General features: G+C 36.0%; 1 protein-coding gene and 1 pseudogene across 4 annotated transcripts; both read left to right on the top strand.

Annotated features, from left to right (window-relative positions):
* The first annotated feature begins 25,767 nt into the window (after positions 1-25,767).
* On the top strand, positions 25,768-45,242 carry RIK (RS2-interacting KH protein). 3 transcript variants are annotated; one of them, XR_016358021.1, is made up of 13 exons: positions 25,768-26,006; positions 30,351-30,597; positions 31,020-31,148; positions 31,246-31,280; positions 31,389-31,464; positions 31,807-31,938; positions 32,078-32,164; positions 32,645-32,738; positions 32,814-32,931; positions 41,979-42,266; positions 42,364-42,940; positions 43,412-44,686; positions 44,788-45,242. XR_016358021.1 is itself a non-coding variant. In XM_089807259.1 (13 exons), exons 1-13 carry the CDS (start codon positions 25,933-25,935, stop codon positions 44,904-44,906), a joined length of 2,238 nt encoding a protein of 745 aa, XP_089663385.1. In that variant the 5' UTR covers positions 25,768-25,932; the 3' UTR covers positions 44,907-45,242. The 3 variants fall into 3 exon arrangements, 1 of the variants encoding a protein (XP_089663385.1); XR_016358020.1 differs by having other exon boundaries at positions 43,337-44,686; XM_089807259.1 differs by having other exon boundaries at positions 44,425-44,686.
* A 3,665-nt stretch (positions 45,243-48,907) lies between these two features.
* Positions 48,908-51,540, top strand: LOC149532686 (heat shock 70 kDa protein 18 pseudogene; annotated as a pseudogene). The gene is made up of 4 exons (XR_016357405.1): positions 48,908-49,004; positions 49,110-49,288; positions 49,408-51,258; positions 51,358-51,540. The product of XR_016357405.1 is annotated as a heat shock 70 kDa protein 18 pseudogene (transcript).
* Positions 51,541-72,089: the final 20,549 nt, after the last annotated feature.

Below are 72,089 nucleotides of genomic sequence, written 5' to 3'. Positions count from 1 at the left end.
ATGAAATGGGTGAAATTCACCCTTTTTACATATTAAGCTCATGTTGGTTGAAATTTTGACCAACACGGGCATGGATTAACAAAAAAAACATATTTTCCCTTTCCATAGTCCGACCAATCTAATAGATGGTCGAAAATTTTGGTCTAAAAAGACCTCAAATGTACTAGTGGCTTCACATGTAAGGCGAGCATATGAAGCACATTCCCTCAAGAACTCCACAAATAGTGTTCATAGGGCCTAATTACTATGTGAAACACATATGCATGAAAGTAAATCTAGATCCAATTTTAGAGCATTAAATGAAGTGTGAATCTATGAAAGCATGTAAAAGCACTCGAGCCAAACACATGAGAGGGTTCATTTTACTTCCAAATCCAAATGTTATAGAGATCCAAAAAAATACTTGGTAATCTTTGCAATGTGTCTTTTCTCTATTGTACCTTTCGTTTACGCTTGAATGCTCACTCGTAATGAACAAAGCAACAAACAAAACAAGCAAACACAAGATATGCAATATATATCCAACTTATGCAAAACTAGGGTTAGATCTGAAAATCTAATTATTAAGGGTGATAATAACCAGAAAATAACCCAAATGAAAGCTCACATCATGCATTGATCCATATGAAAATTAAATGCAAGCTATTCATTAAATGCCCTTTTTTTGAATATTGATTTTTGACCTAGTCAACAAGATTGGACCTATATGGTATGAATTCGGATCCAAAATCCTAAATGTAGAAAAGTGATCCCTATCAAAAATCAGAGAGCTTTCCAAAAATGTCATAATTTTGAAAAGATCTTTTCATTTGTGCCCTAGAGAGCCATTTTGTCAAAACAAACTAGTTTTCACAAATCAAAATATTGAGCCTTAATATGATCTCTAAAATCAAAATGCAAAGAACGAATCCTATTTAGAATTTAGAGAGCTTTCCAAAAATGTATAATTGTCTAAAAAAATTGCTAATTTGAGGCGTAAAATAATTCTTCATGAAAAATAAAGAAAAATTTATAAAAAATATAAAATTTTCACTGAAGCTTCTCTAATATGTCTCCACCTTGCAAAAATGAATTCAAACCAAAACACCAATCCATTTGGGAGATATGATCAAATCTTTTAGATCTAGGGTTTTTCATCTCTAAACAAATCTGCACAAGGGGGTTAACTCTAAAAAATATCTAAAACCAACAAGTAAAGGTGGGTTGCCCACGGTGAGTGCCAAAAATGTATGCCTAAAATGTGAGCACACTTCTATGAGTCATTATATCCAAGATTGCTCAAGAATGAGGTCTCAAATGGCGGCTCATAGATCTCTATTCATGGAGTGCAAGGGTTTGTGACAGAGGCCCTCAGTTTGACCTAGTTTGTGCCCATGCAAGTGCACCATAAAATGAGAGATTCAAAGACCAAAATATGAATGCAAATGAAGATGCAAACTTGTTAATGTTTGGTAGCTTCAGTTGGATAAACTTTGAGATTAAACTCATGTGTGTGTGTGTGTGTGTGTGTGTGTGTGTGTGTGTGTGTGTGTGTGTGTGTGTGTGTGTGTGTGTGTGTGTGTGTGTGTGTGTGTGTGTGTGTGTGTGTGTGTGTGTGTTTGTAGTTTAATTAAATAATAAATTATATTATGATATATTATATATATAAATAATTATGTTGTTACCATTTTATTGAATAGACATGTCCCATGAAGGGACATGACTCCTCTTAGTTTATTATCAATATAAATAAGAGATTCTTGTAAAGTGGAAAATACATACCAAATATAATGGCAGTGATAATACATTTGCAACAGTCCTCTAAAAACTAACATGGTATCAGAGTAGGCGGATTATTGGAATAATGTGAATGCAAAGGTCTCACAGAATTATTAAATTGAAGTTTGTGCTTCTTGTATCTACTACGAAGTAAAGGAGGAGAACAGTTCATCTAAATCAAAAATCACAAGAACATTGGAACCAAATATGTGTAGCAGGTCGTCTGATCAATTGAGGACTTTTGACGGGATGAACAAATGATCAGCAAGCCTTGTTGTCCAAACTTTGAGGTTGGTAGTCAGATAAATTAGGGACAAGACCTGTGAGCTCTTTGCAATCCCAAATATTTTGTGTTGGACACCATCGCAACAACTTCACCAAGCACAAGACGAAGATTATTAGCAGAATTATAGAAAAGGAGGTTTCATATATCACACTCTTGATAATTATCCTTGTATCAATAACTCGCATATCAAAGACAATAACTTTTGAGCCAAGCAGTCAAAGTATTCGACTATGCAAACCACGAGAGAAATGTATGTCACCTACCACATGGGGGATAAATTAGATTAGACGTGGAAAGAGAAGCAATTCATCTATGAGGACAATCAATAGATGATTTGACTATGATTTGACTATGCATCACACTTTTACAAAGGATTTAATCATACCAATTTGATTTGATAATTGACATTGGGGAAGCAATAGGTGGTGATGGGATCACAATGCGTGCTTGTATGGTGTGCCCCACATGGATACCTATAATTGGGAATCACAAGGTTTCTGCTTGTCATCATCCCTTGACCTTGGAAAAATAAGAAAGGGGTGATGCGAAGTCAAGTATTTATATCTTTAATTAAAAGTGAACATAGATTAGGGAACAATGCTACTACATTTGTAACGATTCACACTTAAGCAATGACCAATATTTTCTCATCCTGCTATATAAAAGAAACATTAAGGTAAGTACTTATCTAATTCATTATGAATATATTTTTAATTAATGAGTTCTGGTGTATTGAGAAAGTGCGAAGACTTATTAATAAGAAAATAGTAAATATGAAACATAGATTAAAATATTGAATACATGTATACTATATTTCTCTATGTTATTTATTGAAATGATCCTATATCATAGTGCAAACTATTTATTATTGTTGAATATTATTATAGTCTCTTTCTCTTATATTTATATTTTATTTTTTATTTTTTATAAAAGTTTTTTGCCTTGATCTTTTCCTTCGAGATTGTTCTTGCAAGAGGAAGAGGGGGATTGAGATTCAAAGGGAGACTGACATTTCATTAGAGGCAACCTTGAAATGATAGGGAGTAGATTCAATCAACCTTTGGTGATCTCAAATGTATTGATTAAGTGGGAGTAAACCATTTTGAGATGGGTTCCTTTTTTATCAATAAATTGAATTAGACAAGAGGATTGTGATTAAGGAATATACCTCGTGTTTATGTGATTTTAATGGTCCTACCCCCTGTGTAGATCATGGGGAAGTGACGACTTCCAAATGATGTTACATGTATTTGCAAAAGTTATTGTAAGGTGACGATCTTACAATAACTTGTATTATGAGATCTTATAGATTGAGTAAATGGTGAATGTATTGCATCTCAACATTTTGGAAGACCATTACTCTGAGTATTTGGTGAATATCACTGATATTCTGGGAGGCCAATACTCATGATGTCACATGTGATATCAAACCTTATTTTGAGTAATTGGTGAATATCGTATGATATTCTGGGAGACCAATACTCGTGATGTCAAATGTGATATCACACCTTATTTGAGTACTTGATAAATATCGGATGTCGATATTCTGGGAGGCCAATACTTGTGATATCAAATGTGATATCTAAATGTTGGATATCTTCTAATCAAAGATATTCTTAATATATGTCTTGTGTTTATCCTCCCTAGCTAAGAGGGAGTGTTAATGTTTGGTAGCTTCAGTTGGATAAACTTTGAGATTAAACTCGTGTATGTGTGTGTGTGTGTGTGTGTGTGTGTGTGTGTGTGTGGGTGTGTTTGTAGTTTAATTAAATAATAAATTATACTATGATATATTATATATATAAATAATTATGTTCTTACCATTTTATTGAATAGACATGTCCCATGAAGGGACATGTCTCCTCTTGGTTTATTATCAATATAAATAAGAGATTGTTGTAAAGTGGAAAACACATACCGAATATAACAGCAATGATAATACATTTGCAACAGTCCTCTAAAAACTAACAAAACTAATCTAAATGATGACAATGCAAAGAAATGCAAGAAAGGAAATCTAATCTATGAAAGGAAATGACAATGCAATATTAATATATGAAAACAAATATGGATCTAAACTAATATGAAAATGCAAGGATGGATCATGATGATGGAAGCCATGGCTGCATGAGAGAAGAAGACAAGAATATAGAAGTTATCGACAACAAGCTTTAATGCTCAAACTCTTCCAAAAATTGCTCTCCAAACCTGCAACATAACAATAGCATGATTGTGGATGAACAAACCTGTAGCATAACAATAGCATAATCATGGATGTCAAAAATGGGGAGAGCGCTCTCCCTTATAAAGGAAATTGTGGTGGTGGAAGGCTTCTCACAACCAATATGGGATAATAGAGTTTGATCCACGTGAGACAAAATTCCACCAATGAGAAAAGAGGAGGAAAATTAAATGAGGGAAGGAAAAAGGAATTTATTTAATTTTCATTTATTTCATTTCCTTTTTCACATGGGATTTTATTTAATTAAAAGGGAACAAGTTCTTTTAATTAAATAGAAAATATTTAATTAAATTAAAAGAGGGGTTTTTCTCTTAATTAATTAAATGTGAATTAATTATTTAAGTAAAATAGAGGTTTTCTTTTAATTAAATAAGACTTAGGATAAAATGATCAAACCTTAGGAAATATTAAAATAATTAAAATAATTACAATTTGATCAAAGAAATTGATTTGAATTGATTTAAGAAAATATTGTAAACCATTGATTCAAAAAATTTGATGAATTGAATAATGGGGGCCCATAGTCTACGCGACCATTTTAGGGTGCATACAACAATCAACAACTATAGTTGCTTGCTTTTAACATTTAATGAAAACTTTATTTATTTTTTAATCTATTGTCTAAAATAACTTCTTATTTTTAATTTTACCTTTATTTATTACCAACATACCTCATATAAATACAAATGCAACTTAATTTTTATCAATCCATAGATACACCCATATTATTATTAATACCTTTATTTCTTATCAACCTACCTCGTGTAAATGCAAGTGTCACCTAATTTTTATCAATCTATGTATACACTTATATTATTATTAATATTATAAAAATATAGCTTGTAAAAGAACAAACATTATTATTATATAATATGATTAAAAGATAAACATGAATTTTAAAAACTGATAGAGTCCATTATAATATTTGATTATCATTAACAATGTCAGTTTGATAAATGTAAATTCAAATATCTTTTGAATAACAAGAAACAAATTATAGAACATGCATTTCTTTGAGGTCATTTGTCACACAATCCACGTGGATTGTGTGCATATAATTTTGGACACATCTATGAACATGCAAATATAACACATGCTTGAAGTTTTTGCTTGACACCTATTTGATGCAGAAACCAAAAATAAATTGTTTGTTTAAGATCCAACATTGAAATGAGACCCCATCCTGAAATCTCATTCAACTTCCATAAAAAAATTGCTACATCAGTATTAGTCATTTTATAATATTTATATTTATCCTATCGGATCCGAGTTAAGGTACGATTCTTTAGCGTCATTAACTGAAGATAAAATAACATGTCAACTAAGGCTAAGTGGTGGCTCCTAAAGTGCTACAATTTGACAAATCAGATTAATGGTTTGTTTGGTGTAATGCTAGGTTATTTTGCTTCTTTAGTCCTTACCTTCCCAAGGACCTTCTCAGGGTTTATCTTAGCCTATTAGGGCCCCTTTGTTTCCATAATCCCTAGAGGACCTCTACACCATCCTCTTTCTACTCACTACCTAGTTACATTGATGGTTTTAGTTCCTTCTTCTCCAAATGCCTCTTTAAGCCCACTTGATGATCTACTCCCTTAACCTTTCTTGACCATTTTTCTCAACCTTGTAGAGTGAGGGGCTCTTACAAGTGATGTTAGTATTCATTTAGACTTTTGGACACAAATTTCACAAGTTACCTTCGTGTTCTTCAATCCTACTCTAAAACTACCAAAAATAGGGCTACTAGAATTAGCCCTCCAACTTGAGTTTTTGGGCTTTAACATTAATTTTCTCTAAATGAAGTGGCAAAAAAATTATGGGTTTGAGTACCCTTTTGGAAAACCTAAAGGATTTTTTGAGTCTTAGGTTTTCAAGGTGCCCGTACACCAGAAAGCAACTTCTAAGCCTATATTTAAGGGTTTCCTAATATGAACAACAGGGCTAGCCAAGGTCTAATCATTCCCTCATAAAAACTTATCATGAAGCCTTATCCTTTGGAATATAGTGACATTACTCACCCCTCCTCATTCTAAAACACCTAGTTTGAAATATTCCTCACATTCAAACCTCAAATCCTTCCTTTCTCTATTGTGATCGCCTAACCAAGTATCAAAAACTTGCCTAGGGCATCACATTTAAATTTCTTAACACACTTTCCAAGGACCCAAAAATTATGCACATTATGTAAATTGGCTCTACTCCCATGTCCCCTAAATCCATGAAGAAATCACTGTAGGAACTCGTGGGGGAGCCATTCTTGTGCAGAGAGTCAAAACTGGACCAACACATGGGATGGTTATAAATGAATTTCAAAACCTACTTAGATGACTACCTACAAGCTTGAAACTTGAATAGAAAATTATTATACTAACATGAAAAAAAAAGATCCAACACCATAATGAATGCTTCAATCCATTATTCCATACAAGTAATCAAAAAATCTAAAAACTATTAAAATTGAACTGGAAATCATGGATCCAATTGCACAAAATTGCTAAGTACAACACCCAATCCCTAAGATGTGTTTATTTCATGGTCTTATAAGTCCCCAAAGAGGTTGTAGGAAGTTGGAGTAACCATCAACCTCTTTCTTGTGTTTTGCAACTTTTATGCCAAAAAGTTGCAAGCAACGATTCCAAAAATTGCACAATTTTGACAACTTTTTGCATCTTTGAGTAACTTTGCTCTCCTTCACTTGGGAAATTACAAACATATCTATTTTGATCCATTAATGATGTCTGGCATGATTTAGCCTCTAAGACATCAATTTGCATGGTTTATGTCATTTTTTTTCTTCTTGACAAATTTTGCACATTTGTTGCATAATTGACATCTTCTCCCTATCTTGCTCGAACTAACATGTTACGAGCTCTAATCAATGCAATAGGATATAAAATCATCATGGAGGAAAAGATGGTTTACAAATCATACCTTCCTCATACTTTCCTAGTCCTAGACCTATGTCTCCTCAACACAATCTACACTCCCAAACACACCAAAATCTCCTAGGAGGAAACTTCAACTAGGAAAAACTACAAATGAAGAGATGAACTTGTAAAGGTCCAAACTCACTCACACCCTTGACTTGGCTAGAGTCAGTACATGCCAAAAATTCAATCCAACTAGAAACCAAAATGAGGTATTTGACTAGGTGCCCTTGCACCATTATTGAGCAAGACAATTGCAATACTCGTAATAGCTTCATGCAAGTTTCACATGATCTAGGGGATAGGTAGAAGTTGCTACCATTTCTTGTAGTTATGATTGCACATTTTGAGCCTAATAGTTCTAATTTGCAAGTTGGTGTCTCTTCCATATATCACTGTGATTGATCACAGCTTGGGATGTGGGATTGTTAATAATCATGGTCATCAAATCTACAATATCAGAGGATTCAATTTCTGGAGAAAGATATTTTGGCTTGTCTACAGTTCCCATGTGAGGTAAAAATGATAGATAATATTGTACGTACATGATTACAATTTCATATGTCCTCTTCAATTGGCAGTTTGTTCACCTTGTAGCACACCATGAGTGTTAGAAATTTGTTTAGCACTCCCCTTGGGATTGGTGACAAGGGCTTAACCACCTCCTACGTACTATAGGTTGAGTGGTTGTATCAGACATTAACAGTTTGGTCTTTTGGTGCAACAACAATCCCACTCTAACAAGTGGTATCAGAGCTTGGTCATAGGGTTGAATCCTCAGACCCTGAGGTAACGCTGAGGGGGAGTGTAATGCCTCGCTAAGGGATCCAAAAGTACTGACCTAAAGTTTTAGTAAGTTTTCCAAAATAAATAAATTTAAATAACATGTACAACAATCATAAAGTAGCGAAAGCAATTATATACAATCATACATAAGCAAACATAATAGATTACATTCCTTAAGGATCCTAGGCTGTTGAATCACATTTAAATTTAAATAATACTAAGTCCAATAAATAACACATCTACATGAAAGAATAACTACAAGTCCAAATCCATTTAAATAATATACATTTGTTCTGAATGCCACTTGGAAATAAAATTCAGAATGCACAATCATCCGCTGTACATATCACAAGGTATGAAAGGCTAAAAGAATATACATTTATAAAAATAGATTACATCATCCCTTTTGGATCCATGAAACAAAGTACAATACAATAAGTAAAATCATCCATCATATAGATACAACCATCCATCATAATACACAAGATAGAACGAAAGGAAATGCAGAACAAGGAACTCTAGCCACGACATCTATGGACTGATTTCAATGGTAAAAGTAAAAAGCACTACCACTCGACCTCGTGGTAACCTAAAAAGGTCCACTCCCACTGCATTGAGGAGATAGTCTCAAGTCTCAAACAGGATATCAATTCCAAAATTAAACGTAGTATCTATGTCAAGGAAGTCCCTAAAAGTAATCTAACTCAAAGTTTTCGAGATAAATTGACATCTAGACCCAAAGGCAAACAAAGACACGTAAGGAATCTACTATGCAAGGGGGCAAGTGTCATCGCACGAATCAATGCTAGAGTTACCCTAGCAGTCTAACTTGACCTTGACCCCCCAGTGACTCTATGTGGCACTAGTATCCTTTCGTACTAACAAGGCATACCAACGATGCATGGTTGCAACCAAGCGTCCTCTCTACTCCCATCCTATTTTGTACTAGCACTCGAGGCATGGACGAGGATAGACAAAGACTCTTATTAGGTTCATTTTACTCTCATTTAGTGTAGTGTTTTCACTTATTAAACAACTTGCAATGGGTTACCCTGGTAGCCACTTTGGGACTCGACCTCCATTGCAAGCCACTTCCCGACATTGCATATAGATAACCTACCCTAAGCTCATAAAAGCACAAATCATAGAATCATATTATTTCCCTTAGTCCTATACAAGTGATTGGAAAGCATCAAAAGATAAATCACAATAATACCTCAGTTCTTTACAAGCAACTCGAAAGCATCCCAAAATAATTGATCAAAGACTCAAAGGTCAAGACAATTATGTCATACCATTCCTCATGTTATCATACAAGAACACTAAAATCAATAATGAACAATAGATCCAAACTCATCATAAAGCATACCAAACACATTACCATGGTTGAGTTTAAAATATCAAAGATCAAATCATCATAATATCACAAACATAGAACTCCCAAGCCTCTGGTAGATGTCCTAAGACTGGTCAACACTCTAGTCAACCCAAACCCAAAACATAAGACAACATAGAGTTAACAATGTAGTTTCATAGTTTGGTTTTATTTTGAAAACACATAGTTTTGAGTTAACAGTACAGTCAAGTTTTTGTTTTAAAGTAAGTTTTCAAGTACACAAGATTTGCATTTTAACCCTTACTATTTAGCCCATTTCTTGTATCTAAACCAATTGCACAATTACCCTTATCTGATTATAAGTTGAATATCCTAAAATAACTTAAAGGTAATTATTTATTAAATTATTAAAATAATAATTATTAATTTTAAAATAAAATAATTACAATTTGATTAAAAATTAAAATCATTAATAATAATAATAAAATAAATTTAAAACTTTATTAGATAATATTCATTATTAATTAAACTTTAAAAAAAAAAGGGGATAAAAATTTATTCAACCAGAATCAAAGTATAGAGCATAGGCACATGGCCCAAAAAGCACTACAAATTCATGTCACCTAATAACAACTGCTCAACAATCCCACTAAACTCAACAGGTAAATCCTCGTGTCCACTAATATCCTAACCATCACCATTCTCAGAAGCCCACTTCGCCAAACAATCAGCCACTCTATTCCATTCTCTAGGTATATGACGAAAGGAAACAGAGTCTAAAGAATTACATAGGCTTAAAGTCTATCTGACCAAAGCAGCTAGTTGCTAGCTAACATTTTCCAAGCTTTGACTATTCAACATGTCCACAACAATCTAAGAATCATATTTACAGATAATCTTCTTCTAGCCTAGGGAGCAACCTCTCTCAATAGCATTCTTAATAGCAAGGGCCTCCATCAGATTATTAGAGTATTAACCTTTGTAGGTAGAGAAGAGAAAGACCATACCACCTGCATTATCTCTACCTATACCTCCAATACCAACATGCCTAGGATTCCCATGAGATGAGCCATCTGTATTAATCTTCAAAGTCCCATCTGGAGGGGGAGTCCACCTCCCATCCCAACAAGCCCTTTGCTTGCCATGGAGGGTCTTTTTCCAAGGGTGTCGCCATGTCTGCACTCCAACAAATTCAAGTTTCGGACAGTAGCAACATCCCCCGAATCAATACTCTCTGACATATCACACTTTGCAGAGATGGTCTCCTAAAGCCTACTAAGGATAATTCTTCATAGATGCAAACTTTCTAACTTAGAATCACTGAAAATTCTACGGTTCCACTCTAGCCAAAGGTTCCATAGAATGAGAGATGGTCCAACCATCCAGGCAACCCACAAAAAGGAAGTCTTTGCTGGAGGTTTGCCCAAACTCTCCCAAAAGTCAATTAAAGAGGATGTGTGTACCATATCTCTCTCAAATAAGGACAACCAAAAAATAAGTGAGAAGTACTTTTTGCATTGTTCAAATAGAGGAAGCAGATAGAAGGACCCTAAAAACCTCATTTGCGAAGATTCTCCCAAGTGAGGCATCTGTTCTGAACTAGCAACCATAAGAAAAAATTACATTTTGGCCAAGAAGGGTTATACCACACCTTCTTCCACCAATTCACCTCATCTGGACCATGCAAGTTCTTGTCAAGCATAGCATAACCTTGGGACACAGTGAACTTGCCAGTTGGGCTAGGACTCCAGGCCAAAACATCTTGCTCATGGATGGAGCTACAAAATCTACTTTCCAAAGTTTTAAAAAGAAAAATATTGTCCTCATTAGAGCCTCCCGCTGGCCACTCCTAAGGGTCCTTCCAGCAAGTCACCTCCACCTGACCCAACCGCTTGACCATCTTGAAGTGCTCCACTGTAGCCCATCCAACATTAGTAAAAATGTGACAAAGAGTTTGGAGTTGGGGAAAACTCGAAAGGATGGGAGGATAGCCATCCCAAGAGTCCTGCCAAAATAGGGCATTATAACCACTGTTACAAATCCAGAAGAGGCCTGCCTTAATGAGTTGAGTGCCCTTCTTAAGAGTGTCCCAAATACAAGAACCATTACCCGCCAGAGTAAGTCTTGGTATATCTAGAGAACCAACACCCAGAAAGTACTTGTGAACAAGAATCTTAGCCCAATCCTGATCTTGACAAGTACACCATCTCTAGTACAACTTAGCAGCCAAAGCCGTAACCACAAGTGCCATCGACTTGAAACCAAGACCCCCAACATGCTTCAACCTACACATAGACTCCCACTTAACAAGGCTCCATTTCAAAGGAAGGAGGCTGCTCGACCAAAGGAATTGCCTAGATAAAGCATCAAAATCCCTCACAAAGTTGGAAGGGGGAACCTGAACACAACATCTATAAATTGGGAGAGACTGCACCACGATCTTAAGGAGAACCACTCGTCCCACTGAAGATAACCATCTGAAAGTCTAATGACTAACCTTACTTTGAAATTTATCCAAAATCCCTTGCCAATACTCTCTGCACTGAGAGCCCAAGACTAAAGGAACTCCAAGGTACATTAAAGGAAGATAATAGATTTGAAATCTGAAGATCCTAGCAATCCTATTCTGAATAAGAGGAGGGGTGTTAAAGAAATAAATAGATGACTTATCCTCATTAATATGCTACCTTGAAGCTTCCAAATAGATATCCAGATCGTGCCTGAAGTTCCTTGCCTCGCTGATTCGAGCCAAGCCCATTAGCCCAGTGTCATCCACAAATTGTAGATGGGAGCAAGAGGGGAGATTATTATTCCAGCTCCAACCTTGGATAAGACCCTGCCTCACCTGTGACTTTAGAAATCTGCCAAGACCCTCCGCCATGATGATGAATAAATAGGGAGATAAAGGATCTCCTTGCCGAAGTCCCCGAGAAGCCCCAAACAAGTCAGATGGTTCCCCATTAATGAGAACTGAGAAGGAGGAAGAGGTCACGCAGCTTAGAACCCATTTCACCCACTCCTCATCAAATCCAAAGGCCAAAAGAATTTTTTGTAAAAACTCCCAGCTCACCCGATCATAAGCTTTAACCATGTCAAGTTTAATAAACATAGCCTTCTCCTTAGAAGTCACCATAGAGTGGATAGCCTCCATTGCTATCACAACCCCATCCAAAATTTGTCTGCCTTCAACAAAACCACCTTGTTCAACAAAGATCAAAGAACCAAGAAGTGGTTTGAGTCTCTCCGCAAAAAGTTTGGTAATAATCTTATAAACAACATTGCATAATGCTATAGGCCTGAATTAGTCCAACCTATGTGCCTCCTCCTTTTTTGGTATAAGAACAAAGAAAGTAGAATTCAAAGACTTTAGCATCTGTTTATTCTTATGAGATTCCTGTACCACTTCAAGGAGATCAAACTTCATTATTTCCTAGAATTCCTGAAAAAACTCAATCGAAAAGCCATCTGGACCAAGGGCCTTGCCTTTTTTCATATTAAGAACAACTTTCTCTAGCTCAGGTAGCAATATAGGGCGTAAGAGGGCCTCATTCATCTCAACGGATACCAAGAGGGGGATACACTCCAAAATGGAGCGCTCCTCATACTCCTTAGGGAGGGCTTCCCTAGAAAACAAATTAGAAAAGTAATTGACAACTTCCCTAGAGATTTCTCCACAGGATGAGATTCGGTCGCCATCAGCTGAGACAAGAGAAGAGATAGAATCACTGTCTCCGAGCCTTCACCGAGTTGTGGAAGAAAGTAGTGTTCCTATCCCCTTCCTATAACCAGTCCACCCGAGATTTCTGCTTCCAAAAAATCTCCTCTTGGAGCTCCCATTCCTCTAGATCCTTTAGAGCCAAGATCTCAACTCTACTCAAATCAATGTCATCCCCTGATCTCTGATCTGACGGGTAATAGTATCCAGCTTTGTCTGAGCAGCAAACTTCTGAGTATGGAGATTCCCAAAGTGATGTTTATTCCATCTCTTAAGCTTGTACTTCAGATGTTGGAGCCTCTTATTGAAGGTGAACATCGTCATTCCATGAGCAGGCTTCCCCTCATACCACCAATCCACCATAAGGTCAGATAACGACAAGTCACGGAGCCACATCAACTGGAATTTGAAGGTGGGCCATTTGGTGACACTGTATGGGGCAATGGAGAGCTTAATGGGCTAGTGGTCAGAGCCCCTCCAATCCAAGATTTCAGAATTGGTGATCCACCTATTGTCCATCCAATAGTAAGAAACCAAGAATGTGTCAAGCCTTTCTGAGATAGCCTCACCCCCACATCTCTAATTATTCCATGTAAAGATACCATTGGATGTCTTCACATCAATGATATTCAACAAGCCAATCATGTCCCTGAGCAAATTTGAATACGGGTCTAGTTTAGCTAGCCCACCTCATTTTTCCTCCAAACTAGTGACAACATTAAAGTCTCCAGCCATAATCCATGGAAGAAAGGGGTCTAGGGACCTGATGAATCTAATATGGGCCCATAAATGTGATTTACTTGAATAATCAGTAGGAGCATAAATATTGGATAAGAGACACCTTTCTCCAGTTTCGAAGCTTGAAGCAACCAAAGAGATTGAGGACCGACTGGAGATCCACGACAAGGGGGAAATTTTACGAGGGTCCCAAAAGCATGCCACCCCAACCAAACAATTCAAGGCACCAACTCCCTGCCACGAGCCATGAGGCCAGATCCATGAGGCACAATTAGCCAAACCCTCTATTGACAGCTTAGTTTCCTAAATAAAGATCACATCTAGAGACTGAGATTCAATTAATCTTCGAACAACCTTTTGTCTAGGGATGTTGTTCAACCCCCTTACATTCCAAGACAACACAATCATTTATGGGGGTGAGAAAAATGAGAATCAATAGGTTTCATGGACCTTGACTCAACCAAATTTTAACCCATTATCTTCACCTTCTCTCGGTCAGTGTTCCTACCACTCTTTGCCGGTTTATCCAAAGACCCCTTCTTGAAGGATTTATGTTGTATGCCTAAGCCGAGAGGAGCCTTATTACCCTTTGCAAAATCTGGGTTCCCCTTGGGCTTAATGGGAATAGCAGTCGCCAAGACAGGTCCCATCAATGTTGTTTAGTGTGGAGCCTGATCAGTCCCCAAGTGGGATATTGTTAGATTGTGGTGACTGATCAGGAAAATACTGTACATACTTCATAAATAGTGGGGTTCGGGGCAGTAGCCGACATGGTAGCTGACATATTATGGCCAACATGTTATAACCCTAAAGCGGTTTAATACTTGTATAAAAGGGCTTAGGGTTGGGTATTTTTCATAATGTTGTGATACAAAATTGGTTCTTGCGGCGGTATTGAGCTGTAAGGGATTACAGATTGTAATCAGGTTGTAATCACTGGATTGTAATAAGATCGGACTTGCTGTTTGGTGGACGTAGCCCAGGGATTGGGTGAACCACATTAAATCTTGGTGCCTTATGTTCATTTCTGTGTGTTCTATTATTTTTCTGTTATTGGTTATATTTGCATGTAGTTTTTATTTATGTTCGTGGTTTATCTTAACAAGTGGTATCAGAGCAAGGTTGTCTTTCAGTTATCCTCTGCAGAAAAGTCTCACGGTTAAGTGGGAGTCTCATAGTTGAGTGGGAGCGATGACAGATGAGGGTAAGTTGAGGGTTGACAGGTTTAATGGGCAGAACTTCCAGTTATGGAAGATGCAAATGGAAGACTATTTATATCAGAAGGATTTATGGAAGCTGTTGGAAGGAAAAGCCAAGAATCAGGGAACTATGTCAGAGGCTGAATGGGATCTTTTGGATAGAAAGGCACTCGGAAGCATTTGGTTATGCTTGGCACCATCGGTAGCATTTAATATTACAAAAGCAAAGACGACAGAAGATTTGATGAAAACCCTAGCGACACTATATGAAAAGCCCTCCGCTTCAAACAAGGTATTTCTCATGAAGCGTTTATTTAATATGAAAATGGCAGAAGGTGGATCTGTTGCAGATCATTTAAATGAGTTTAATACTATTACTAGTTAGTTATCTTCTGTGGGTATAAATTTTGATGAAGAAATTAGGGCTCTCTTGATTTTGTGTTCTTTGCCTGAAAGCTGGAATGGCTTGGTAATGGCGGTGAGTAATTCTGTTCCTGGATCTAGTACCCTAAAATATGATGATGTGATCGGTGTTATTTTAAGTGAGGAAACTCATAGAAAATCCTCAGGTGGATCTACATCAGGAAGTGCTTTAAATGCACAAAGCAGGGGCAGAACGACTGAAAGAGGAAGTAACTTTGGAAATCGTGGAAAATCAAGAGGAAAGTCAAAGGGGAGGAGGTCTCAATCGAGAGGACCAAATGATTGCTGGTACTGTGGGAAACCAGAGCACAAAAAGAAAGATTCCTGGAATCGAAAGAAAAATGAAGGAGATAAATTAGATGGAGACAAGGAGGAAAATGTGGTAAGTAACAAATCCGAAGAGGATGCTTTGCTTCTGTCTTTAGAAAGTGTTGATGATTCATGGGTTTTAGATTCTAGTGCTTCATTTCATGCTACACCTCATAGAGGTTATTTCATTGATTATGTCCAAGGGGATTTTGGGCTTGTTTATTTGGGGGATAATGAACCCTGTCAGATTGTTGGAAAGGGAAAAATTAAGATTAAGTTGCAGAATGGGAATCATTGGCTACTACATGAGGTAAGACATGTTCCAAAACTAAGTAGAAATTTAATTTCAGCAGGGCAACTCGGTGATGAGGGTTGTGTAATTACTTTTAATAATAAAAATTGGAAGGTTTCAAAAGGTTCCCTTGTAGTAGCAAAAGGTGTGAAAGTAGGCACCTTATATCTTTGTACAGGTCATATTGTTCCTTCTACTTTGATTGTTTCAGAGAAAAATGAATATTCAGGAACAATTATTGCAGTTGAGCAGGGAGAACAAATAGCTGCTGTAGATTCTGATACAGCGTTGTGGCACAATAGACTGGGGCACATGAGTGAGAAAGGTATGAAAGTACTTCATTCAAAGAAAGTTTTACCAGGTCTAAAATGTGTGAATATGGATTTCTATGAAAGTTGTGTGTATGGAAAACAAAAGAGAGTGAGTTTTGTAAAGACAGGGAAGGAAAACAAAAAGGAGAAATTAGAGCTTGTGCATACAGATGTATGGGGACCGGCTCAGGTATCTTCCCTTGGTGGCTCTCATTATTATGTTACATTTATTGATGATGCAACTAGAAAAGTATGGGTTTATTTCCTTAGACAGAAATCTGATGTATTTCAAACTTTTAAGAAATGGAAATGCTTGGTTGAAAATGAGACTGGTAAGAAATTTAAATGTCTCAGATCTGATAATGGTGGTGAGTATTGCAGTCATGAATTTGAAGATTATTGCTCCACTAATGGTATTCGTAGACAAAAAACTGTTCCAAGGACTCCACAGGAAAATGGAGTGGCTGAACGCATGAACAGGACTATAATGGAGCGTGCAAGGAGCATGAGGTTGCATGTTGGGTTGCCCTTACACATGTGGGCGGAGGCTGTCAATACTGCAGTATATTTGATTAATAGAGGTCCCTCTACTCCTTTGGGTTGTGGTATTCCAGAGGAAGCATGGACTGGTAAGAACGTGAGTTATTCTTTTCTCAAGACTTTTGGTTGTGAAGCTTTTGCTCATATAGACTCTGAAAATAGAACCAAGCTAGAAGCTAAATCAAAGAAATGTGTCTTTGTTGGATATGGCATTAATGAATTTGGTTATAGGCTTTGGGATTTTGAAAATCATAAAATTATAAGAAGTCGGGATGTCATATTCAATGAAAAATTGATGTACAAAGATCTGTTGCAGCAACATGAGAAGAAAGAAGATGATTATGTAGTGCTGGATGATACTCCAAAAGCTGATGTTCCAGCCATTTCTCATGATGTGCAACAACTGCAACAAAAAATTACCACACACACCAGTAAATGTTAGACGGTCAACAAGGCAAATTAGACCTCCACAAAGGTTTTCTCCCTCTTTGTATTCTATTTTACTTACTGATGCTAGTGAACTTGAAAGTTATGATGAAGCTGTGCAGGTGGATACTAAGATTCAGTGGGAGTCTACGATGAAAGATGAAATGGACTCTTTGCTGAAAAATAAGACATGGGATTTGTGCAAGTTGCCTGCAGGTAAAAAGGCTTTACAGAATAAATGGGTTTACAGGTTGAAAGAAGAGGAAGGAGGTAAGAAAAGATTTAAGGCCAGGTTAGTTGTAAAAGGATTTGCACAGAAAAAGGGAATTGATTTTGATGAGATATTTTCTCTTGTTGTTAAAATGACTTCTATTCGTACTGTTTTAAGTCTTGTGGCTACTGAAGATTTGCATTTAGAGCAGATGGATGTTAAAACAACCTTTCTTCATGGTGATTTGGATGAAGAAATATATATGGCTCAGCCACAGGGTTTTGAGGTCAAAGGTAAGGAGAACTTAGTGTGTAAATTGAAGAAAAGTTTATATGGCTTGAAGCAAGCACCTCGGCAATGGTATCTGAAATTTGACAGTTTTATGCATAAGCATGGATATAATAGGTGTCATTCAGATTACTGTGTTTATTTTAAGAGGTTGGATGATGATAGCTACATTATTTTATGTTTATATGTTGATGATATGCTTGTAGCTGGGTCTAACATGGATCATATTAAGGGGTTGAAACGCCAATTAGCACATGCATTTGCTATGAAGGATTTGGGGGTAGCAAAACAAATCCTTGGTATGAAGATTTGCAGAGATAGGAAGAACAGAACATTGATGCTATCTCAAGCTGATTATGTTGAGAAGGTGTTGCAATGTTTCTCTATGGAGAATGCTAAAGCTGTCAGCACACCTTTACTTGGTCATTTGAAATTGACTAAGGAGATGTGTCCCAAGACACAGGAAGAGGAGGATAAGATGTCCAAGGTACCCTATGCTTCAGCTGTAGGAAGTTTGATGTATGCTATGGTATGCATTAGGCCAGATATTGCACATGCAGTGGGAGTTGTTAGCAGGTATATGAGTCATCTAGGATTTGAGCATTGGAATGCTGTCAAGTGGATTCTCAGATATTTGAGAGGAACATCCAATAAGTGTTTACACTTTGGGGGCTCTACTACTGATTTACAGGGCTATGTTGACTCAGATTTGGCAGGGGATATTGATACCAGGCGAAGTACTACAGGTTATGTCTTTATTGTTGGTGGGGCAGCTGTGAGCTGGGTTTCTAGGTTACAGAAGATTAATGCTTTATCCACTATAGAGGCAGAGTATGTTGCTGCTACAGAGGCAGCCAAGGAGATGATATGGCTTTAGTTCTTCTTGGAAGAATTGGGACATCCTCAGAAGGATAATTATTTGTTTACAGATAGTCAAAGTGCCATTCATCTTGCTAAGAATTTAGCTCTGCATTCTAAGACCAAACACATACAGTTGCGGTACCATTTCATTCGGTCAGTTTTGGAGGATGGGCAGTTAAAGCTGGAGAAGATCCATACCAATGACAATCCAACAGATATGTTGACAAAGGTTGTAACAAGGGAGAAGTTGAACTCCTCTTCAGCTTCGGTTGGTCTTTTAGACTGAACATGAATAAAAGAACAGTAGAGTCCATGATGGTTTGATCCAGTGGGAGCCCCATGTGGTAGTGGTATTGCTACAGGATCAGTCTCCAAGTGGGAGATTGTTGTTTAGTGTGGAGCCTGATTAGTCCCCAAGTGGGAGATTGTTAGATTGTGGTGACTGATCAGGAAAGTACTGTACATACTTCATAAATAGTGGGGTTCGGGGCAGTAGCCGACATGGTAGCCGACATATTATGGCCAACATGTTATAACCCTAAAGTGGTTTAATACTTGTATAAAAGGGCTTAGGGTTGGGTATTTTTCATAATGTTGTGATACAAAATTGGTTCTTGCGGCGGTATTGAGCTGTAAGGGATTACAGATTGTAATCAGGTTGTAATCATTGGATTGTAATAAGATCGAACTTGTTGTTTGGTGGACGTAGCCCAGGGATTGGGTGAACCACGTTAAATCTTGGTGCCTTGTGTTCATTTATGTGTGTTCTATTATTTTTCTGTTATTGGTTATATTTGCATGTAGTTTTTATTTCTGTCTGTGGTTTATCCTAACAATCAAGCCCTGTGAAACACTAATATCTCCACTATCCTGCAATAGAGGATGCAAATCAATAACTAGCTATCCAACCTGATATTCCCTTGTAGATGGAATCTGTTCCTCATTCTGCATATCCCCAACTTGGATCTCCTGCAGCCCTTTTGCCTCTGCAAGAAGCTCAACTGGGGTCCCTTCCTCTTGGGCCAAATCTCCAAGAGTCTCAAACCTGTTAAAGGTGTCATTAGTCTGCCTATCCCTCTCAACTCTCTTCTTTCCTTTACCTCTGTTACAAGATTTGACCTGAGTAAATCCCTCCCTATCAATAGGTCCCATAGATGAATTAGCCTTCCCCTTGTCCTTCCTAGGGGGTCGAGGTGCAACCAAAGTAGGGGGCTTGTTCCTGGGGCAATTGCTATATAAATGCCCATATTCATGGCAAATTCTACATTTGAATGGTAAGGTCTCATAATCCAACTGTTGGATCCAAGAAGATGCTCCAATGCAAATTTCCATAGAATCTGGCAGCGGGTTATTTAAATCAACTTCTACACAAATACAGGCAAAAGAGATTACCTTGCGATCTTGTATCTTAGTAGCTGAACCCACAAGTCTTCCAAGAAGCAGCGAGATTGAGTAAAGGATATCTTCTCTCTAGAATTCCAGAGGTAGCCTCGATAAGCGGATCCACACCAGAACTCGTGAGGGAATTTCCTCAGTAGAGTTAAAGCTCAAATGCTAGGGCTTGATGAAAAACCCCACCTGGTTAAAGAAATAGGGGCCCCCTTCAAATGCCTTATTCCTATCTAACATGCTTGAAAAGATTACCATAAAGTAGTTATTGACTGCTAATAGGATTTCCATATCTCCTTCTGGGTTCCACATCCGGTGAGCCCAAGATTCTAGTACAGGCAAGGAAAGATAAAGGCCCAAAAACTTACAAATAAGAGCATGATTGCTCCAGTATTCGACATCCTTAGAGACTTGTTCAGGTTGTATAATCAGAATTGGTCAGTCCTCGGCTCTTTGTAAACATCAGTTCACTTTCTTTAAACGAAACCCCCCGTTTGAAGAGGAATCACCATTCCTCGATTGAGGCTTTCCATTCAGGTCCATGGTATTGGCATGCAAAGAAGATGAGGGATCCCCCATCACTGCATCATCAATAGGACACTAGGAGGTGGGAATACCTTGATCCTCCATACGGGACACAACAAAATCGATGAGGGATCAAGGCACAAGCCCCACCAACTCCACTCATCGCAGTCCCACCGAATACAGCTCGTAGTAGTAGCAATAAACACAGAGCTCACCCGTAGGCTGGAGACTCTTGACCAACAAATTCACCAACAACAGCCAAGGCACAAAGGACTAGGCCCAACGACTACCGCTTCTCCTACACGCAGGCCCAAAATGCAGAAGCTAGGGCACGCAGGCCCCGACAGAGACTCGCACACAGTCCATTCTTTCACAAACTGATTCCCTTAATAGAAATTCCATTATTAATTAAACTTAATTTAACTAAATTTAATTAAATTAATTAATAATTATCAAAACAAACTATATTAATATTAATTAAATTAATAATTAATAATTAAAACTATTAATAAAATCATTAATAAATAAATATTAAAATTTAATAAAATTTATTAACAATTTTTTTTTAAAAAAATAACATCGCAATTATGCTTGTGTTTAAGGCTTGCATGACCGGTCTTCGCAGGGAGCTATCGTGCGGCTACAGACTGTTTGTTGCCTCATGTAATAATATTAAATAATGTTGTTGCGGTGAACAACTAGTCTGCGTATGCAGGCAATGCTAAAGCCGCGGGGGATAAAAAGGAGAGGTGGGGGATTGGTGGCCCCGCCTCCTCCTAATTTTTTATTTTATATATACATATGTATATATGTATATATGTATATATACCTATATACATATATATATGTATATATACATATGTACATATATGTATATATGTATATAGGTATATATACATATGTACATATATACATATATATATATATATGTACATATGTATATATACATATATACATATATACATATATATATGTATATATGTATATATGTACATATGTATATATATGTATATATACCTATGTACATATATATATATATATATATATGTACATAGGTATATATACATATATATACATATGTACATATATACATATATACATATATATATGTATATATGTATATATGTACATATATATATACATATATACATATATGTATATGTATCTATATGTGTATGTGTATATGTATATGTATGTGTGTGTGTGTGTGTGTAACAATTTTCTATAAACCAACCTCCCTCCCAAAACACTATTTTTAGTATATATATACATATATGTGTGTGTGTGTGTAACAATTTTCTATAAAACAACCCCCCTCCCAAAACACTATTTTTAGTGTATATATATATTTTTAATAAAAGTTCTAATAGTACTCTGATAGGGAAAATACAACAAACTAATCGAATTTTCAATCTAAAATTTCCATTTCTTTCAAAACCCTTTCTAGTTTAATTAATAACTTTTACATCTACAGGACAAGGGTTTTACCAATTTTCAATCCTCTTATATACAAAAGATATATATATATATATATATATATATATATATATATATATATATATATATATATATATATATATATATATATATATATATATATATATATATATATATATATATATATATATATATAAAATTTTTTCTCTAAAACAAACCCCCTCCCAAAACACTATTTTTAATGTATATATATTTTAAATAAAAGTTCTAACAGTGCTTTGATAGGGAAAATACAACAAACTAATCAAATTTTCAATCCAAAATTTCCATTTCTTTCAAAACCCTTTCCAATTTAATTAACAACTTTTACATCTATAGGACAAGGGTTTTACCAATTTTTAATCCTCTCATATACAGAAGAAATTGATATGAATACTAATAAATTCAATTAAAAGATTGAAAAGCTCATCACAACACAATTTGGAAAAAATAATTCACAATCACGATGAAGACAAGAATATTGAATTACATAATTCACCGGGTGAACAAAACACAAGGCTCTACCTGGTTTAGATGCTAATTCACAATCACCCAAAATTGTGAGAGAAATCTCTTCTCTCAAAACCTTTTGTCTGAAAATTCCCTTCCTCAAAATTCCCGGTCCCTGCAAAAAGAACTCTCAATCACTGATATGGAGTTCTTCCCTAAAATTGGGGCATTGATTGTGAGATCACGAGAGGGAACTCGTTGATCACAATCTTTTAACTCTTTATTAACTTTTTCAAATATTCATGCAATTTAAAATATCTTTAATAAATTAATTCCTCTTTCACTTTTTATTTAATTTTCAAAGCGTTATTTGATAAAATATTTATTAACTTAAGAAATAATAATATTTAGCATTTATTTTAAAAATGATCTCCTAAATATATTATTATTAAATTAAGTAAATATTATTATGCTCTCAAACTAGACTATAATTTTCTCTTAAAATTTAATTCTTTTTATTTAATTAATTTCTCAATTAATTAAATATAATTAAATATTAAAATTATCATAATAAATTTTCATTAAATTAAATCATTAATTAATCTTTTAATTTGACTTAATTAACAAAAAAATCACCAAAGACTTTCAAGACGAAATATGAAAACCCATCATAAAATACCACATAGAAGATCAAACTCAAGGGTTATAATCATGAATTTACGTCCTATGATGAATTCGGAAGGGCAATCATCACAGATACTTGTCCTAATTTTCTAAGACAAATGGTTTAAAGGTTAGGATTTGGACTCAAGAATTTATCTCCCATCTCATACCACTGAGATATTGTGATAGGGTACACTCATCCTGTCAAGGTACTTGGTACCTGCAATTTGCATAAAATCCATGCATGTACAAACACATATATTCTAAACTAAACATGCAATAGCAGGAAGTGGTGCATCGTGTAGATCCCAACTAGTAGGTGACTACGACTCCCTTCCTTAACCACAACAGAAACATCATACATAAAGAAAACATAAATGCACACCATACACATGTAGTATGGGGTAAGTATCCATAAGAAAACACGTATAAATAATCCATCTAACAAACATCATCAAATAATTGAAATTACTGTAAATAATCATCATCAAGGTATATTCATGCGTACATAAAATAACTAGTACCAAGTAGTCTCATCATATAATCAACTGAGTATGAAAACAATATCTAATAATCTGAAAGATAATGCTACTAATCATCAAGCATAAACTGGCCTAAAAGAGTTTGATAATAATAACTAAATGTAAACTACGGGTAGGCAATACAAAGAGATTGTTAGAAATTTGTTCAACACTCCCCTTAGGATTCGTAACAAGGGCTTAACCACTTCCTGTGTACTATAAGTTGAGTGGTTGTATTTTGGTGCAATGAAAACTCCACTCTAGCAATGAGTTTGCTCTAAGGTTTGGTTGCACATGGCCTGCTGAATGCTTGCACAATTTTCATGTAGTACCTATCACAAATAGATGAGGCAATGTTCACCCACATAGGCTTTCAGTGTCTCAACCCCTTTGTGCTATGTTACAACATCACATTTTGTGCATGCACTAGAAGATAACTGAATAGAGAAAGCACCAAGTATAGTTTTAATTTGTATAAAAAAATATATTTCCATTATAATTAGCGCATGGAAATCAGGAGTTGCTTATCTCTTTTTCTTCTTCCTGAAGGTGGATATAGATTTATGTCATGTTACCATTAAGCTTTAGCTAATGGAAGATGCATTCCACATAACCCATTTTTGTGTTACCACATCACCTTTCGAGGGATGCCCAGGGTGGCTCCTCAGGAGTCGAGAAAAGAAATACATGGATATGCAACAAGGAGCTAACCCAAGCTATATATGAAGGGCCAGACCCAATCAATTATGTTCGAGATGGAGCTTTCTAAATGAATATACGAATGTCATGGAATGGCCATGTTGTACAAATGAGGTAGGAAGTTGAATTTGTGCTACCAAGAAGTCATCTCAAAAAGATTGCTGCCACAAATTGTGCTGCTCAAATGCAACAAGTGTTACAATGTTCTTAAGGCATAAATGATGGTGTTTCTGCATAGTTTTTTTGTGGTTTCAAGGGCTATGCATAACATTTTTATACAAATTTTCCTTTAAGCTTGGATAACCATGGGGTGAGTGCTTGCGAGGAAGGAATATTTTTGGGCATGTTGAAGTTGCACGCCAAGGCTTTTTTATTTGAGTTTTGTGTATCTCTCCATAAATTGTCATGTAAAGCCCTAGACTTGGTTGAAGTTTGGTATGGTATGGTATGCAATGAAAGATTGTAAAGGCCTGTTCGCTTTGGCACAACCTGGAGATGAGATTTTGCAACTTCAACCATTATAGCATTAATCATCGACAACAAGAATCGCATGCTAGGAACTGAGATGTCAAGGAAGCTTCTAGAACAAGTGAGATGTCAAGGAGGTTTCCATAATAAGCAAAAAAAAACTACTATGCAAAAGTTGAAGTCTTAAAAATTTCCTTAATTTTTTAATCATTTTTTTTCTTCCTTGCTTTTTTCCAGCACAACCAATAGAATGTTAAATAATCAATAATTTGTGAAATTGAAAAATATGTTAAAAATTGAAACTTTATAACAAAGTTATCATATTAAAAATTCTTTGATTTTATTGGCCAATTATAAAATTAAAATAGTTTTTAAATGCATCTAACGATTCCACACATATCCTACCTTAAGCAAGAACTAACAAGAGTTATATAAAACCTACACCATTAATAATAACTTTGATTTATTATTATCATCAAAATCATGCACTTTTTAAAATTTTTTATGCAAGGTCACCCAACAAGGCATGGAGCTTGTGAGTGACCTTGGCCTACTAGTGAAGTTTGATGACTCACAAAGAGCCCACTAGAGATATTTCTTACTGAGTGAAGACTCCCGACATCATTAGAGATGATTGAGATCTTTGAAACTATCATTTATATCCTTAAAAAAATCTTGTTGAAGAGTATCAAATTTGTTGACTATATTTAGTACAAAACTATAAAAAAATTTAAATATAACCTATATGTGAAAGTGCTTCTTTACACCACCTTGTAGAGCTTAATGCACCCATCTACACCAACCTCATTGTAGATCTCCACTTTCCGAGAGCTTTACTTAACAGTACCAAAAACCTATATAATTCATGCCCCAAACAAGCCAGATTAAGTCTAATCCTTATGTATATAACCGTCCACCCATTATGTAAATTACGGCACAATCAAAAGTGCGGAACAAATTAATTTTGACAGCATCAACATAGCCAGAGCCGTCTGGGTCCTGCCCCGGTGCTTATCGGACTTCGGTTGCAGAGCTCTTGTTCTTTTAGATTACTCCTTTTAATTTTCATTCAGTCGAATTAAGGAACCAAAAAAAGATGAAAGAGGATACTCCGGCGAAAGCTACAGAGGATTTGAGTTCAAATCCCGGAGCCACGACGGTCCGACAAAGGTATTAATTATCTTTATCCGTAACTTCTCTCTTCTTTCTTCAGTTTTTTTCCTCTGAGATCTAGGCCTCTATTCTTCCAATTTTTTGCTTCAGGGTTGCGTATGTTTTCAGGTTTCGGAGTCTTGTAACTAAATCTAGGGTTTTTTCCGGATATACATTTTTTTGGTTGGCCCAACGTTTCTGTGAGTTTGTAAGGTGATCCGCTTCATGTTGTTGCTTTTACGCTAACAATGCCCCTTAAATTTTAGGGCGTCAGCTTTAGAAGGAAAATTCCATCCTCGAAGTCGGAAATCGAAAACGTTTCAACCGGTCTAGCAACACTTTGAAGTTCAAATTCGCAATTAGAAATCTACACTCTTAAAATCCTAGATACATTCGGGTGTAGAATATGGCGTCTGGGCATTTGCTATAATCTGATCGATCAATTGAACATATTCTCATTATTGTTTGAATACAAAAATATCAATAATTAGTTTGTTCTAGAAGTACCAAGCATAATTTCTCCGTACATGTCATTAGTACATCAAAATGTGTACAGCTATTCATCATCTTGAAAAAAATACAAACAGTAATAATAGTCAAAATCTAGTAATAAGCGCGCTCAGGCTGGAGTAGTACTGGGATGGGTGACCTCTCGGGAAGTCCTGGTGCTTCACCCCTGTGAGCATCACCTAGATCCAATGAAAAAAATACAAACAGTAATAATAGTCAAAATCTAGTAATAAGCGCGCTCAGGCTGGAGTAGTACTGGGATGGGTGACCTCTCGGGAAGTCCTGGTGCTTCACCGCTGTGAGCATCATCTAGATCCAATGAGTGCTAAGTGTTCCATTTATTCTCATGAGAGATGGATTCATGTTGAATCACTACTCATGAAACATGGGTCAATGAGTTTGACTCAAAATCACATTGTTAAATCCTGATAGCAATATCACAATTTGACTTGCTGTGGAAGTTATCTCCTACTTATCAGTCACAATCTAGTTGCACATAGAAGTTAAGTCAATCTTATGTATTACTAATAAAGTACTTGTCCTCACATTCAATAGTACAGCTTGATCTATTCATCATCTTTTAAAAAATACAAACAATAACAGTCAAAATCTAGTTGCACATAGAAGTTAAGTCAATCTTATGTATTACTAATAAAGTACTTGTCCTCAAATTCAATAGTACAACTTGATATTTAAAATTGCACACAGGTGTGTAACTTCCTATCTTCTGTCATGCAAGTCCAACTTTGAGTTTGATACACTCAACTGTCAATTCTTTCTCTTTCAATGAATGACCATTTTGGAGACTTGCACTACCAGATATCGGTGAAAATATTAATTTACAACTGATTATCTACAAATTTAGGGTCTAGTTGCATTTGTTTTTTTTGTTCTGTTGGGAGTAATGAAAGACTCTGACAACTTTCCTATTCTGATACCATTACAGTCATGATTGATAAATGAAAGTTATGGCTTTTCAAACTATAACTACTAACAATTCAATTGTAACAAGGCTGATTTCAATGGATGAGAACCACATGAAAAGTCTAACACTTTGCCTCTACAAAAAGATGACCCAAAACATTTTCAGAAGCCTTCAAATACAAAGGAAATGAAGTTTGGCCTCAATAACGAACAATCTCAGATTTTAAATCTTAGGAAATGGCAACAAGATGCTAATACTCTGATTGCCTTGAAACAGACATGGAAACAGATTCCAATTATAACAACATAGCACCACGACACATACTAACACTTATCCCCTCATCTTAGATTGCCAAATGCTACAAATGCTCTTACTTGGTTCCTTGTATCCATGTGGAACAATATGCAGCCAACAAACGATTTTCTTTGCAGACGATGTAACTCTTCAATTAATTGCAAAAATTCAGTTTTGGAGTATTGTCTCTCTTCTATGCTATCGGGTTCAAATTTTTGTATAATGCCTTTTCATGTTTTAGAGGCTGTTGTGTTCTTAATTGGTGTGCTTCATATTCACTAGGCTCTGACAGTTTATCAGCGACGCTATATTTTCTGTTGTAATTGCAAAATATTTTTGGAGTAACTGTCTTTATGGTTTGTTATGGACATAATTGATTATTCCAGATTTCAGTTCGATCAGTGACAAGAATTGATTGTGATACTAAGTTTCCATTGATTAAAGTCATTGCCAAATCCATTCTTTGTTGAGTTAGTAATTCCTGTGGCTGTTCTGTTACCATACAAGGTTCCTGTCGCCCAGATGACAGGAAGTAGCTGTATTCATCCGAAGAAAACATTCTCATGTATATGTCATAAAGATCAATGAGTTTAGATAGAACCAATGTCTTAAGTTCCAGACCATTATGAAGATCACTTAAGTGTCTGATATTGTCTTCTCAGTAACCAGTGAAGAGAGAATGAGAGATTTCTTGTTCAATCATTTAGAATTCCTGTCCTTACTTAAATGCTGACTGATCAAAGGATCAGACTGACATCAGTGACAGATACCAAAGACTTGCATTGATTTGCAACTTAAAAATTTGACACTTTTGTGCATATTGATTCTTGAAACAACTAATGACTAGTGAAAATGACCATATTCTGAACAAAATGATTTTGACTTGTTTTAACAATAAGCAATATATATCTATTACATTTAAACTACGCCCAAAAGAAATTCTTTATAACAACTAATAAGACAGAGATTGAGATACTGAATCGACAAAACTAAATAATAAATAAATAACTATTTAACTTCTATCTAAAATCTATCATTAGATAAATAATCTATAGATGAAGATTTCTGAAAACACTAAATGATATAAAACAAAAATATTAATTTAAATGACTGTATGCAACAATGAGGACAAGAAAGAGTGCATGCACATGGTGGCTTTTGACATCAAAAGAGTGGCCCCACTACTAACAAGGCTTTTCTTCCATTCTGATGACATCTCTAGACTGGCAGAGTTTTTTTCCAGCAGATCTGTTGTTTCTTCCATGACCTCTCATACTCCTCCATGATTGCAACAGAAAGAAGAAAATCTTTCCTTTGTCACCTATCACTATTGAGTAGAGCTACCACTATTTTGTAGGATTTGCTCCAATCCTCACAAACTCGCCAATGTAATATTGAGCTTAGTGCATGAAAGATAAACTGATGTGATTGAGAGAAGACACAGAACTTTATTTTTTTTTTCTCTTAAAAATATATACAAAATAAAGAATTTACTGATGTCTTAAGTGGTATAAGCCATGACACCATCTTTCTTTTTTGACTACTCTCTCAACCATTTTGAAACACCTTTAATTGTAGCACTGCTTATGATCTTTTTTAATTTGAACGATCTATTGAAAAAATAGATTATCTCACTAGAGATATTAGTCAAGATAAGCTCTCAATCAACAAGGAGATGCACGGAAGATTGAACAACTTTTCTAGATAGCTACAACTTCTTTGAAAATTACGGGACTTGACTTCTAATGTGATGGCAGTGTACTTCGGCTGTAAGGTCATCACTTGGGCTCTTTGACTGCGCCTTTTAAATTTTCTGCAAATCTTTTTATATCTTTGCAATTGTTGGCAGCTCCATAATCTCTTCAGAAAACTTGAAGATTCCTTTGATGTCTTTATGAAGTGGAACGATAACTAGAACAAGATAATTTAATCGGAATATAGATTATTACAATGCTTGCTGGCATTAAACACAAACAGCATTCCCTTAACATGATCCAAAAGCCAAAAACTGTAGGTACATGCAGAAGTATCATCTACTCCACAATGATTGCTTGATCTCTAGGGAATTATAAGGCTTCAATTCATTGTTTTTCAATAGGAATCCTTTTAACCACATCCCTTGCACCAGAATCAGTCAGCACCTTTATTGTGGAGTCGAGCCTTACACATTTATTACTCTAAGACCATATTGAGTTTGAGGTCACAATAGTATTTGTTATTATAATATTATTCAATCAAATGTACATATTTATAGGATTAATAAATCCTATTTAAGAGGAGACAAATCCTCTAAATAAATGAGTTTTGCTTTTAATGATTCAACAAACATGAGTTACAACTAATATATAATAATTTTAATAGTCAACAAACCTAAACAAACTATGTGAATGTTAACAAATATGCCAACAGTGTCAAGCCAGGTATTATATGTGCACATGTGCATGCGGTATGTGTATGTATATATGTACACGTGTGTCTGTATATATATGTATGTATGTGATCTTTTAAAGACTTTGGTCAATTGTTTTGGCTTCCTTAGCTGTGAGGTGAATTATTAGTAATTTGCTGTTGTATGGTTTAATTGTTTTCAATCTTTTGTGTAGATTTAATGAATGCCTTCTTCTTTAACGTAGGAAGAAGAGAAAATGGGATCAACCGGCAGAGTCAGTTATATCTGGAGGATTGCCCATCACTGGAATGGCATCAGTTGCTGGAGCTGGAGCTTTGCATGGTTTTGGGTTGCCAGGCATGGGGCCTTCACTTGCTGGGATTATTCCTTCAGGTGCGATGATGCCAACTTTCATATCATCATCACAGATTTCCCCAACTGTCTCTTTAGTTCAGCAGAATGCAGCAGCAATAGTACAGAAAATCAACCAGGTATCACAGCTTCAAAATATGAGAATTTTGAACTTATCAAACATACTTAATATCACTTGCAGATCTGAGAAGTCAATTTTTGCAATTTGGTTTTGGGTTCATCTTGACAATAGATCTTCTATCTTACGTGAGGGCATTAAGAATATATTTGAAGTTTTCTTTGTGTTGTTTTGTCTTTTCCTCTTTTGCATGCTATGCTAAATCTGAAGTCATTACTCTGTCACTATGATTGATTGGAAAGATGCTTCGTCGGAGGCTTGTGCTTGTCAATATAATCATGGGGTTGAAACAAGTTGCTGTGTTGACTATGAAACCTTTCGTTTTCTAGATTAATATGGAAGTAGTTGACTTAATTTTTTTCAGCTTTCTTCAAATTTTCAAAAACTATTTGTCGTTTGAATGATTTGTTGTTGTGGTTGAAGGATTTGGCAACAAAAGGGCTGTTGCCACAGCCAAAGATTCAAGATGAATTAATTGCGAGAGAAATTGTAATTAATGATGCAGATCCTACTGTTCGGTACAAACTCACCAAGCGTCAGACACAAGAAGAAGTATTCTAGTCTGTTAATCACTTTGTGTTTCAGCTTTTGCAAGACCTGGACTGCCCATTCTTATGGATATTTGTTTTTGATCATGTTTCTCTTGCAGATTCAAGCAAAGACTGGAGCTGTTGTTATAACAAGGCAAGAACCCTGGACACGACAGCTTTTTATTGCTCAAGTCCATTACCTGTTTAAATATTGGAACATGCTTTCATGCTGATATTCTTTTTGTGGATGGCAATGATACAGGGGTAAATACCGTCCACCTAATGGTCCCATTGAAAATGAGAAACCTCTATATCTTCATATTTCTTCTGGAGCTCATGTGAGTGTTGTTATCCTCCCACCATCATGACCATATAAAAGATTAAATCTTATGTGTTGAAATGATCTAGAAATTTGTTTTAAAAATTTGAGCTAACTCAATAAATGCATGCAAGGGAGAGCTGACTTAAAAATGGCATACACTGTTGTTTTGGAGAAATGTAAATAATTTAGACTTTAAAGCTTGATGCTTCACAACCTCATTTTTGTTATAATTTTGCTGTGAATTGCCAGTGCTGATTTATTAAGTTATTTGTATATCATGTCAGTTTATATGTTGAATAACTGTGCAAAAGGACAGATATGTCAAATTTTTTCTGATGCTTATAGTTTCAACTTGCAGTTGAAAGACATGGCAGAGCGCATCAAAGCTGTCGATCTAGCTGCTGCCATGGTTGAGGAAATACTGAAACAAGGTCGGCAACCTCTGTCAGCCTCAAGTTTGCTGTGTGGAGTCCCAATGGCTGGTGGATTGGTAAGGAGACTTTTTCAAGTGTTTTTTGTAGAGGTTGCATGAATCTGTAGGTTAATAATGAATCCATAATGCTTTAACTTGGTGTACTTTGTTGATATTTCAAGTGCCTATGGTAATAATGACTTGGTGTTTATCTCAGGCAACAGCACCCTATAGTACAGCTGTATTTGTAGGGCTTGAGGCCGATCCGACTTTGAATCTCGTGAGCAGGATTCGTGGCCCAAATGTAAGTCCCATTATTGTCTTTGCTTGTTGCTTTCATATCACTTTTCTCCGAGCTTCAAACTTCACACATGAAATTACACCTTGTTTAGGCTCTTTTCTGTGAGGAGACTTGTGTTTCATGCTTTTGTTTAAGATAACAGTGTCAAAGAGTCAAAGTGATGTGTTCTTGTTTAACTCCAAGATTCAAATATCTATAGGTTGATATTATGTTTTTAGCGTTTTGTTTGATTATGTACTAGTCATTGCTTTAATTGATAGTGATATACTGTACAAGGCGTAAACAACGACACAGTTCATCCCATTTGGATGATTGTGAATAGTTTATGAATTTTCTTACAGGTTAGAGGTTGCTTGTATAAGTCAGTAATGTTTATTAAGATTGCAAGTTTTACTTTTCCTAGAGCTTTTCCTAACATCTCCACATCTTTGGAGAGATTCTTTCTTTGTGCTGCTGGGTTGGTGGTTGGGATTGAACATGCAGGACCAGTATATAAATCACATTATGAATGAAACAGGAGCGACTGTTGTCTTAAGAGGAAGAGGTTCAGGGAATTATGAAGGGCCACTTGGTGAAGGTAACATTTTTCCCTATTTTTTCATTTTCAAGCATTATCTAAGTAGGTTATTATCTAATCATCATTTTCATGCAGAGTTCCAGCAACCATTGCATTTATTCATTTCTAGCGATAACGTAAAGAGCCTTGATGATGCGAAGTCCTTGGCAGATAATCTTCTGGAAACTGTGCGTTCTGATTGTCTTATGTCTAGGTAAGCACAGAGTAAAATTTTGTTGTGTAAAGTCATTTTTTAATAAAGCATCATTTTCAATGTTTTTGAGGTAGTTCAACTTGTATCTGTGCTGTAGATCTTAGCAATGCACATGTATAGTATTTCTCCAGGTTCAATTGCTTTGATTTAAAGTATTTTATGCAGCTACCGGAAGTTCGGAACATATAACTGATTCTGATTTCTTCATAGAATGATGATTGAGTACTCATTTGATGTATTGATCAGTGATGATAAGTCCCTTGAATGCTTGGAATGATTTCTCCTTTATTCTTTACTAGTGAAAGGGTCACCACCTTTTATGAGAACTGTGTCACCCCTTTTAATTGTTGCCTTTCACAATAAAGACTGATTGAATTGATAATCAAGTCTTCTATCAGTTCAATCAGTCTATATTAATCTGTCAAACCTGAACCAAGTCAGGGATTGAAGAATAAAATTCAGCATTCATTCAAACAAGAGGCAGTCTCAGAAAAAATACTTTAAACAGCAGTTTATGTACTTACCAAATATTGCGGTATGGAGTAGAATGCATTGCAATATGATTTGGCAGATCTATTATTTGTCTTCGATTTGATAGGGCGTAGGAATACAAGCACAGAATCTATTGGTCTAATGTATGCATAATTAATAATGAAGTAGACATGTATAATGATGATGAAGCTTCCTATAGAGGGGAGATGGTACATACAAGGTGTTACCTAGGGTTTTGGAACCCTAAGTATTTTTCTCCCACTCAATTATGTGAGAAATTAAAAAGAGATTTTAAATTATAAATTATTTTGCATTCATATAATATTTAATTCTTCAAAGGAATTAAATATTGAAGTGCAAAGTAATTAGGTATTAAATTATTATATAAAATTAATTTCTCACCTAATTCATTGTAGAAAGAATTAATTATTATTTCAACATATGCGCCCATAAGAAAAATACAAAAGGGAAGTGGGCAAGTTGATAAATATAAATAAACTAATTCTTTAAGAATTAATATTATTGCAAAGTGCAAAATAAATATTGCACTTAATCATGGGAATAGAAGTGGGGGATAAGGAAAATGTTAAAAAATAATTAGAAATAATTAGAGCTTTTATAAGAATTAATTATTATAATAAAATGCCGGAGAGGACAAAGGGTTCAGTAAGAAGTTGGGGCAGTTACCAAACTTCTTGGCAAATTTATTTAATGGGAGAAAACTATTGTAAGGGGATTCTTGTCGGATTGAAAGATGTCTGTACTTTTTTCAAGAAAAGGGAAGGTATTTTAGTGGGAAATTTTGTAACAGAGGGAACATATTTTATCTTCTTGCAATCTGATTGTAATGAGAGGGACAAGTAATCTTGTGGTTATTTTGTTATGTTTTCAGAATAAAGAGGAATATATTTATGTTAGATCTTGAGGTCTGAGTATTTATTGCCTATTTGAAATTGATTATGCAGTCTTTTCTTCCTATTTCAAATACAGTTCTGCATTATTATGTCAGATACTTGTGTGATTATGAATCAGTTGGTTCATAAACTCATCATGTACTGAATAGATTATTTAATTCCTTCTTCTGTTATTATGAAAGGCTTGATGAATGGTCTTGAGGCTGTCATTTAGTTTTTCTCACATTCTTTAGGTGTTAATCTGATAATCGCATTTATTCCATATTGATGGATGAATTTCAGAAAACCCTTCGTGTCTTCAGGTTAAAGACATAATCAGTTTGTCACATTCATTGTATATCTTTTATGAGGGAGCTGTACCTCTCAATTCAGAGGAACATTATCAATGAAATGATAATCTATCCAATTGTTAGTATATTTTGTTCTTCTTTTGAAGCATATTGGGTCATTGTTTGCATTTCTATCCAAAGGACAAATCTGTTTACTAACACAAGGAATGCAAGTAGCATAAGGGTTCATTTCAGTAGAGTAAATCGAAGAGGGTCTGGGAGGCTGAGTGACAGGTTTCATTCTGTGCTTTTGGGATTGATGGATAGGCTTGAGCTGCCTTGTATGATCTCCTATGGTATTTCATTTATGGACGGGTTATTGTAATGGTAATTGCTTGATTAATTATGAAAACAAAGCTACAAAAATCAGGCAATCACAAGATAATGTTTCCACTAGAAACAATCATAAACTGAAGATGGAAATAGAAACTATCTAAAAAGTTAAACTAAACTGAGTGTAATCAGATACAACTAAATGGGCACTCTAATGCCCTTCCTTTATGGTCATTCTATTAGATACACTAAGTTGCTTTGTAAATCTTACAAACTTGGGCCGTGCATATGGATGGTGAGGTTGTTTGCTGTCTGATCCTCAGTTCGAACATAATACTACTGCAAGATCCATATTTTACAAGCTTGCAGATGAAATGACAATGAAACTAAACATGTATGGTGCGCTCATGGAAGACAAGATTGTTGGCAAATTCAACACCCCTTGATTGTCACAGTACAAGGATGAAGGACCTAGTGGAGACATTTGCATGTTAGAAAACATCCTTCAAGGTCTAATTGCATCACAAGCTGCCTAAATAATTTTCAATTTGGTCGAGGAAAGATCTACTACCTATTGCTTCTTGTTGGTCTGTGTGACCACACCTATACCCAAATTGAAGACAGTTCTTAGATTTAGATTTCTTGTCATCAATAGGACCTGCCCAATCTGAGTCTGTAAAACTAATAAGCCTAGGATCTTTGCTTCTCTTGTACAAAATGCGAAAGTCTGGATTGCTCTTCAGATATCTCAGCACACGCTTTGCGGCAACCTAATGTTCAACTTTTGGGGCTGTCATGAAGTGAGAGATGTAGCCCGCAGCATAACTGAGGTCAGGTTTTGTGGTGAGGAGGTACATGAGGCCACCAAATAGTTGCCTGAATGCTGATTCATACACCATAGGTGAATCTGATTTGGCTGATAGTTTTAGTAGACCCTTGGCATACTTTGACCGAGAAATAAGAATCGGGTCATCTGTCTGCCAAACCTCTACATCGAGACAATAATGCAAGAAGTCCCAAGTTTGTCATATCAAATGACTGGCACAAGTTTTGTTTGGTTTCCTCAATCAAACGTCCTTCACTCTAGTGATTTTCATATCATCAACAAAGATAACAAGAAGAAGAATATCACTACCAACACTCTTAACATATAAAGTGAGATCAGATTCCTTTGAAAGCCTTGGTCAACTAAGTCATTATCAATTTTAATGTACCATGCTCAAGGAACATGTTTGAGGCCATGAAGTGCTTTTACTAGTTTGCACACCTAGTGCTTGTTATTGGCAACCCTTAAAACCTAAAGGTTGCATTGTGTAGATTTCTTCCGACAACTTACTATTGAGGAATGCACTCTTGACGTCCATTTGATTGGTTTTCCATCCAAACAAGGCTGAAATAGCAAGCACAAATCTAATGGTGCTCATTTTGGCTGTGGGATCTAATGTCTCCTTATCTTTTTATGAGGACCCTTTGGTTACCAACTGAGCCTTATGCTTATCAAGAGTTTCATCAGCCTTAACTTTATACACCCATTTGCAGACAATGGGTTTTTTCTATTAGAATAATATCTCTGAATAACTTGTTTGTTATTATTTTAATGGTTAATATTGTAAATTGTTTATATATTAGAAATTAGAATGCTTTTAATATTGTTTTTATTCTTTCGTTATTAGAATATTTTAGTGTTACATGGGAACTTGCACCCCCTCCCAAACCTCAGAGTACCATCCCCAAGATGTCCTCCCACCAGGTACTCGCATACCCAAGTACCCTTACCTTCGCCATTCCGCAACCAAGCTGTTGCTGGAATGGCGACTAGGATTTCTATTTGAATTTTAATTTTTGAATGTTACTATTGGGTATGTAATATGTTACTATGTTGAATGTTCAATGGTTCTAGTTCATGTTGCACTTTTGCTATGTTCAAGTATTATAATTTGGTATGTTCTATTGAAACATCATTTCATAACAAGCATTTCAAGTTTTGTATGTACAATTGACTAGGCTATCTACAAAATCCTTGGATTTTTGTGTTGAATTCTAAATTTGATTGTAGATTCTCAATGGGTTTTTTTCGAGATTTTTTCTTGGCCTTACAATTTTTTTGCCTTGGCATACATGCTGAAAAATGAATTGTTTAGTCGTTAGAATTAGTGCTTTTTTTTGTCTCAATCTTAATTAAAAAAATGAATTTCACGTGTTGAACGTGTTCTACCTCGATATTGATGCTGCTATTTAGTTGTTTACCTTTGACCTTAGTCTTCTCCAATGGATCTCTGACGATTTCTTTGAGGTGAATAAGAAATTTAACGACAGGAATTACAATACTTGGAAGTAGTGTATGATGACAATCTTTGAATAGAGATGTCTTGACAAAATTGTTATGGGCAAGACGGATTATCCTACATAAGAAGGCAAAAGTAGGACAAATTTGATGAACAAAATCGAGGAGTTCTCATGAGTCAATCATGGATGATCATATAGAAATTTGTAGTCATCTAATTTTTTTGCATGAAACCTTTGATTAGAGCCTTGTGTTCTTCTCAAAGAACATGGTCTTTACAATCATGATCGATGAATAGGTGTCCTTGCATGATCATCTTAGTAAAATCAAGGACATTCAAAGATTAGTTGGAAGCTATTGGATGCAAAATAGAAGAAGACATGGTGGTTATTACCTTGAAGAGTCTACCATGTTCCGATGAGCATTTTGTTGAAACCCTCAACATTGCTTACACTCATGTTGATGTATCATTTTTTGATATTTGCATATTGCTTTTACAACAAGATTGATGGAAACAACAATTTGGTAGTGGTACTAGTTTATATTTGAACTTACAAGCTTTCTTAGCCAACTCTTTCAGAAGGATACAAACAATTATCAATTTTCTCCTTCTTAGCAGAATCCCTTTGCTCTGTCATCTGAAAGCTTGAAGAGGAAAAGTATTGAGTGCAACTATTGTCTTAAGTTTGGTCGTATGAAGTTGGATTGATGTAAACACTTAGTTGCTCAAGTTGAGCAATCTGGTTCACAACCTAAAGCACATGGTTTAGAGCACACTAAGTAGGGCCAGTCTACCTTTTACGCCTTCATGGCTAAAAGACCTGCATACCATATAAAATCTTTTACCTACTATATTGATTCAGGTACCTCCTGCCACTTCGCTCGTCATCGAGATCTGTTCACAAATTTTCAGCCACTCTTAGATTCTATCATTTTTGGAGGGGAAGAGTTTACCATTGTCGGTGAAGGCAATATGCAGTTGAACTCTTGAGGAAGGAAACTACTTGTGTATAATGTTCCAAGAATGTTACTCAACCTTCTCTCAGTTATTCAAATTTTGAGACTTCCCCTTGACTATACGTGACCTTCAGTTTACATCAGTGCAATAGTATGGATTAGGAGACTCAATCTATTGTTTCTACGGGTGTTGAGGATCATGGTCTTTTCAAATTTGTTGACTTTGGTGAGTCTTAGAAGCTTGCTATGGCAGCTCACCATTCCTCTATTAGTATACTCTAGCATCAATGGGATGAGCATTTCAATGTGCACTATCTTGCTCAGCTTGTTCAAGAAGATCTTATCATTGGATTACCGAAGATTTAGACACATAATCTTGGAGTTTGTGGAGCATTTCAAAATGGGAATCAGCATTCCACTTCATTTTTTGACGGCTACTCTTGGAGAGCTATGGTAATTATAGTTGGTCCATGCTGATATCTGTGGACCTATGGCTACTCCTATTGTTACTGAGTCTAAGTATTTTTTACTTTTTGTTGATGATATTAGTCGTAAAATGTGGGTGTTTTTCCTCTATAAAAAATCAGCGTTGTTTGTTTTGTTCAAAAGTACAAAGCATTTGTAGGAAAAGAGCTAGTCATCATATTGAAATGGTGTCATTGAGCATGAAAACCACACAATCACTAAAATGGCCAGGGCTTTGCTTGAACACAAGAGTCCAAAGAAATTTTGGGTTGAAGTAGTTGACATTGCAAGCAATCTTCATGACTGTGCTCATATAGTGATTGTCAAGAAGCAGACTTCAGAAGAGGCCTGGTCAAGCCGTAAGCCCAAAATCCGATCAAGCTATTCTTGTTTCTGCCTCTCCATTAAAAATACCTTCTCTTGCAAAATCACCTAAACATGCAATCACACTACTTGATTTTTCTCAGGATTCATCTAACCTTTTGTTTGATAATGATGACCTTGTTGCACCTCTTGCTTTTGACATTGCAACTTGTACTCTCTCGCCTAAATCTTGAGCTAAGATGATAAGCGGTCTTTATGGTGATGAGCGCATAGAGGGTATAAGTGCTTGTAAGAAGAGAAAACCTTCTGATTTTGCAAATTTTGCTCTCACAACCAACATTCATATTGTGCATGAGCCTCAAACATACACAGAGGTGAAAGGGATACCTAAGTCAAAAGAAGCTACGAGGACTTAGCATCTTAGTTTGTTGAAAAATAACACTTGGGTTTTGTTATATCTTCCTTAACGAAAGAAACCCGTTGGATGCAAATGGGTCGACAAAGTGTAATACAAGGCCGATGGTACTTTAGATATGCACAAGGCTCATTTTATAGATAAGATTATGCGGAACCTTTGCTCTGACAACAAAGATGAGCATCGCCAAATTAGTCGTAGCAATGGCAACTCAGTGTGGTTGGAAGGTCCAACATTAGAAGTCAGGAGTGCCTTTTTGAATGGTGAATTACACGAAGAGGTTAACATGACAACCTTTTGGATTCAAGGTTAATGTTAAAAAACACTAGGTACTTGGTGAAAGCACTCTATGGCCTAAAACAAGCTCCTCACGCATGGTTTATGAAAATTGATAAATACCTCATGGATAAGGGTTTTAGAGGAGTTCTTCTAACAAAAATATGTATGTCAAAAGTTCAAAACTATTGGCAGTGACATCATCCTTCTTCTTATTTAATTGCAATGGAGACACTATTGATGCTAAGGACACTTGAATAAAGGTACAACTCTAATAAATCAAACTACTACACTACCATGATACCTTGGAGAATCACTTATTGAGAGATCACTTTGCACAGTCACTACATCAATAAAGAAAATGAAATAGCTTTGATGACTTGGACTAGTAAAAAGGAAACCGCAAAAGCTCATATTGTGGCATGTTATTTGTTGATTTATCGCCTCCTAACAAATGGAGGCCTGCACACATGCAAAATATGTGATGTATATTGAAGAAGGCCGTGGCTACCTTATGGACATGGCAGTGAGCCACTTACTCACAGATCCAACATATATGAGGATGTTGCATTGCTGGATCTTGAATAATTTTTCTGTCAGTACTCCACACTCTATTTTCTCATTCAAATGCAATTTTTGAGAATTACAACACAGGCCACAAAGAGTCCAATCTGTTGATGCTCAAAACCTAGACTGAATAGTATGCTCTCAGTGTTCTGATTTTTCTGGCAACAATCAGATACCACATCTCAAAATTCTAGGAAATGTGAAAAGATCCGTGCACACAGGAATCATCCCCTCTCTATTGCATAAAATCAAGAATGAATTCCACCAAACCTGCTGCTACACTGCACAAGGTCTTCAATATTGTGCTTGAAAATTTATAATTACATTGTGGAGGTGTTGATTGATCTTGTGAAGTTAATCCATTGAAGACTGGGATCTTGTTCACTTAGATGATTAACTTCAAAACTAATTCCAAGAAAGAATTTGTCAGGAAGGGAAAGCTTGATTCAGATCTAGGTGACCCGATCTGATTCCACATTAGAAAATATGGCAGATAAGAAGCTAAAATAATTAAAAAACAGATTATACACCATGTAACATGGGGACTCACACCCACCTCCCAAACCTCGAAGTACCCGTCCCCGAGACGTCCATGCACCAGGTACTTGAGTACCCAAGTACCCTCACCTCTGCCATTACGCAACTGCTGCTGGGATAGGTATTTTAATTTCTTTTTGAATTTTGATTTTTGAATGTTACTATTGGGTATGTAATATGTTACTATGTTGAATGTTCAATGGTTCTAGTTCATATTGCAATTTTGCTATGTTCAAGTATTTCAATCTGGTATGTTCTACTGAAACATCATTTCATAGCTAGCATTTCAAGTTCTATATGTATACTATACAGCACCCCTCCCTGCTGCGTCCTCCCCTTGGCACCCTCCCCTGACTGTTCCCCGCCGTCCTGAAAATGAGGCCTATTTTCCTTGCCTCCTGGAAACTTGTCTCACCGTCCCGACATACCCCAATACTGGTGTTGCACTGAAATTTATACATGCTCCACTCCATTTTCAATCAAACACATTACAAATTTAAAGGTTTCTCATGTTCTAGTATTTAGGAAACTCCCACAATCAACTTTGTTCATTAGATTGAATGCAAACACATTTGTAGCATGAATAGAACAACCTATTCAACAAACAATTACAAATCTACCTAATCTATTAATATATGCATCCTAATATCCCTAACAAACCAAGCTCACATAATATTAATAATTATTATTCTATAATAATATTTTTTTGTTGTCAATAACTTCATAGCTAACCTACACACCTATGTGAACAGTGAACACTAATTCCTAACAGCAGAGGGAATTTGCAATGCTACATCATTGGTAAAACATGACTAGAACGAATGTTGGCAACTTTCTTAATATCTTGAAACACATGTAGACATGTGAGGAGGCTAGATAGAATTCATTAGCCCGTCTTTTATGTCCACTCAATCACCTTATACCCACCAGGTCTTGGTTGCTTTAGAAGTTGTCATTAAATTTTGGTTTAACCACATCTGATGCTTGAACAAACCATTGTCTATAGCATTGTTTATTATCATTTTGGCACTTATTTGGTACCTTGCCTGTCATTGGGAGGTAAATCATCATTTAGTATCAGTATTTGGCAGTATATTTTCTTCTGTGGGTTCCTGTTGGATTGTAATTCATTATTGTGTTTGAGCTTCTTATGTATTTTTACTAAACAGTAGCTGTTTGTAGTTAAAATTCTGTTTTTTTTTTTACATTTTCAGGCCTCCAACGTACCAGGTTGCAGTTGCAGGTTCGAGCACTAATTCCAGTGTGCTGACAGCTTCTGTGCAGTCGTCTATTCCCTCTTATCAAGTTCCTTCCTATGCTATCAGTTCTGTCAGTGTAGGGCCTTATGCTGGTGTCTACCCACAAGCTGTAATATCCTACACACAAACACATGTACCCCACTTGCAGTCATTAGTTTCACCAGATACACTTAGTCTAAGTTTGTCAATTCCACAACCTGGCTTAGTCAACTCACTAACTTCAATGGCAACAGAGCTTAACAAGTAAGCTTTCCAGTAGATCTCTAGCTTTAACCTTGGAAGAAATTCTTTTTGGTTTTCATGGAAATGGATTTCTTAGAATCAGTTGCGATTTTTACAGGTCATCATCTACAAGGGTTTACAATGCAGTTCCCCCACCTCAGCAGTTGATTTTTGAGACAGAAATTACAAAAGCAAATACAGATAAAAGTGATATAATGCCTGCCTTGGAATCCTCTTCTTCAAATACTGACTTGGCAGTGATAGCTTCTTCATCATCAAATGCAAGTATAAGCTTGCCAGGAAACACATCCTCGAGTACTGCTACTCTGCCAAACCTTGCAGGCATAGGGGCATATGGAGCACAGGGAGCTTATAGCAATACTTCCTTTAGTTATCCACAACTTCAGCAAAACCAGCAAGCACAATCTCTACATCTTTTAGCTGTATCTTCTGGAACAAGCTATAATGGGTATGGTGGCATATATCCCCAAGCTACACCTTTGCAGCAGGTAGCTCTTGCTCTTCAAAGACCACCACCTCCAGTTTCTGTGAAGTCTGGCTCTCTAATTTCATCAAATGTACCAACAAAGGCCCAATCAAGTTATGCCAATGAACAAATTGAGAAGCAGCATCCAAAGCGAAGAAAATTTCAGGAACTCCCAGTGGCACCAAAGCAGCCTTCACGAGACTATCAGGTACGATAAGAATATCAACCTTATTTGCTATTGTTATGGTTGATGTCTGAGAAATCAGGATCATCCCATTCTGGTTTCTGTGATGTCAACAACCATAACAATAGCAATTTGGTCTACTGACTTTTATCAAGATTGTTATCTCTGTGTAGGTTCATTTAGAATATTGCTTGGTAGTCAGGAAGCGGTAAGTGCAAAGGGTGGATATGTTTTCAATCCTCATTTCCCTGAGAAAAGATGGTGCATTCTTAATCTGGGAAGTTGACAGTATTAAAATTTACACTTCGAAAGATATATATTTTAAAAATGATTTTCGAACTTTGTCTGTTTTACATGCTAAGACAATAATATTTTTTGTTGATTTTTTCGAGTTATGCTGATTATTATAATATGTACCAGGTATTTTCTCTGACCTGCTATCGCGCTGACTCATGCGAACCCATCTATGTGGATCGTCATTTGCATGTTTCACAGGGTTGGAATTTGCAGCTACATAAAAATGGAGCAGCAGGCGAGAGCATCGATGTGGCTATTTGAATATTGTTTTAACCCGCTGAATTATTCTTTTTTTTTAATTTTCTTTTTTTGTAATTGGGAAGTCAAGTTCTTGAATGCAAGTTTGGTACAACTTTTTTTTGATAATTATTTTGTTGTTTGTCTTCTGTCATCATTGTGTATAAAATTTGGTAGTACAAGGCTGTGATATTCCTTGCCATCTGTTTGACTCTCCTCAAGGGTTTTAGAGTCAAAATCCTGTATGTTAGTAGTCTTTTCCGTGGAAAACAATTCTGCTCATTTTGCTCGACTGTGTAAAGTGGGAAGAATTTCTGTTTTTTTCTCTTCTTTTTGAGTCCACATTTCTTTTGCTGTTGGGAGTTATTTTTCTTTATTATGCCCTTTCAGTTGAGTTGGGTGAGTAGGGAGCCTGAATTGTACATGATGGTTCTCTTGAGTTTTGGTTAAATTGCTTCCAGCTCTGTTTATATTATGCCGCATGTACTACGTACTGCTACGCTGTACTTGGCTCTATTAGTCGGTTTCAGTTTTATCTCATCTCATGTCCATTTTAAATTTTTTTATAAATAAAGCTTCCTCTCTTTTATGCCCTCTTGGATGAGTTGTGTGTGGGAAACCTGCACTATACATGTTGCCTATTTATAATTTTGTTGTCATGGTCAAATCACTTCTAGCTACCTTCAAATTATGCCTTGTCTACTACATACTGATTTGCTGTATTTGCATCTAATTGTTGGTTTTAACTTTTAATTCTATCCCATGTTATGTCCATATCTAGAACTGAAGCTGTATCCCTATTTTCACATATAACTTGCATTGCCAAAACCTAATAATTAGCATCATACTGGAAACAGCTTTCTGTTTCATTTGTTACATGTTTAGGATTTTTTGCAAAAGGCTTTTGCATTTATAATTTTTTATTATTGTTTGAGTTACAAGTTTATAAACCAATGTATCTGCTGGACTTTCAGACCTCACTGCAGGGAGCAGAAATTTCTAACACAGGTGATTTAGCTAAAGAATCGAGTGTAAAAAAGCTTCAGTCCATGCCACCTCCGAAGGATTTGCCTATGGGACCGCCTAAAGGCATGCCTCCAGCACCGCTTTCAAAGATTATGCCTCCGCCATCTTTTAAGTGTATGCCTCCACCACAAACGGTGACTGTGGAGTCTACACCAAAGTCGAACATTGAGTCTGCGCCAAAGTTGGATATTGAGGATTCATTACATAATGGTATGATAAATTGTCATTAGTATCTCATAGGCTATATTTGCATTTTTCTCTTCTCTTTGACAAGCTGGGGTTTATGTTTCGCCTCTTAATTACTGTTTCAGATACTGGTCTTAAACTTGTAGAATATGGAGAAGAGGATGAAGAGGACTTGAGCTCCCCTGGAAGTACACAAGAAAATGGAAAACCATATGCAAATGGGAAACCATTTTGGGCACCGTGATGTTTTGTATCTTATATCTAGTGAGAATGTGATTGTAAAACAAAAGTTCTTTTATATTTATGAGTTTGAGTTGGAGCTTTTCGTAGGGATTTTAACAGGTCTGATTCTCCTTGAGTGAACTCACTGATCAAATTGTATCATAAAACAGTTTTGATGAAATCTTATATCCAACAGGTAGTTGTGACGTCTAGTTGAGGTTGGCTTATCGCTGAGAGAATGTTAGACATGGTGTTGTATATTATGTACGATCAGATATTAATTGTTTTCCTTTCTTGGGGTCTAGTTGGACCAAATTTTAAGCCAGAAAAAGATCTATTAAAAATGATACTTATGCCATTAGTCATTGTATTTTCAGTTGGATATGGTTGAAATTCCATCTTAGAGCATCTTTTGACTCAATTGTTTTGAAGCAAATAAAATCAAGACTACCTTTTACAGAGAATCTTTATAACTTGCAAAACCCAACTTGAAATATGAGAGCCAATTTGACCATGGAAGAATGATCAGGTAGCAACAAGAGAACATGTTTTCTTGGATTTTGTGATAATTTTTTCTCTCTGTTTTGGTACCTTTTTCTCAAATGGAGAAAATTCCTTCAGTAAAAATGATTTGCACGGTTCCCCTGTATAGATGACAAAGAATCTTCAAATACCATTCAAAAAGTCTTCAGTCTTTCCAACTGGGCAAGTGATGTTCAAGGTCTTTCAGTGGGAGATGAAGATTAAGGTTCTGCATAATCTTATTGCACTAATGCTTCCTGATCCTGACAAAAGATAAACAAACTTGAAGCAGTGTGATGGAGCAGGTTTTGTAAAACATTTTTGTAGCAATTGTTTCATTTTTCTAGAAGCTTTTTAGGCCCTGCTTCATGCATGAGAATGACAGACATGAGAGGCATTCCTGTTATTTCCTTCCACTGTTGTTTCCTTTCCATGTTAATTTCATCATGTTTTCCATATTAGATATGCATTTCTATGCATCAGTTGCACTAGTAACAGCATTTAGCTCGAATTTTTTTCCCAAAGGCATTTTCAGTGTCTACTATCTTATGGATTAATGCGTTATTTAAGAATATGTACCCTGCTATCAAAATCTGGATACCATGATTGCATGGTAGTTCTGAGCAGCAAACTGAGATGTGCATTTTCCCAAGGGGGACACTTGGTTTTTTTTCCAACCTTCTGTATAGTTTTTACGTTTTAGTTGGCTATTTGGCTACTACCAACCTGAGCTTACCAAGACAGAGGGTTAGATGCAACAAATTGAGCTTCCATATCAGGTCAAATTTTCTTTACAGAAGTAGGTATCACAGATCAGCCAGCCTTTTTTACAAGAATAATCATGTGCGTAAGGAACATGAGGTTCTGTAGAACTAAGAGCTAACGATCTTCCAAGACTTAAACAATCTAGAGGGTTTGAAAAGTGCCCAAGAAAAGGTTCTGTACTGGTGCATGTTTAGCAAGCAAGCTTTAATTTTTCAGGCATATTTTGGACAGAACCAAAATCCAATTAGCATTTTAGATCAGGCAACAGCAGGTTTGTTTAAACTTTATATCAAATTTTGATGTGCTAATGGTCTATCTGAATGATGGCTATAAAATGGGCTGCAAAGATATCTTCTGAAAGCACATATAGGGGCAAAAATGGAGACACCATCCTATATGAAACTTTATAGACTATATATACACTGAAAGGTTTTCCAATGGGACGCTTTCAAGGTATTTGTATTGGGCTTGAGGTCTGGAGATGTGGAAATATTCTATTTGAGCTTCATCAGCATCAATGGCATCACTTCATAGAAGAGATTGGGTCACCTATCTTTTAAGACACTATTTGAGGCTATGGTAGTTTCTATTATTGTGCTTGTATCTCACAGAGATTGCACCAACTTTGAGCTGTAAGTTAGACATAATGCTAAGGGTACCTGGGGAAATCCTTCGACAAGTCTTTTGGTATTTTGAACATCCTGACCAAGACCAAGGCAAAGGGAGAACTATGGATCCAAGCAGAATCGGAAGCCAAAGGCTTTGGGTGGTTGTATAAGGGGTGTGGGCTCTTTTTTGACACACGCAGAGTAAAATCTGAAAAATATTTAGCCTTTGTTGTGGCTGTGTAATTAATTGATATGTCATTTGTTAGCTTGTGGGATGAGTTGTGCTTCATGACACTGAAACAATCATACTTGCTCTACTCTTGGCACGGCCAAATTATTTTTGACATTCTCTTGATAAATTATTTGCAGCATGTATTTTGTTGCAATAGTCGAGAAGACCGCAAAATAATGGCACAATTCAAGTTATATTAGTGAATGTTAACGAACGCCTTGCATTTCAAAGTAAATGATCTGGGGCATTGATTTTGGCTACGGTAGTCTGGACACTGGTGGCATAATCTAAACAAAGGAGAGTTGGAATGGTGGAGTTGTAATTTTCTATGATAGCGTTACTAACATCCCATAATTTAAATATGCAATAATCTATTAGGTTTAATGTTAAAGAGGTTTAATTATCTATTAAAAGTTCATCATCAGGTTTAATGTTAATGTTGTAATAATCTATTAAAAGTTCATTATTTTAATATTTCTCATGTTTAGCTTCTTTGTGATATTTTTTTTCCAAATTTTTGACTTAGTAAATGTTTGAGAGTTTCTTGATTGGAAACTTAGAAACTTATATATTTTTTCAGTCTGTTAAACATATTTTTTCTATTGTGATATTACTTATCAGGATATAACTGTGTGATTTTGAGTCAAACTCATTGACCCATGTTTCATGAGTAGTGATTCAACATGAATCCATCTGTCATGAGAATAAATGGAACACTTAGCACTCATTGGATCTAGGTGATGTTCACAGGGGTGAAGAGGTCACCCATCCCAGTACTACTCCAGCCTGAGCGCGCTCAACTACGGAGTTTTCTTCATGGTTAAACCCAAAGCTCGCAACTTCATAATTTTTCATCTAAAAATGTCCTTCCTAGAAAAGATCATGTACGATTAAGCAATTCTTTTACTTAATCAAGCAGGTATTTGTATTTCATTTAATAAACATATCCTTCCTAGAAAAACCAATGAAAATGATTAATTAAATGAAATACAAATACCTGCTTGATTAATTAATTCTTTTACTTAATCAAGCAGGTATTTGTATTTCATTTAATAAATATGTCCTTCCTAGAAAAGATCGTGTAGTTTTAAGCGGTTAATTAATTATGTTACTTAATCAAGCAGATATTTGTATTTTATTTAATTAATCATTTTCATTGTTTTATGTTATTGGTTTGATCAGTTAATTTGTTTGTTATAATTTAGATTAATCAGTATATTTCAAACACAACAAATGAAGAAATATCTTGTATTTAAAAATTAAATAATAATCGGGCTTCTAACCATTTTTCATTTGTAGTCAAACATATGCAAACACTAAACAATAAAGCACAGTGACGTTCTATTGAGGGGGCCTTCCTTAAAAGAACAAGAATATTTAAGAAAAAAACTAGAATTCAAAATTTCATATAATTGGTAGAATTAAAAAAACTCAAATTGGTGGACAAATTTTCATACCACCTTTTCCAAATTTCCACCTTCGAAATCAGCACTCAAATATTAAATATTCTAGATAATAGAGTAGCAATTTTTTTGAAAAAAAATCTCTTTATGGAACTGAAACCTTAAACTGGAATTTGCACTTTCAAAGTCTTGGGTGCAATCAAACTTTGTAGAATGCTATTTTTAAAGGTCCATCCTATCCCTTGCTTTTTATCTTTGAACAAATACATTTTAGTACATCAATCAACCACCATAAACTATTTCAATTTCATTTTCTATTCAATCAACTCAACTGCGTATTCATTTACCTCTATCACAGCCACGATCACTTATTGGAAAAATCAACCGCACCATTGAGTCACTGCTACTGAAATTATTACTTCTCCAATTATTTATAAATTTAGTATCACAGGGGAAGTCCGTCCGAAACCAACTAGAACATCATACTACGATCATGTTGGTTGCTCCTACGTCTACACCAACCATAGGTATTTTATTCATCCAACCTCGTGAATATTTTTGTGTATCGGTTATTGTGCATGCACGGCTTGGTAAATTCGATGTCAAATATTAATCCTTACTTTTACCCATTCTCTATCTTTCCCTTTACTAGTTTATTTATTCTATCGTGATAATTGCACTTTTAAATATGTCAGGCGATATCTTCAGCCAGCCGAAGCCGCCACGTGGCTCCTTAAATATTCCATTTACCCACAATTTTTCAGTGTTTTTTTATCGAATAGTATACCGTGAAAATAAATTGAGCGGGAAATGTAGGCGATTAACGAGTTTGGTTTTGGCGCGCTCAGTTAGTGGCGCATATCGCGGAGTCTGCGTTTTCGAGTACTCACAAATGCAGCGATAATCATATAGCTGCATTGGCGGTGCCTTTGCTTTTTCTTGTTTCAAACCACGGACCGAGAAGGCGCGTTAGTAAGCATGGAGAGAATGTAGGGAAAAGGGAAGGTGAAGGAGCATGAGAGGGCAATTGGAATAGACCTGGGAACAAGCTATTGTTGTGTTGCGGTATGGCAGCCACAACATAACATGGCTGAGATTATTGTTAATGAACAAGGTAACAGAACCACTCCTTCTATGGTTGCTTTTACTGCCTCACAGAGACTTATTGGCGAGGCTGCGAACAACCAGATTGCAACCAATCCTGTCAACACTGTCTTCGATGCCAAGCGACTCATTGGAAGGGGTTTTGCTGATTCTTGTGTACAGGACGACATCAAATTGTGGCCTTTTACTGTAATCCAAGGGAAGGATGACAAGCCTGTGATCCAAGTCACCTATAAAGGAGAAACTAAATTATTTGCGCCCGAAGAGATCTCATCTATGCTCCACATGAAAATGAAGACTATTTCTGAAAAATATCTCGACTGCGAAGTAAAGAATGCGGTGGTAACTGTGCCTGCTTATATTTTAATGATGCGCAGAAAAGTGCCACAAGAGATGCAGGTAAAATTGCAGGGCTTAATGTCATGAGAATAATCAATGAACCGACAGCTGCAGCTATAACGTATGGCTTCCACGATACATCCACTGAAGAAAAAATCCTTGTTGTCTTTGATTTGGTGGAGGTACGTTTGATGTCTCTGTTCTGTCTGTTCAAAAGGGTAAAATTGTGGTTAAGGCTGTTAGAGGGGACATGCATTTGGGAGGTCAGGATTTTGACAACAGAATGCTTAATTATTGTGTTCAAAAGTTTAATGCAAAATACAAGTTAGATATGAGCAGGAGCCCTAAAGCTCTTAGAAGGCTTCGTGCAGAATGTGAGAGAGCAAAGAAAAATCTGTCTTCCGAGATAGAGACTGTCATTGACATCGACTGTCTCTACGAAGGACACGATTTTTGTGTAAAGATTAGCAAAGCAAAGTTTGAGGAGTTGAACGCCGACTTATTTCAGAAATGCATAGAAATAGTAAAAGAATGTCTGAAGGATGCCCACATGAGCAATGATAAAATCCATGACATTTTATTAGTGGGAGGTTCTTCCCGTATTACAAAATTGCATGAACTATTGAAACAAAGTTTTGAGCAGATAAGAGCTCTGCAACAAAGTAAACCCTGACGAGGCTGTCGCTTATGGGGCGGCTGTCCAGGCGGCGGCACTGAACCATGAAGACGTCTCCCTAGCGCTCACAGATGTTACACCTTTGAGCCTTGGAACTGATTCTGTCGATGATGGCAGAACTGTAATTATTCCCCGCAATACCCCAATTCCTGCCGAGGGGGTGGAATATTTTACTACATCGTGTGATAATCAAACTGTTATAAATGTTGGCGTCTATGAAGGAGAGAGAACATTGGTAGAAGAAAACAATTTTTTGGGTGAATTTTCATTAAAAGGAATCCCGGCTGCTAGATGTGGGGTACCAAACACTAAGATTTGCTTCAAAATAAGCGAAGATGGCATTCTCGCAGTCTCTGCAGAGGACGAGGGTAGTGGAACAAGTAAAGAGATTACCATAACTAACGCCGTTGGAAGATTGAGCAAAGAGGAGATCGATAAAATGATATCTGATGCAGAGAAATTTAGGGAGGATGATGAAAAATTCAAAAAGAAGAATCAAGCCAGAACGAATTTGGAGTGCTTTATTTACAACATGAAAAACAGGGTAAGGGAGACCAAGATTAAAAATAATATAAAGGCATCTGATGCAGAAGACATCCTGTCAATATTGGATAGTGCTGAAGAATGGTTGGATGAGAATGAAGACGCTGAAGCTTCTGAAGTTGAAAAGGAGTTGGAAGAGCTCAAGTCTGATAGGATGCCTCATTTTATCACTAATCTTTGAGGTATGTCTAATCTTTCAGATAGAGTTTTGAAATTCTGTCGATGAGATACTGTAGTCACTTGCTATTCAAGTTTTTGTGTTTGTTTTCTCTCGTTTTCAGGAAATATGTTCCTTGATTAAAAATTGAAGCATGAAAGGCAGGAGTAGTTGTCTTCGGCAACACTATTTTAAAGATCAAAATACATGGTGGGAAATAAAAGACAATGATGGCTTATTTTGCAAGTTGCACGGACAATTTTGTAAAGAGATTGCTTATGAATGACTAAAATTCGATCTTAATCCATACTCTGTTCATATGGGGTCATTTTTCTCCTGTTAGGTAAAGGAGATTTATATTGTTTGATCCTAAATTTTGTTAATTTGTATAGGCTGAGTATAAAATGGAGACCAGTTTTTATTATTATCGATTGGTCTTTGAATATTGTGAGGTAATTTTATTATCATCGAATGGTCTTTGAATATTGAGAGACAATCTATCTTTTTATTTTATTTTAATAATCTCCATGGACATGTACAATATCCTCCACTTCAAACAATATAACTTAACAATAAAGAGAAACAAGAAAAAACTACATTCAGTTGATTGAATCATACATGATATTCACTCAATCATCATTACTGGAAAATTGTAATATTAGAAAATGATTAAAGAAACCTGGTATTTATGCATTTGCAAAATGTAGTCAACTATAGATGTGTCCAAAATAAAGAATCATCTCTTACCAGTTCTTTTGAAGAATAAACATGACTATAGAACATCTTACATGCTTCAACAAAAAATCATGGCATCTGCAAAATTAATGTGAAACAAATTTATTAATAACCTTAAATTTAGTTATAATTTTTAAGAAAAAAGCATGCTGTAGCATAACACAAATAACAAAAGATGAAATTTCAAATAAACCTATCTACACACTTCAAACATATTACCTACATCCTATGACCAACCCATTCAAACGATTTGATCCATTCCCATTGCTTATGTTCTAAATTTGTTGAATGAAATATGAAGGATATTGTATTAAATAACAAACCCAAGGACTAGACCACGGTGTAAATGTATCTCATATATAGAATTATGAACATAATTATATCTCCATAATTCAAACACAATTTCCTACCTTCTCTTACCAACCCATTCAAACAATTTGATCCATGTCTACAAGATTATATGCATCTTCATGGAGGCATAGTTTTGATAGAAAGGGGAAAACCTTGAACTTAACCAATATTGAATTTTGAGGGCATCCCTTTGTAATGTAATTTTTTCTATGGTTTTCGAAATTTGACTTAGGAATTTTATAAGGGTTGCCAGAGGGTCCTTCTACTTGGGCTTATAATGCCTTTTAATATCATTTGAAATTCAAGGATCCTATTTCTTTGGATGATATGCCTTCTAAGGGCTCTAATGATTGTTAGCTTCAATAGTGAGCTTATCATTTCCTAATTACTTTGTGGTGGTTTTTCCTCCAACGTGAACTCTTGCTACCTTTTTAGTGGATGTTAGGCATTTTTTGGCTTGTCTTCGAGTATTATTTCTGCTTCATCTATTGCATGTCCTCCATTATTGTGGTCTATTATTTATCCCCTCCATATGGGATTTTGAATGGAAACATGTCTTAGAATTTTGTTCGTAGACAAATGACTTGTGCCAAGAAAGGGAATTTATATAATAGGCCTAGGATATTTGTTTCCCTTTACTTCTTATCTACAATGAAAATCCATTTGTTGGGTATGGTTTTCTAATCTCACTACTTACAAGGTTAATGATTCTTGCCTTGATGGATAATTTATAACAAGTTTTGGCCCTACATATGTTATCTAATAATAAAAACCTAGCGCACTAGTTATTTCTTGGTACTCAAGACATTAAAACATTATCAAAATCATTGTCAATTTAATATAATCCTACTTTTGGCTAAGCACACAATAATGTGCCTCACTTATAATATACTATTCAAGGTGTATTTTAGTGGCGAATATTTTTCTTTTGGCGAACTCTGGGATTTCTCGGGGTTGAAAATGGTGAATATGAATCTATCCCAGCGGAAGCCAAATCACCCATAATTATGGTGATGACCGGGAGTTATCGGGAATACATCACCAATAATTCTTCCTTTCATGTTGTTGATTATTGTATTTTCCTTGAATTCAGATGACTTGGATATTGTAACTACCTTCAATTTCGCCAATTGGTAATACATTTGATTCTGCATGACTCCATCCACTTCGCCCACTCTCATCAAGTTTTGATTACCTGTGTTAGTCCATTTTGCCTATAGTTATTGATTCCAAATTGGTAGAGTGGGCACATTTCGCCAAAATTCAAGAAATGGAAATGGATTTCATTATTTCATGAATCAATTTGAAATAAATTGCAATTCTCAACACTGCTTGCACTTTAAGATTTCTTAGTCTTTTTGTATCCCATCACAAATTTTGGAGCTCTGCGGGTCTGCATTAGCATCTTCATTTGGAATTTTGCAATCTTGCAACACATTACACAACAATTAGAATTCGAGAGGAAGTGGAAAGAACCAAGATAAGCAATAATTTCTTCACTTATGAACCACTGCTTGAGCCTTGAATATTATCATCATGATTCACGAATTCTGTCTTCACTATTGAATGCAAAGGTGAAAGCTCATTGACATATGCAATGTAGGTTGAACCATAATTATGTTGAGAATAGATTGAAGAAGCTAATCAAAGAGGAAGATTGTTGAGAACATACAAGTATGGCTAATATGCTTCAGTCATTGTTTTGTCACTGATGTCAAACTTGCTATTTGTTGGTAAGACAACTGCTTATAAGATTGAAGTACTATCACTTATTTGATTGATGAAGAGGATTTGATCAAAAGATGTAGCAATAACACCTAGAGGAAAGGTTGAGTTATGATTATGTAAAGCAGTACAAGAATCAATTAAGACAGTGATAACATGATGTATTGATAATCTACTTAAGGTTACAAAGGCTATTTACACTAAGAAAGTTTCTAAGAACAAGTTACACAAAGTTTGTCTGCCAAGCTTGACCGAGTGGATAGTGGGTGTCGAGCAAAGTTAGTGTAAGTCGAGTAGAAAATCAATTGGAGCCAAGTAAAATTTCATTCTAGTGTATGCCGAGTAGAACAGTGGATGTCGAGTAAAGTTTAGTTGATGTTGAGTACTAGTAAACTTTAGTTTGTGTCAAGTGATTTTACAGAGGATGCCAAGCAACATAGTATGTGTTGAGCATTAGAAGCAAGATAATGCCGAGTTGCTGCATTATTTAAAAGATCGTGAATTTGATGGATCTGAGCCAACAAGTTTGTTTTCTTGGATTATGTGAACCAGGTGGAAGATAAAGACGATGAGCTGGTGGCACAGAATTTAAGTTAAACTATTTTTAGGTGAATTCAAAGAGGATTTAGGGAGAAGTCCGTAGAAGAGATATGGCATGTGGGGTAGATTCATTATATCCTACCTAATCCATCCAAACCCTAAGTTGGACGATGGAGAATGAGCGACAAAAGATCTTAATTTCCTATTTATAGGAATGACTGGTCATGAAGCAAGGTTGTTATGTGTGAGAACCTAAGGAAGCTAAGGAGAAAAGGGTTTTGCTTCATCAAGTGACCTAGAGAAGAGTTCACAATGGCATGTTAAGCAAGAAGGCTTAAGGATATGGATGCTTGAAGGGTGAACAAGCTATCAGAGCTATAATGTATGAAGGCCAAACAGAATGTAGGACTGAACAATGATCTGTAATTTGCAAATGAAGTTATAAGTTTTTATCAAATCAAACCTTACTGTTACTCTCTAACAATTGTATCAGTCTAGGGTAAATCCTTTGGATTAAGGTTGATCTAATAGTCATTTGTAAATCCTTTAACCGGGTGACATTCCAAGTGAATGCTCTAAAGTCCTCTAAAAAGACTCACTCCTAATAGGGTGATTGAAATCCTTTAATAGGGTCACATTTAACAGTGTGTATTGTAACCTTTAATAGGGTTGGCCTTTCATAGGGCATCGCTTCAGAAGAGTGAAAAAAGTAGCATGTTACTAGTGGTTTTTCCTAAATTGGGTTTCCACATAAATCATTGTGTCAAGTGTGTTGATGAATCTGTTATGTTTCATGTTTACATTTCTGCAAGTTGATTTGACAATAACCTACAAGTTTTAAAGTGATTGCATAATCTTATAGATGCATGCATGATGAAGGTAAATGTTTTATGAGTTCACTAAGTTTTGAATAGTCTTATTTATACATCTGGACCTTGGATAACTGATTCACCCCACCTCTCAGTTATTCTAAAGTATTCCAACAAATTATTCATTTGCTAATCACAATCTTTCAAAATTGTGCAACCTTGTTATGAAGTTTTGAGATTTATGTTCTTCAAAATAACATATGTGCATAACTTCATTCTAGGGTGTAGACCACTGTATTACTATTGATTTTAATCCCAAGTGAGAGGTCAGACAAGGGTGACTCTCTTTAGGGTTGTGAAGGGATTGTGATGTTAGAGAAGGGTGAGTCTCAGATTAATACTATTCAGTCTCAAGGCAGTGAAGGGATTGTAAGTGGAAGGCTACATGTTGACAAGGGTAAGAATCCCCAAGGTAGTGAAGGGATTGTTAGTGGAAGGCTACATGTTGACAAGGGTAAGACTCCCCAAGGAAGTGATAGAATTGGGAGGTCATCAAAAGACCCAAAATTAGAGATATTAACTTTAAGGCTTTCTTTGGAATTGACAACGTTTCTAGTCCATCAACTTCTGCAACTACAATTGCATAAGCCAATCACAATAGCTCACCACCACCACAAGCTCAGGTTGTCACTTACTTAGATCAAAATGCATCAAATGAGGATAACACTACTGGAACAACATAGGATGTTGTAAGGGAAAAAATAATAAGAAAATTCAGTTGGATGAAATTTCTAGGATTGAAGACAATATTGAGGTTGGTACGAAGAAAAGAAAAAGGAATATAAAAATGGGGCGGGAGTGGGAAATGAAAAGGAATTTTAAATTTGATTGGGTAGCAAAGTACTAGTTCATTAAATGAGTCCCAATCAATGATGAACAACCAACTAAATATAGGTGTATAATTTGAACCTAGAAAACTAAAAGAGAGAAGTTGTAGCTAAAGCTTGACATTATATAAAAGCATATTGGTAAGGTTTATGCAAAATAAACTATAGATAGAAAGGAAATGCCAGTAGTGAGATGGAAATCAAAAGAAAAATGTCTTCGTGTTAAGTATGCCATAGAATATGAAGAGTATAACAAGAGAATTCTAGTAATTGGTAGTGGTAGTAGTGGAAATCCAATCAAGGCTAGGCTTCAACATTCAACCAATGATGCAAACCTTGAAAAGACTATTCAAATGAGTGTTATTTTTCATATTATGTCTAGATGCTGTTTGATGAGAGATTGTTCAGAATATAGTAATTTATTATCTTTTTTGAGAGTTCCTCAATATCATATGTCAGATTGGTCAGCAAGTGCTAGATGGGAAATGGAAAACTGTCTTGTTGAGGTGGAAAAATAAAATTTATAGGAGAGTAAAAGAATCCATATTTATTTTATTATCCATAGATGAAGTCACTATGGTAGATAACACTTCTTGGGTTTGTATGCATGTCAATACTGTAAAAAAACATGTCCGTCGATCTCATCTACTTTGTGTTTGTAAAATGAGGGCTAATTCAATTGTAGAAAATTTATATTTAGAACTTAATAAAGTTTTGAATGAAATTGCTGATATGGATGACTTGAGAATTACTAGGAAATTAGTGTGTGTTGGAGCAGATGGAGCTGTAGTAATGCAAGGGCAAAGGACCGATCTTTGTGCAAGATTACAAAGTAGTATTGCACCTTACATGCTTGGCATACATTGCATGGCCCACTGAATGAATTTAGCATATGAGATTGTAAGTGATTTTCCTATAGTGTCAAAAGTTGAAGATCTAATCCGTGAGCTCCACTCCTACTTTTGCAAAAGTCCTAAACATTTTGTAGAATTCAAGATTTTTTTTTGAGGGATTAACAACATGAAACAAGCTTCTCAAGGATGTTGAGACCAAATGGATCTCTTTGCATGGACTAGTAGAACACATTCTAATAGAATATCAATGCTTGATTAGATTAATATATGAGCAACACCTCACAAAAGAAAGCTCCTAATCTGTTAAAAAAGTTAAGTGATATAGAGAGCCCATTAACTACTAGTCTTCTCCCCATGTTGGAATTAATGAGAAAACTTGTTAAGAAAGACCAAGACAAAACTATGTATATTCATGAGTATAGTGATTTATGTACAATGAAATGCATGGCCCTGGATGCTATGTATTCAGATCTCACAATTCATAGCTCGATTTTTTCCAAGTGGGAGTCAATTACATATTTGAATCATGATGAGAATTGTTTAGGATTCAACACAAAAATGAGTTGTATGTTTGTGAAAGGATTTCAAATACTAATGCATCAATGTAAGACAAGCAAGTGAGGTAGAGTACTACCAGTGAGAAAGGAAGATTTTGACATGATTGTTAGATATGTTAGTGCAAATGTGAAGTTTGTTTCCTACCAACTTTCAATTGAGATTCATGAAAGATTCCATCAAGAATAAATTCTTGAAGCCATGGGTTGTGTGTTTCCTCAATTTTGGACTTTGGAGATACTGCAAATGATGTAAAGTTGTTTCATAAAAAGCTTGAGGAATTGATAACATGGTTTTCAAAAGATGCACATTGTAATAGACAACCAATACAAGGAATTTTAGATTCAAATAACCTTAGAAAATAATGTAAACAATTTGTATTGTGTATGAAACAATAAATGGAAAACTTTGAGAATCCACTCGATCCTGGTCCAATAACAAGACTCTAGAAAATAATGAATCAAAGTGAAGTATTGCATAATTCAATACGAGAATATTTCAAACTTACTGATTTATGTCAAATGATGATATTGGGGTCCATGGAAGATGAGAGAGTTTTCATTACATTGGGGTTTTTGAAATCAAAGATCAGAAACAAACTAGATAAAAGTTTGGAAACTTTCTTAAGGTTATTTGTAACTCAGTATAATGTTAGAGATTTTCCTTATGATAGGACACTGGCAATTTGGAATTCTATGTGTGAAAGGCGAGGGCTTTGCAATCCTTCAAAAGTTCATTGTCCTACTGCTAATTCTGAGACAAACGATGGATCTTGGTCTCATAGTCAAAATGAAGATGAAGATTTTTTTATTTTCAATACTCGAATCAGAATGAAGAGGAACCTATTAGTAGTAGTCAGTTTAAGGATGTGGAAACCATTTGGGATATGGGAGCATCACATCTCAAACTAAGCCAATGAACTATGAAATGATTTAGCATTAAGTTTTATAGGTATTTATAGTTCTTCTTGCATAGTCAATCGTATTACATTTACAAATAATAAAACTATAATTCATGATTTTTGTTATTCTATTACCAAATGCAACCTTCATTTGAGTTGATGTGAATAATTGCTGATAACTTGATAAATCTAGATTCTATTATCTATATGTAACTTTTTTGGCATAAATTTGTAACAATTTAACTAGCTTCATGTGTTAAAGAATTTGTTCTTTTAGTGTCTATTGCAGTATGTTACTGTCACAAAAATCTTAAGCAACAAAACACATACATATGTAGATTTAAGATGAACAAATCCATATAAACTGTCACAAAAATATGAAGCAACAAAACATATACATATACAAATTTATGATCAAGAAACCCCTATAAAATATTTTATGACACACAACTTAGCCAAAATGAAAATAAATTCAAGAAGAATTGAAGTATGAAGAAACTGAAAGCATGATCTTTGCATTGCTCTAAAAAATGTAATCAACTGTTTAACACTTTTCATGTATGTATTGTCCATATAAAAGAGAGTTATTTTTCTAGTTTCCTACAATCCTCAATTTATAAGAGAGGAATTAGTTCAAAATGAAAGGGATGCAACCCATCATTAAACATAAGTTATAACTATGGAACTTAACATAAACATATGAAATTGTTTGGCAAGTTTGTTATTAAACAAATTAGACATATGGAGAAATTAATCTCCCAAAAATATTGAACGCATAACCACATGCTCAAGGTACTCGGGCGATGCACAAGTATTTGCATCTTCCACAATGTTTTGTATTAGAATCTCTAATGCAAAAAACGACTTTATATGCTCCATTGCTCCCTTTAGTTCAAAACTATCAGCTTGGGTACAAACAAAGGCATTATCAAGCAACTTTTGGCACTCAGTGATCCATAGTTTCTTATCATCTATCTCTCTATTCTTACTCATTAATTGTGGGAGGCCTTGCTTGATGGGATCTCTAAATCCTTCAAATTTAGCCTTCAAATATTTTCTGAAATCCACATGAACATCAATAATTCTTTTTATTGCTTTAGTTTGGCCATCACCAACATTCAGTCTGCTATCCAATTTCATATTTAATCTCTTCTTAAGCCATTCACGAAAAATAAATATTATCATAATTCTTAGTATATGATTCCCAAAGCGAATTCAAATGTATTTTCATGTTCTCAAACCTATTTTCTAGCAAGGCATTGACATTGTCAACTCAAACTAGTTGCACTTGCTTTGTCAATTTCTTAATTTCTTCTTTTAGTCTATGACTTTTCTTCTTCCATTTTTTATTTTCATCAAGGGCCGATAGAATTGGGACTAGCTGTCTAGTTTTTCTAAAAATATCCTCATACGTTGCCTTGTATTGATCTCTTTCCCTTACAATCCTTATAATCTATGACTCGTTGAGTCTTGACAAATCAACCCCATCTTGTGCTAATGCAACAAAATCAACCTCTCAAACTTTTAGCCTCATCATATGACTAAATGCTTGTTCTAAATTAATTACTTGAGGCCTCTTATATGGGGGAGACAAGGCCCATAACAACATGGTCAATTCTTCCTCAACAAATCTTGACCCAATGTAAATTTCATTTACCTCTTTTATGTCCAACTTGAATTCCTTGTTCTAAGATTTGAGCATGCTATCAAAGATGAAAGAGGCACTTAGGTCCCAACCTGGGAACAAGATGACACCAACTTCCACTAATAATTTCTTCCCCCTCTCTAGAGTCATGACATCCATCTCTGCCTTGATATCCTCCCTAAGCTTTAGCAATACTGCTTCTTCATTTTCTGGGTTATGGCCGAGATAGATTCTCTAAGCTTTCTCCCTCTAAAATTATACAAAAAGTTAGCACATTCCTTGGATTTTATAAAATTATCATCAAAGATAAAAGAGTTGCATTCTTCAAACCATGTATCTTGATGAACATTCAATTTAGTAGCAATTATATCATCTCTATTAGGATCCTCCTCTATTAGTTCAATTACACAAACCCTTGAGTTGGCATCATCAATCATTTCTTCCCTTGAATTGTGGGCTTCATTTAAAATTGTGCCAATTATTACCTTTTTTCCATTATTTTCACATTGTATTCATCAATTACTTTAAGGGCTTTATCTTCTTCCAAGTTCTTGAATAAATCTTCAATTTCAATGGCTACATGGAGGTAATCTCCCAAACATTGTGATTTTCTACATGTATGTATATACCCCTCTGGGTCATAGTTTTTTAATGGGAAAATGATGTAACATGTGATATTCCTCCTCTAATTTTCTATCTATCACTTCATAGGCTTTTGATGAAACAATGGTAAAGTCTCAAAAAATGAGAGTCCCTAGGAGAAATGTTTTTTTACATGTTGTACCTCCCAAATGCTTCTTACTTGAAATACTCATCTACTTAGCAATTTCTAGGTACACAGTTCTATTTGGCGCAGATCTAGGGAGTCTGTATGGTGCATCCTCAAATCCATAAACTCTAAAATAAGTGAATTCATTGTATGCATATCAATCTCCCCAATTATGATTGACAACCTCCATCAAACCAAAATCACAAGGTCTCAAAAATCTTTTAATCTCATAAAAAATGGATAGGTTAACTGGAAATTTGAACATGTGATATAAAGGCAGAACAATTAGTTTTAAAAACTTTACATAATCTTAGATTTATACTTGGAATCCCAAATCAAGGTCCAAAGATGCACATGCTGGTCTTCTCCATCCTTGTTTTGTAAACTTAGCCTCAATTCTTCTGGCCAAATACCCCTAAGTTGACCATAGAACAATATCATATGCATTAATACTGAATAATGCTTGAAAACCAGATTTTCACTATCATTAAAAATTGATAAAATAATCATAAATATTTTCTACAATATCTGTTGCATAGTCATATGCCCTTGGTTCAAACATTTGTACATCTGCAACTAGCACCATAGGGCCCTCATTCATTAAATATGAAACTTCAAATCCTCCTACCTATCCACATGACATGTATGTGATCTATACGCAAATTCTGAATAAATTCGTATTAAAAAGAGGGCCATCTTCCTTTATTAATGTGCTTTGCTCCTTCTTATGTAGAGCTAGTTTCCATGCATTATGAGCAATATTATTTAAAAAATATTCATTCTTTATTTTAGTGAAGGAAATATTTTTGTTAAACCCTAGTTCCAATTTGAACACTTCTTAAATGGCTTCTGCTAATATAGTCATAAACACTTCTCTAAATCCATCATAGATACATCTCTCTTCCTTACTATAATTGTCAATCAGTAATTCTAGTAAATTAACATCCACAAACACATTTGGCATAGTCAATGTACCTAAACTTGTCTTCTAAGGATTGCACAGAGGGTTCTCCTTATTTCTCTATAGGTAATGGAAGAGAAAGAGCTCATAACCCCTGAACTTTGTCCATATATCAGATACATTGTTTAAATTTGTCCTCTAACTTATCTTTGTCAGGAAAATTTATCTTTGAGTGCCTTGACTTAGGCCTTGGGAGTTGCATCTCGTCAATTAGATCTTGGTTTAGCTTCTTGGGAGGTTTCTCATCCTCTACTTACCATTTCTTTCCTTTTGATCTAGTACTCTTTGTAGCTTCCTCTTATTGGATGATGAAGATGGATACAATCTTTTGTAGTTTTTTCTTTTCATAAGATTGTTTGGGCCAAAATTTGTTTGCACTTGCAACCACCATCCACTTTACAATATGAATGAATTAGTCCTCTTCGTTTGCAATGTGCATTTAATTCTCTACCTATGCATTTAATATTTTCCTTTAAAATAATGATTGGCCTTGGAATTTGAATTACACGTGACAACAAGTTCTTTATTGGTATACATCCCTTCGATACCCTTTTTACATCTCAAACTACCTCCATATGATATACCAATATTTTCATTGCATATCAATATAGCCCTAAATGTTTCTATCTGATGACATTTGTATATTTTGATGATCAATATATATTGCAATGATGAACTTATTAGGAATTAGTATAACATATTGTATGCATTTTCAAAGTCCTTAGTCCGATTGTTAATATTCATCGTTCAATGTATGTTTTGGGCCTTGGATATATCTCCATCGGGGATCAACATAGAAGATATTGGGCCTGATCAATGCAATAGCTTACTCTAATGAATTATATCAATGAAACAACTATCAATATATTGATCAGGTATCATTAAAACTAAACAATAACTAATTTGATAGTTGTTTCCAGAATGATAATACTATCGCTATGAATTATCCCGATAATAATTTAACTTATGTTTCCCAAGATTTCTGTAATGTCCCCTTTCTAGCATTCATAGAATGATGTTGTCGTTAGCCTATTTCCCCACAATCTCGTAGGCTGACTAGGACATTAAAGGGGCTTAGAGGCCATTTGGCCTAGATAGTTTCAGTTGCAGGTCTTTCTGAGGGGTTCTGAGGCAACTTTGGGCATACTTACTATTTATAGTAAGTCATCTTGGACATGGCCGGACATTTAGTCACAATGGTATGTCGATGGTAATTGTTTAAAATCGACAGGAAGACTTATTTATCATTGATAAGATTTGTTATGCATTGATAAAGTCATTTTATAAAGTTAAATTTAAATATTTAACTTTATTAATGCATAGACTATAGTTTGTGGGAAATATTTAAATTAAAAGAGTTCCCTTTATTTTTATAACACATTGGAGACATAAGGTACATAAATGGAGTTATGTTTTATCCCACATTGAGAAAACGAAGGATTGAGCTCTTGTAAGAACACTATAAAAGAAATGGAAGAGCTTTTTTTTTGTATGCTTGGATGAAGATTAATGTTATGTTGCTGGATATCTGATTATCGGGCTTGGAGGACATAATCCCTCTTTGCTAGCATTCTCTTCGCTGTTGGAAGACACAGTCAGGAGGATCAAGGGTGTTTTCACTTCAGGAAACACACTGGGTTTCATTTGGGGCGTTTGCATAAAGAAATTTACAAGGGTTTGAGGTGCAGATCTGAAGTTAGTTATTGCTATAGTGCCGCATGAACAGTATTTTGCTACAGTCGGCATGAACAATATTTTGCTACAGTACGGCGTGAACAGTGTTGGTATCAAGTTTACTTGTTTTTTTGGCTGATTAGAAGTTCAGAGGGCTACCGACTACATCTGCAAAATACTATGGCAACTAATTCTAGGTTTTTTCTGTCAAATTTTGATACTTTGCATAATAATTGTTGAATACAAGTCTGAATAGTTGTTGCAGCCTTTAAGGCAGCTGTAAGTGCACATATACATTTAAAAATCACCCTTTTATCAGCAGATTGAAAGAGTTTCCAGATTTTTCATATACTGTTGAATGTGTGCCAAGTGTTTGTGAAAATATTATGATGTGTATTATGCATTTTAATGTCACTTCATAGTTGTTCGTAAATCTACTCATTGGAAAGCAATTTATTGAGGAAATCAGCTTTATGAGTTTTCATACAAAGTGTTTGACAATATTCCTTAAGTTAAATTTCTACAAGTCAAAGTTCAAATCAACGGAGGATATTACAGTGGTATCAGAGCTATAAGTCCTGCCATCCTGTGGAGGTCTTATAGGAAATTTGGAACTGGCGGATAGAAGGGAAAGTGTTTGATGAAATGTCAAAACACTAAAATCAGAGCATTTATGTTTGAGCATGCGATAGGGGCCTTATAATTTTTGCAATACCAGAGCAAGAAAAAGTAGGAGTTCAGACCTGCAAAGAAAACAGTCTAGTTCATCCGTACAGGGGGGTATAGAATCCAGTAATACAGACACAACGGAGGTATTCTTTGACCAAGACAACAATATGGGTGACCGAGATGTCAGGAATACAAGATTAGGTGGAGGCGGGAATGCCGGTCCAGAGCTTGGAGAGGAAAGATTCTTACAGTTATTAGAGACCTTGGTACAGGGACAACAAGTAGCAGAACAAAGGGCACATGATCAGAATCAGAGATTGGATCTTATGATGTAGGTGATGGCTCATCAAATGGGGTTGAATGTTAACATGGGTGGAGGAAATAATCAGAATGGTAACAATTAGAATGGAAATGATCAGGATGGGACACATAATGGAGATGAACAAGTTGGGAACAATTTTGGTCATGCACCCCAGCGAGCTAGGACAGTGAGTTCAAGGCCCATGATTCCTACATTTCCTCCTAGAGCTCCAGAGCAGCTCGTACCAGAGCCCCAGATTACTGATATACAGGACCAGTTGAGGAGAGATTGGGAAGTCAGAGGGCCAGATTTTACTGCTGCAATTACCTTTAGGGAGTATATGGATGTGCGGATGAAACATATGCCACGTGGACATGACAGGAACCAGAGCTATGAGCTACAGAAGAAAGTAGGGAGACTTGAGTTACCATATTATGATGGCTCAGGAAAGTCTACAGCAAGAGCTTGGGTCCAAAAGCTTGACACATACTTTCAATTGAACCCTATGCCCGAGGAAGAAGCTATTAAGTACGCAACAGTTCATCTGGATGGGTTAGCACACGAGTGGTGGCATCATGGTATGGTCACTATGGGACATGCACACATTACCTCATATGTGGAGTTTACAGAGAGGCTGATTGAACGTTTTGATAGGAAGGATCCAAAACTCCATTTCAAGGAGTTAGCTCAGCTTAAACAGTGGGGATCATTGGAAACATACATTTCAGAGTTTCAAAAACTTGCAGTGTTAGTAACAGATGTATCTAAACGGAAGATACTAGTTCTATTTATGGATGGGTTAGCTGATCAGTTTAGAGGGTGGATTAAAGCTCTCAACCCTCCCACTTTGCAGGAAGCCATTAAGAAAGCTCGTGACATGGATTCCTCTTCATCTTCAAAAAATAAATTCCAGGCAAAGAGTTTCCCTTCAAGGAAAGATAAGGACAGGAAACCTTTTCATAAAGAGGTTTAGCCAGCTAAGGAGGAAAGTAAGAGGTTGGAAAATGAGACACTTAATGATCTCAGGAAGAAGAAGCTTTGTTTTCATTGCAGGGAGCCTTGAGATTTGTCACATAAGTGTCCATTGAAAGCAAAAGCTAAGCAGATGGAGTACTTTTCAGCTGAAGAGTCAGTAGATGGAGATTTAGAGCAGTCATCCGAATCAGATGGAGATGATGACAGTTCTTCACAGGAGGAAGCACGCGGTGATAGCACGATAGCTCAGTTGTCAAGTATACAGGAGGCCGTCACTTTCAGAGTTAGGGGAACCTTGGATGGACAGAGAGTTGTGGCACTCATTGATACAGGGGCGACACATAACTTCATTGATGAGAAGTTTGTGACACGCAGAGGGCTACATACAGAGGAGCATAGGGGATTTAAGGTGATGGTTGCCGATGGCTTCAAAATTGAATGTACCAAGAAAATCTCCAACTTGCAGCTTCGTTTGGGAGATTATGACATGACAGGAGATTTCTTTGTGGTCAACATTGGTGATCAGGATATGGTGCTTGGGATGAACTGGATGAAGTCTCTGGTAGAGTTTACATTTAACCTTGAGAAAATGGAAATGAGGTTTGAGGCAAATGGTAAGAAGATAGTGCTCAGAGGTTTGTCAGATGGGAGACTTCGAGTGGTGTCACTCAAGCGGATGCAGAGTTTCTTTAGACATGATCAGGTGCAGTGGGCAGCAGAGTTTAGAGTAATGCCTGAGATGATAGAGCAACATAAACTAGAGTATCCACCTGATGTACAAAAAATAATAACCAAACATACTAAGGTGTTTGGTGAGATACCTCCAGGGAGACCCCCGGATAGGGGAATTGAGCATGTTATTGAATTAGAGGAAGGGGCTAAGCCAGTTATCATCACACCTTAGCGCCATCCGAAGAGATATAAGGATGAAATAGAAAAGGCAATTAAGGAGTTGATTGACATGGGGCACATACGGCCAAGAAAAAGTCCTTTCACTTCGTCAGTAGTATTGGTGAAGAAGAAGGATGGTACAATGAGGATGTGCATTGATTATAGGGAGCTAAACAAGAAGACAATCAAGAACCGATACCCTATCCCGCGCATCGATGAGCTTATTGATGAATTGCATGGTGCATGCTACTTCTCCAAGATTGATTTGAGATCCGACTACCATCAGATACGGGTTAGAGAGGTGGATGTGGAGAAGACAACTTTTAGATGCCACTATGGACATTTTGAGTTCTTAGTCATGCCCTTTGGGTTGACAAATGCCCCTGCCACTTTCCAGTCCTGTATGAATAGAGTGTTCAGAAATCAGTTGAGGAAGTTTGTGTTGATATTTTTTGATGATATACTGATATACAGTCGTACTTGGGAGGAACATTTGAATCATATTGATACAGTGCTCAGTATTCTAGAGAGGGAGTCATTATATGCCAAGATGAGTAAATGTGAGTTTGGGATGACAGAGTTGCTCTATTTAGGGCATATTATTAGTGCAGGAAGTGTTTGGGTTGACCCAGAAAAGATCAGGGCCATTCTAGATTGGCCACCACCGAGGAACACTTCACAACTCAAGGGATTTCTCGGGCTTTGTGGGTTCTACCGCAGATTTGTGAAGGAATTTTCATAGATAGCAGCACCACTTACAGATTTGACACGGAAAGATAGTTTCAAGTGGTTAGAAAGGGTTCAAGATTGTTTTGACAGGTTTAAGGAGCTGATGAGTACATGTCCTGTTTTAGCCATTCCAGAGTTCACTAGGCCTTTTGAGTTGCAGTGTGATGCCTCGGGAGAGGGCATAGGAGCTGTTCTCATGCAAGACAAACATCCCATCGCATATGAGAGTAGAAAATTACGAGGTGTGGAGAGAACCTACAGCATCTACGAAAAAGAGATGCTAGCAATCATGCACGCGCTAGCTAAGTTCAGGCAGTACTTAGTGGGAAGCCGATTCATAGTAAAAACAGATCATAATAGCTTGAAACATTTCCTTGGACAGAAGGACCTTAATGACAGGCAACAGAAATGGGTGAGTAAATTACAGGCCTATGATTTCGACATAGCCTATGTCAAAGGGAAGAAAAATATTGTTGCAGATGCTTTATCTAGAAGGCCTCATTTGCTTGCTGTTGGGATAGTCATGGATGATTGGAGAGAGATGATCCTGGCAGAATATGCTAAGGATAGTTGGGCATCTAGCATTATTGAGGGAGCTATTCAAGATAGTCGATACACTGTCGTAAATGATCTGATCATCTACAAAGAAAGGATTTATTTAGTACCCGGGTCTGCTATGAAGCAGAAGATTTTGAGGGTATTTCATGATTCACCAATGGCAGGGCATCCCGGATTCTTTAAGACATATCGGCAGGTGAGAGAGCGCTTCACTTGGAAAGGACTCAAATCAGAGGTGCTTCAGTTTGTTAGGGAATGCCCTGTGTGTCAGCAGAACAAACAGGAACATTCTTTTCTAGGTGGTTTACTACAGCCCCTACCCATACCAGAGAAGAAGTGGGATAACATTTCCATGGATTTTATCACAGGCCTCCCCAAGGCATAGGGTCGGGATTGTATCTTTGTTGTGGTAGAAAGATTGACAAAATTTGCACATTTCTTTGCAATTTCATCTACATATTCAGCAGCACAAACAACAGAAATATTTTTTCGAGAGGTATTCAGACTACATGGGATACCACGGAGCATAGTCAGTGACAGAGACAACAGATTTATGAGCCACTTTTGGCAGGAGTTGTTTAGGTTATGTGGAACAGAGCTCACTCTGAGTACCAGCTACCACCCCCAAACTGATGGGCAGACAGAGATAGTGAACAAATGGGTTGAGGGGTACCTTCGAAACTACATTGCAGGAGAGTAGAAGGCTTGGGTGAAGTGGCTACATCTAGGGGAGTACTGCTATAATACCTCTTTCCAAATGTCTATTCAAATGTCCCTTTTTATGGAACTGTACGGGTATGATGCTCCTAATTTTTTGGATTTGTTATTTGGGGACAGCAGGGTGCCTAAGGCCAAGGATACTTTGCAGGAGTGTCAGGACATTATGCGATCCTTGAAGGAAAATTTGCAAAAGGCACAAAATCAGCAGAAGCAATATGCTGATCAGCACAAGGTTGAGAGGTCTTTGGAGGTGGGAGATATGGTGTACCTCATGTTACAGCCGTATAGACAGTCCTCTCTCAAGAAGAGTGGAGTAGAGAAATTGAAACCACGCTACTATGGACCGTTCAAAGTAATCAGGAGAGTGGGCGAAGTAGCTTATGAGTTGGAGTTGCCTGCAGACAGTAAAGTGCATAATGTGTTCCATGTGTCACGCCTTAAGAAGGCATTGGGTCACAATGTGGTGCCTTCAGTAGTATTGCCACCTCTTGATGATGAGGGGAAGCTTATCTTGGTTCCCGAGGCCATACTTGACTCCAGGGAGAGGGTGCTTCACAGGAGGACTATCAGGGAGTATCTAGTGAAGTGGAGGAACCTACCTGTCGAGGATGCTACTTGGGAAAATGAGCAGATATTGCAGCATCCAGAGCTGAAATTGCTTGAGGACAAGCAATTTTGGGAAGGGTGGACTGTAATGTCCCCTTTCTAGCATTCATAGCATGATGTTGTCATTAGCCTATTTCCCCACAGTCCCGTAGGCTAACTAGGACATTAAAGGGGCTTAGAGGCCATTTGGCCTAGACAGTTTCAATTGCAGGTCTTTCTGAGGGGTTCTGAGGCAACTTTGGGCATACTTACTATTTATAGTAAGTCATCTTGGACATGGGCGGACATTCAGTCACAGTGGTATGTCGATGGTAATTGTTTAAAATCGATAGGAAGACTTATTTATCATTGATAAGATTTGTTATGCATTGATAAAGCCATTTTATAAAGTTAAATTTAAATATTTAACTTTATTAATGCATAGACTATAGTTTGTGGGAAATATTTAAATTAAAAGAGTTCCTTTTATTTTTATAACACATTGGAGACATAAGGTACATAAAGGGAGTTATGTTTTATCCCACATTGAGAAAACGAAGGATTGAGCTCTTGTAAGAACACTATAAAAGAAATGGAAGACCTTTTTTATTGTATGCTTGGATGAAGATTAATGTTATGTTGCTGGATATCTGATTATCGGGCTTGGAGGACGGAATCCCTCTTCGCTAGCATTCTCTTCGCTGTTGGAAGACATAGTCAGGAGGATCAAGGGTGTTTTCACTTCAGGAAACACACTGGGTTTCATTTGGGACGTTCGCATAAAGAAATTTACAAGGGTTTGAGGTGCAGATCTGAAGTTAGTTATTGCCATAGTGCCGCATGAACAGTATTTTGCTACAGTCGGCATGAACAGTATTTTGCTACAGTACGGCATGAACAGTGTTGGTATCAAGTTTACTTGTTTTCTCGGCTGATTAGAAGTTTGGAGGGCTGCCGACTACATCTGCAAAATACTACGGCAACTAATTCCAGGTTTCTTCTGTCAAATTTTGATACTTTGCATAATAATTGTTGAATACAAGTCTGAATAGTTGTTGCAGCCTTTAAGGCAGCTGTAAGTGCACATCTACATTTAAAAATCACCCTTTAATCAGCAGATTGAAAGAGTTTCCAGATTTTTCATATACTGTTGAATGTGTGCCAAGTGTTTGTGAAAATGTTATGATGTGTGTTATGCATTTTAATGTCACTTCATAGTTGTTCGTAAATCTACTCATTGAAAAGCAATTTATTGAGAAAATCAGCTTTATGAGTTTGCATACAAAGTGTTTGACAATATTCCTTAAGTTAAATTTCTACAAGTCAAAGTTCAAATCAACGGAGGATATTACAATTTCTCTGTAACACTCTTTATGATGAATTCATCAAGAAATGGTTAATGTCTTCCAAGCATTTTTGAAGCCCTTAGTTCGACTATTTTGATATCACCGTATGTTTTGGTGGTAGCTCAATCAGGGATTGACATAGTCGATAATGTGCTTCCTCGATGCTACATTTCGATGACAACTATACTGATGTCATTTGAACATCACTTTGCTATCGGTATGATCTATATTGATAACATTTGAGCATCACTTCACTAAGTTTTATCGGTAAAGAGCTTCCAGATAATTTCATTTAGAATCGGTATAAGTTCTTGTAGGCATTTCCAAACTCCTTAGTTTGACTTTTTTCATATCACTCTATGGTTTAGTGATGTCTCCATCGTGGATCAAAATAGAATACAAGATGCTTCATCGATGCTATACTCTAATGAAATATATCAGTGTAACACATATCAATTACTCAATTGGGTATCAATATACCATATACTTAAAACATCTCTATTTGTTCTCACGTTGATAATCCTACCACTATGACCTATTCCCTTAATATATGAACATCGCTTAGCCAAGATTTATTGGTAATACTCTTCTCAATTAATTCATCAGGAATCAGTATATCATCTTGTAGTCATTTTTAAAGCCCTTAGTTAGTCTGACTATTTTGATATTGCTGTATGTTTTGGCGATACCTCAATCATCGATCGACATAGTAGATAATGTTCTTCATCGATGCTATAAATTGATGTCTGATATCGGTGACACTTGTATCAATAAGTTGATTGGGTATCGATATCACTATAAAGTAACAATATTTGTATTTGTTATCATGTCGATAATACTATCAATATGGTTTATCCCAATAACATTTGAACATCACTTGAATGAGTTATATTGGTAACGATCTGCCCGATAATTTCATCGAAAGTTGGTATAACACTTTGTATGGATCTTTAAAGTCCCGAGTTTGACTGTTTTGATATTGTTGTATGTTTTAATGATATCTTCATTGGGGATTGACATAGAAGAGAAGTTTCTTCATCAATTCTATACTCTAATGAACATTATCGGTGAGACACATATCGATGGTTCGATCGGGAATTGGTATCAATTTAAAATAATAATAGTGATACATATTTTCTTGCTGATAATACTATCGCTATGAATTATTTTGATAACATTTAAATTTATATATTCACTTGATCAATTATTGAGAAGGTTTCTATTTAGTTCTTGTACCTACCCACTAGTGGAATTTATTAATCTTAATGCATTTATTGCTTAGTTTTTTTCCCTTTTATGGGATTAGAGGTTAAGAAAAAATGTAGATGCCCAAGATGGACAAGGAGGAGTCAAGACCGGATGTTGGATTTTAGACTTTCAAGGACACTGTTGAAGGTGTTCTACCCATCCCAGATGGCACGTGCTTCTTCAAGCATCATCAATCAGAACCAGCTCAACCGTAGGAGGAGGGAGGTAAAAATCCCAGTACCAACCCTTTTGTTATCAAGTAAAATGCACAAATATCCATAACAATAGAAACTGAAAAAAAGGCTAAAAGATATAACTATGTTCTTGGTAGCCCAAAATCTAAATTCCATCCTGTCAGAAAGTTTTTGAATGATTGGGTTGTTAACACGTGGAACAAAAAATATGGATTTTACATTTCATTATTTTTC

This window comes from Cupressus sempervirens, chromosome 10 (assembly GCF_028749045.1).
Source record: "Cupressus sempervirens isolate cs-2001-9-10 chromosome 10, ASM2874904v1, whole genome shotgun sequence".
In the NCBI taxonomy this organism is placed as follows: domain Eukaryota; kingdom Viridiplantae; phylum Streptophyta; class Pinopsida; order Cupressales; family Cupressaceae; genus Cupressus; species Cupressus sempervirens.
The sequence above is the reverse complement of the archived record's forward strand: the minus strand, read 5'-3'. Positions and strand labels throughout refer to the sequence as shown.

What these genes read in the sequence shown, in the direction of transcription:
- RIK (XM_089807259.1), top strand. Translation starts at nt 25,933, where the DNA reads ATGAAAGAGGATACTCCGGCGAAAGCTACAGAGGATTTGAGTTCAAAT. An exon ending in GCCACGACGGTCCGACAAAG is followed by an intron (nt 26,007 to 30,350) that starts GTATTAATTATC and finishes TCTTTAACGTAG; the next exon opens with GAAGAAGAGAAAATGGGATC. An exon ending in GGAGCTGTTGTTATAACAAG is followed by an intron (nt 31,281 to 31,388) that starts GCAAGAACCCTG and finishes GCAATGATACAG; the next exon opens with GGGTAAATACCGTCCACCTA.